This window comes from Panthera tigris, chromosome D2 (assembly GCF_018350195.1).
Source record: "Panthera tigris isolate Pti1 chromosome D2, P.tigris_Pti1_mat1.1, whole genome shotgun sequence".
NCBI classification, from domain to species: Eukaryota; Metazoa; Chordata; class Mammalia; order Carnivora; family Felidae; genus Panthera; species Panthera tigris.
The window spans coordinates 29,659,244-29,710,997 of record NC_056670.1 but is presented as its reverse complement, the minus strand read 5'-3'; the positions used below and the strand labels follow the sequence as shown (position 1 = coordinate 29,710,997).

Genomic DNA, 51,754 nt, shown 5'->3' with positions numbered 1-51,754 from the left:
CCTGACCATAACTTCCCAAATATTAATCAAATGCTTCCCCAAATTAGCAACCGAACTAATGTTAAGGCAGGTCTGCCGGGAGCCCCCCAATGTTTCTCGCTCCCACGTATACCTGATCTTCAGTTTAACCGCCTCAGCTTTGTTTGCTTTTCTGCCACACAACCTCATTAATCAAAATGATTACCAAACAATGGCCTGGTGAAAGAACCTTCAACTGCGGCCTCTTCAGAAGCCACCGATTCTCGATTCTCGATTCTCGAGTCAGCTCTCTTTACCCATCCATCATGTGACTGGGCCTCTGGAAGTCTAGTGTAAGCACACAGCGTTTGACTAAAATTACTCCAGATACTTCCCTCAGATTGATATAAAACTGTCTGCCAGATTGAGAAACCCCATCCTTTTCAGTCTGTTCACCCCTCAGACTATGAACTCTCTTTTCACTCCTTTACTTTGTCTATTATCCAAGCAAACAAAAGTTAACCTTCAGTTGATGAAACCATTCAGTTCCCCAAACCATGTGGAATCGTTGGTATTCTGAAACAGACGTGCTATGCCGGAGTCCGTACAGGCTGGGGATGACATCCTGGGGCAGATCACCTGCCCACAAGTGATAACAATACTTGTCTTAAGTCCTCAATTTTGGGGCATCTGGGTGGCTCAGTCGGTTAAGCATCTGATTTGGGCTCAGGTCATGATCCAGCCCCACCTCGGGCTCCGTGATGTCAGCACAGAGGAGCCTGCTTTGGATGCTCTGCCCCCTCTCTCTCTGTCCCTACCCAATGGTTCTCTCTCTCTCTCTCTCTCTCTCTCTCTCTCTCTCTCAAAATAAACAAATAAACTTAAAAAAAAAAAAGTCACCTCTGCGGTGCAGTGTGGCACCGGCCGTCCTTGATTTATTCACCATCAGGGTAAAAGGTTACAATGGCCAGTGGACAAAAAACCACAAAGCCCTGACCGAAGGTCCCTACAATCTCATGGCTGCTTATGTGCACAGATAGGCAGCCTTGGGGATTTTCCTCAGGCAGACAATATCGGAGGATGTTCACCTGTTACATTTTCCATTTTTAATGTCAGCACATCTGCACCTACATTCCAGGTTTGAGCTAGCCAACTAAACTGAGTTTAACCATTATAAAGATCACATACATTTGGAGTCCTGTACCTCACTCTCCTCACTTTATAGAATAAAGACAAAATATTGCGCCAAGTCTCATCTGATTATTCCAGCCCAACAACTTAGAATTTTTCACTCTTATTAAGTTTCTATGTAGCTATTCAAGGATATCTGGGTGTGAGTCTTATAAGCACTTAGATTTTGTTTAAGAGCACCCATTCGAGGGTGGGCACCGCTAAGTGACATTTTCATTAAAGGATATTACCCATCTGACCCAAATCTTTCATGTAAGAAGGGAAACGCTCTCAGCTCTATACACATCTCCATTTCCATAGAACTCTCCCTTATGGAAAGGCCTAAAGATAATACCTGCTTTCTTTTAAGTACTGAGCATGGTAGGAGGACTAGAAGTTTAACAGAATGTACCAATTTATTTAAAAAAGTTTTTTTTATGTTTTTGTTTATTTTTGAGAGAGAGAGAGAGACAGCGTGCAAGCAGGGGAGGGTCAGAGAGAGAGGGAGACACAGAATCCGAAGCAGGCTCCAGGCTCTGAGCTGTCAGCACAGAGCCTGACGCAGGGCTCAAATTCACGAGCCGTGAGATCATGACCTGAGTTGAAGTCGGACGCTTAACTGCCTGAGCCACCCAGGCGCCCCGAATGTACCTATTTCTTTAGTAAACACTTTTATAGTGTATACTAAGTGCTTTACAATATTAATTGCCCGAGCAACTATCATTTCACGCTCTTCATTTTACAGGTGGAAACACTGAGGCACAGGGCCCAACTGGTACATGGTGGAGTAAATATTTGAATGCAGGCAGTGTGGCTTCAGAGCCCATGCTTAGCCACTGTGCTATACTGACTCTCGCTAACCTGGAAGCAAAGCATAAGGAAACACGGGACCCAACCTGGGAAAAGCAGCCTAAAGCCCCAGGCAGCACAATGGAGAATGCACATGCCCTGGGATCCCACTTTGGCTTTGCCCTCAACTGAAGATGAAGGCCCTAGGTTCATATCTGCAAAGGGTTCGTAGCTACTCCAAAGTAAAAGAGATCACCAAGGAATCCATGTGGCCCACAGTAGGTACATGAGAAACATTTCTTTAATCCAAGCCCCTTCTTGGGTAGGGACCCCTTCTTAAAATTGCTCTTTCATTTCATCCCATTTGGTCCCTCAGAACAAGAAAATGCGGGGCGCCTGGGTGGCTCAGTCGGTTAAGCATCTGACTTCAGCTCAGGTCACGATCTCGCGGTCCGTGAGCTCCAGCCCCGCGTCGGGCTCTGTGCTGACGGCTCGGAGCCTGGAGCCTGCTTCGGATTCTGTGTCTCCCTCTCCCTCTGCCCCTCCCCTGCTCATGCTCTGTCTCTATCTCAAAAATAAATAAAAACATTAAAAAAAAAAAAAAAGAATAAGAAAATGCATGTAGCCCATTCAACACCTTCAGTAAAGCATAACCATAAACCATTAGAAGGTACCAGTTCCATTTACTGGCATGACTGGAACAATTAGGAATTTTATAAATATTCTATTCCTGTTCAGTAAAAGGAAATAGATCTTGAATTCTGCTCCATATTCTTTTTAATGATAAATCCAAAATTAAGTTGTCCAAAATGTAAATCAGTCTAACCTGCTGGTATTCCACTTACTGCAAAAGAGTAAGAGTGTGTGTGAGAGAGCAAACTTCCATACAGGAAAGTCAATGTAGAAACTTCCAAGCCCTGCCAAGAGTTAGTTACTATGGTGTCTCTATGGGAGCAACCACAAATGAAGCAGAAACGTTAACTTCAGCAAGTTTCAAAAGAATGCTACTGATCATTTTTTATAGGTTTAGTCCTGACCCAGAAGGGATTGGAAATGCTCATAAAAAAATAAATTGCACACAATTATTTTTATCACAACTCTACATTAAGAGCTGTATTTGCAGGGCTCCAGTATTTGCTCAGTCGGTTGAGCGTTTTACTCTTGATTTCGGCTCGGATCATGATCTCGCAGTTCGTGAGTTCGAGCCCCAGGCTGGGTTCTGCCCTGGTGGTGCGGAGCCTGCTTGGGATGCTTTCCTCCCTCTCTCTCTGCCCCTCCGCTGCTCATACACACACTCTCTCTCTCTCTCTCAAAAATAAATAAATAAACTTTAAAAACAGCTGTATATGTTAAAGAGAAACCAGTCACACAAGAAAATTCAATCCGTGTGGCTTTTAACATTTTTCGGAGTAGTTACAACCTCAATTGCACAAACCAGCAAACTCGTAAAAGCAAATGAGACTTCTGGTTAAACATGTGGTAAGCCCACCAGGAAAAGGAAATGAAATAGTGATTAATAAGAGATCTTAATGTAATTTTGAAAGGTAGAAAGCCGACAGAGACTAGCTTAGCAGAGGAAACCTTGCAGAGAGTGATTTTGCTGAGAAATGAGAAAAGACATTTTCAACTCTAGAAATGCTCGGGAATTGCAGGCCCTGATACCTCAGAAGAGCAGGAGGCAAGACATAGTGCCAAAAATGGGAGATCTTTCGAAGAAAAAAAGCAGTATGCATCAAGTATGCCCCTCCACCTAGAGCACAGGGTGACCAACCAACCACCACCCGTACCAGCGAGTGGGCTTTTATTCACTGGAGAGATGGAACCCCAAAGCCTCTGGACTCAGGACTACCAGGCACCGTGGGAAGTGGGAATGGGGCACAAAACTGAAAATGCGGTCTCCAAGTGAAAGCCTCAAAATAGGCAATGAGACCCCCAAACCACTTTCTGCCCAGTTTCTGCCAGCAGACATCTATCTATAGACATCCCCTTTCTCCCTCCCTGGGAGGAGTCAGGGGATCCAGTTTTTCCTCTGGTAAAACTAAATGTCCTTAGATATGGAAAAGGCAAAAGGATAGAGACAATAAACAGATCAGGGGGTTTAAAGTAGAGGATTAACGGGGTGTCTGTGTGGCTCAGTCGGTAAAGTGTCCGACTCTTGATTTCAGCTCAGGTTGTAGTCTCATGGTTTAACGGGCTCGAGCCCCACATGGGGCTCTTTGCAGGCAGCACAGAGCCTGCTTGGGATTCTCCCCCCGCCGCCTCTCTCTCTCTCTCTATCTCTCTCTGCCCCTTCCACACTCATGCTGTCTCTGTCTCTCTCCAAAAATAAATAAATAAAACTTAAAATTTAAAGAAGAGGGTTGAATAAGTGAAGCACAGGGAAGTTTTTAGGGCAGTAAAACTGTTCTGTATGATGCTGTAACAGTAAATACATAATGCAATGTTTGTCAAAACCCATAGAACTTTATAGCACAAAGAAGGAATTTAATGTATGTGAATTTAAAAAAATATTCAGGAGGGGCACCTGGGTGGCTCAGTCGGTTAAGCATCTGACTTCAGCTCAGGTCACGATCTCACAGTTTGTGAGTTCGAGCCCCGCGTCGGGCTCTGTGCTGACAGCTCAGAGCCTGGAGCCTGCTTCAGATTCTGTGTCTCCTTCTCTCTCTGCCCCTCCCCTGCTCTCTCTCTGCCCCTCCCCTGCTCTCTTTTTCTCTCTCAAAAATAAAAACATTTTTAAAATTTAAAAAAAAAAAAAAAGTAATTGAATAGGGGCACCTGGGTGGCTTAATCAGTTAAGTGTGTGACTTCAGCTCAGGTAATGATCTTGCAGTTTGTGAGTTCGAGCCCCACATCAGGCTCTGTGCTGATACCTCAGAAATAATAAATAAAAACATATTTAAAAATATAAAAAATTTTAAATATTTATTTTTGAGATAGAGACAGAGAGCAAGCAAGGGAGGGGCAGAGAAAGAAGGAGACACAGAATCCAAAGCAGGCTCCAGGCTCTGTTGAATGTCCCAACCGAAGGACATTCTATAGAGTATGTGACTAGTCCAGGGGCACCTGGGTGGCTCAGTCATTTAAGTGTTCGACTCCTGGTTTCAGCTCAGGTCATGATTTCAGTTTATGAGATCAAGCCCCGCATCAGGCTCTCTGCTGATGTTGTGGAGCCTGCTTGGGATTCTCTCTCTCTCCCTCAATCTCTGCCCCTACACCACCCCCCTCTCAACATAAATAAATAAACTTAAAAAAATTATATGTGACCAGTCCAGCTCAAAGCTATTGAAGTCATCAAAGGCAAGAAAGTCTGAGAAACTGTCATGGCCAAGAGGAGCCCAAGGAGATAGGACAGCTAAATGTAACAACGTATCCTGGATGGGATCCTGGTACAGAAAAAGGACATTAGGCTAAGAACTAAGGAAATCTAAATAATCTGTGGACTTTAGTTAATAATAATCTATCTTTATTGGTTCATTAATTATGACAAATGTACCACACTAATGTTAAGATGTTAACAATAAGGGGAACTTGGTATGGGGGTATACGAGAACTCTGTACTATCTCTGCAACTCTTCTGTAAATCTGAAACTATTCTAGGGGCACCTAGTCAGTTAAACGTCCAACTTCAGCTCAGTCATGATCTCATGGTTCCTGCGTTTGAGCCCTGCATCGGGCTCTGTGCTGACAGCTCCGAGCCTGGAGCCTGCTTCAGATTCCGTGTCTCCCTCTCTCTCTGCCCCTCCCCCACTCACACTCTGTCTGTCTGTCTCTCTCTCTCTCTCTCTCTCTCTCTCTCTAAAACACAAACATCAAGAAAATTAAAATAAAAATAATAATAATAATAAAGTAAAACTATTCTAAATTTTTTAAGTTTATTTTTTTAAACCTTATAGATGCTGATATTTGGGAAACACACTGAAAAAGCCAGCTAATAACCCAATAGCCAAAGCAATCCTGAGAAAGAACAGATATCATAAAACCTGATTTCAAGCTATATTACAAAGCTATACTTAACAGAACAGTATGGTACAAGCATAAAAACAGGCAGCTAGATCAATGGAATGGAACAGAGAGCCCACACATAACCCCCCACATAAACAGTCAACTAATTTTTGATGAGGGTGCCAAGAACACACAATGGGAAAAGGATGGTCTCGTCAATAAATGGTGCTGGGAAAAGTGGATATCCACATGCAAAAGAATAAAACTGGACCCCTAACCTTACACCACTCACAAAAAGTAACTCAAAATGATCAAAGATTTAAATGTAAGACCTGAGGGGTGCCTGGGTGGCTCAGTCAGTTGAGCATCTGACTCTTGATTTCAGCTCAAGTCACAATCTCATGGTTCACGAGTTCAAGCCCTGTGTCAGGCTCTGTGCTGACAGCGTGGAACCTGCTTGGCATTCTCTCTCTCCCTCTCTCTCTGCCCCTCCCCTGCTCACTTGCTCCCTCTCAAAATAAATAAATTAAACTTACGGAAAAAAAAAAAAAAGAATTCATGGCGTTCCTGGGTGGCTCAGTTAAATGTCTAACTTTGGCTAAGGTCATGATCTTGCAGTTCATGAGTTCAAGCCCCGCATCAGGCTATGCACTGATAAAGCAGAGCCTGCTTGGGATTCCTCTCTGTCTCTCTCTCTGTGTCCTTCCCCCATTCTCACTCTCTCTCTCTCTCTCTCTCTCTCAAAATAAATAAACTTAAAAAAAAAAAAAAGAATTCATATTATAGCAAAAAAACAAAAAAATCCAATTTAAAAATGAACAAAGGGCCTGAAAAGCATTTTTCCAAAGAAGACACACGAATGGCCAAAAAGAACATAAAAAGGTGTTTGACATCACTAATCATCAGGGAAATGAAAATCAAATCCACAATGAGATATCACCTCCCCATGTTAGGATGCCTTTTATCAAAAAGAGAAGAGATAGCAAATGTTGGCAAGAATGTGGAGAAAAGGGAACCCTATATACTATTGGTGGGGATGTAAATTGGTACAGTTATTATGGAAAACAGTATGGCAGTTCCTCAAAAAAAATAAATAAAAATGGAACTACCACAAGTTTCAGCAATCCCACTCTTAGGTATATGTCCAAAGGAACTGAAATTAGTATCATGAGGGGATATCTGCACACATGTTCACAGCAGCATTATTCACAATAGCCAAGATATGGCAATCATCTGAGTATCTGTCAATGGATGAATGGATAAAGAAGATGGATCATTCAGCCATGAGAAACAAGGAAATCCTGCCATTTGTGACAAGGATGGACTCTGAAGGCATTATGCTAAGTGAGATAAGTCAGACAGAAAAGGACAAATATTGTATATCACTTATATGTGGGATCTAAAAAAACTGAACTGGGGTGCCTGGGTGGCTCAGTCAGTTAAGCATCTGACTTCAGCTCAGGTCATGATCTCACGGTTCATGAGTTTGAGCCCTGCGTCAGGCTCTACGTTGACAGCTCAGAGCCTGGAGTCTGCTTCAGATTCTGTGTCTCCCTCTCTCTCTGCCCCTCCCCCACCAGATTCTCTCTCCCCCTCAAAAATAAACAAACATTAAAAAATTAAAATAAATAAATAATAAATAAATGAATAAAACTGAATTTGTAAACAGAGAGTAGAATGGTAATTAGCAGGGACTAGGGAATAGAGATTTTGGGAGATGTTGTTTAAGGGGGCAAACTTACAACAAGTAGATAAATAAGTTCTAGAGATCTAAGGTATAACAAAGTGATTACAGTCAACAGTACTATATTATAAACCTCAAAGTTACTAGAAGACTAAATCTTAACTGGTCTCAATACAAAATGACATAGTAAAGGCATTAGCTAATGTTACTGTAGTAATCATAGTGCAATATATAAATGTATCAAACTAACACTTTGTACAGCTTAAACTCATACAATGTTATACATCAATTATTTCTTACTTTTAAAAAAGCCATCTTATGATCCAATTAACCTGCATCAAAACCCAAAAGTTAATAAGCCCCATCCATGTCAACAGAGCTTCCTATTAGCTTAATTCCTCACTTTTAAATATGAACAGAGCCAAAGATTACTAGACACTCAAGAAAAGTTACCAAAAAGGCAGAAATCAAACCAAAGAGTATATCTATCTATCTATCTATATAGATATATCTATATCTATATAGATAGATAGATAGATATATGAAATAGAAGAAAAGTTTTAAAAAATTTGTTGTGTCTTTAGGAAAATAAGACATTGCATCCACAAAACAAAATTAAGATAACTCAAAATAATTGAGCTGGAGAGGCAGAGTGGAGGAACTATATGACACTTAAAAAAAAAAAAAATCAGTATTTTTTTCTAATAAGTGTTTTAAGTTCAAAAAGAAATTTAACTCTGGGCTAATTAGGAAAGGTCATAACTGATAAAAAGCTTATATGAATCTATAAGGAATTTCTTAATAAGACTTTCTGGGAATGATTTAAAGGGGTACTTTCTGACACATTTTCCAGTATTTTTTTACTATGACAATATTAAGCATTTATATTCCCTGGTTACATTTTATAGCATTCTTAATTAGCTTTGAGCAGTTTAAATTCAGCTAATAAGTTAACAGTGTTTAAGAAATACTGTACTAAGATTGTCAGTAAATGAAATAATATATAGGCATACATGATGCATTACATTAGTAAGGGGAGAAGAGCATTTGCCTAGGAAAACAGGCAAGATGAGCTTAAAGATCAGGGCAAGACTTAGCTGAAATATGTAAAAATACATTCGTTCTAATATTACTAAAAATTAAATAACAGCAGGCAGAATTGATAATTCATTTATATGAATTTGTATATATATCTAAGTCACAGTTTATGGAGCAGGTAGTGATGAAATTAAACCACTGTGCAGAATATAGAAGACCAAGTCACAGGAGGCTTTTCTTCCATCATCTCTCAAGGTAGTCTTTTCTTCTGATGGTTCCAAGTCTCCACTAAAAAGCCCAGCACTGGAAGCATCTACAGTAAAACCTTGGATTGCGAGTATCTTGTTCTATGAGCGAGTGTTCTGCAAGACAAGCTAGCATTTCTAATAAATTTTAACTTGATAAGCAAGTGATGTCTTGCAAAACCAGTAGTACATGTCGCCGAATGTCACATGATCACAACTGAGCAAATGGTTCTTGACACTCCCCTTGATATACGGAGTGCTTTGGATTACAAGCATGTTTCCGGAATGAATTATGCCTGCAAACCAAGGTTTTACTTTCTTAGACCTCGGGACAGTCAGCTGTTAGAATGACAACATTGTCACACGAAGCAACAAAATTCTTACCTTCTGTTTCCCTCACTGCCATATTCCCCTTTATTCTTCTGAATTGTGACCCTTTCTTTTCAAATGTGTATCTAAATCTCTTCTCAGACGTAGACATTACGTTATCGTCACTCCTTTTATTTTCAAAATGAAAAAAGGAGCTATGAAATTATAATAAAGAGCTCTAAGAAACAAACACTATGATAAACTAAGGTTTCGATATGCTAAAGTAAAGATAGAGAAATGACCTATAAAGTTGTACCAAAGTCATGAGCATAGGGGTGCCTGGGTGGCTCCGTTGGTTGGGAGTCTGACTTCAGCCTAAGTCATCTCTCTGTTCTGAGTTCGAGCCCCATGTTGGGCTCTGTGCTGACAGCTCAGAGCCTAGAACCTGTTTCAGATTCTGTGTCTCCCTCTCTCTCTGCCCCTCCTCTGCTCATGCTCTGTCTCTCTCTCAAAAATAAATAAACATTAAAAATTTTTTTTAAAGTTATGAGCATAATTTCTAACTACTGATTTAACAACAACCCAAAAAAGTACAAAGGAAAAAAAAGGAGTAACAGCTATATCAAAAGGGAAATGGAAAAAAATGAGTGACTTAAGCAAAGGAGCAATTTAAGAAAGCTAAATCCTCACCTGATACTAACAGGAAATCAGCAGCTAATGTCTTAAAATGCTAACTCAGAAGATAGTAGATGCATATTATGTCGCGTCAACCAGGTAAATTCTAGAAGAAACAGATAATAGAGTTGGGAGTACTTGTCTCTGGTTTTTCAGCTGTGTATATATTCCTTTGAAAAAAAATTTTTTTTAAATAGCTTAAGCTTATTTGGCTTATGTATATAGATTAGAGATAGGTTAATGTGCAGAAGTGTGTCTTAGAGGAAAGTTATCTCCAAGTAAGCTTTGTTTTGAATTTGTATCATGAATTTGTTTTGAATTTGAATTTATTATACTTCAAATACTTATATGAAAAGGGAATTTTATAGAATGTGGTCAACATCCATCTATTTATCAGTTTTAAAAGGATAACAATGAGTGATACACATGTTAAGAAAATGAAAACGTAGCTATTAAGAGAAAAGAGTAAGGCAACTTGTAAACATTGCAGATTACTTCAGGGACTAAAAATACACACACACACATACACATATATACATACTATATATATATATATATATATATATATATATATATGCAAAACATATGTATATGCATACATATGTATATGTACATATGTATATGTATATGTATATGTATACATATATATGTATGTATGTATGTCTTGGCCTGATTAAAAGTACTTAAAAAAAAAAAAAAAAAGACTTTCCAGCAGGGATTTCAATTTCACTGCCCCTTACAGGTGTGTCCATTGGCAGTTCAAAGCAGTCACTAAGATTACAAGCCTTTCCTGAAGCTTCTGTAAGCACCAGAGGCTTTTCAAGGGCTTAGAGTGGATAGGAAGCACATGATAGTGAATTTTAGAGTAGATTATAAAAGTATACCCTTGAAGAACCAAGTTCAAGAGCACATCCTCTACCCAACATTACCAAAAGTAGCTTCTTGCATTGTCTTCTTTGCCCAATCCTATTTCAAAAGTTTTTTGTTGTTCTCTAGCATTTTTGCCCATAAAGACAACTGTTATCTATCTTCTGTCTGAAATTGTCCCCCTATGTTCAGTGACAGGCTTTTACGTAACAGTGATAACTCAGAAGTCTGTTTATAAACCTTGCTATCTCTGCTCAAGTTTATGTATTTTATAGCTTTAGAAATGGAGGAGAGAAAATAGCCGGATTCATTTATACGTTCACTTGTCTCTTAACAAAGCATAACCTGTCATTGTACCCTAATAGGTTTGAGGTGGACACACCTAGAATAAGTGCATCGTAATTATAGACTCCCAGTCGTAAGCTAGAAGAGGCTAGGTGTTTTACGATGATTGTCTTCTATGTCTGTGATTCACAAGAAGTCATTTTTTCAAAGGACCCAAACCTATTTTGCAGATTCACACTAGTCCACAAATACAGTGCACAAAAGCATTACGAGCCATTGGTTATTATTCCTAACCAGTTACGTATGCACATTTTATTGAATTACCTAGATCTGTTCTGATGGAACTGAGGTGGGCATCTAAGCCTCATGTTGATGTTAAGCTGAATCCACAATAATCCAAGGAGGGCTCTCAAGCAAGAACTTCAAAACCTGCTAGAAAACTGCAAGGAAAAACAAAAAAAGTTGTTTTTGAAATGTTGAGAACATGACCTTAGTGGAAGGAAAACCAAGCTGTTTTCATGGTGACAATTGTAAGCACACTGCAGAGAATTATTCAGGGCCCCTCCAATTACATTTTTCCTTTCAAAGTTACATTTTTCCTGATTTCATCTTTCTTTGGTATCTTCTTCTAACCACAAAGTTTTCCCTCCCCCACAAAGAGAAGGGTTAAAGAGTAAATGATTTATCACTATTTATAAACTCTCCTTAACTCAGTGTTTAAGCAGCCCTTCCCTAACAGCACTCCCACCCCCTCTCCTCTCGTCTGGGTCTTCACTAACATTTAACTGTCCTATGTTTGCAAGTGTCTTGCCTAAGTGTCTTCTCTGACTCACCAACCTGGCCCCTAAGCTGGACACAGTAGCAGAATCACAACATTCAAAGTGATGTGCCTTACCACTTAAATACAGTGACATCACATCCATTATACAGGTCAGTTCATGAATATTTCTTGAGACCATCTGGGCAAGAATAGATGCACCAGGTCTGCTATAGTATAAGTCACAGGAGAAAGCAAATTCTAGAAGCTGAAGTTGCTCACATGCAGAATATCAAAAGAAGTATGTCCTTCCAGGCACTTCACTACTCTTTACCCAGAAGCAGGGGAGAACTCGTCAGTGCCACCTGTTCAACCTGTATTTCCATAAAAGCAAAAGTCAAAAGAATAAAGACTGCCATCTCAATTAAATGAAGTATCATCTGAACTCTGAACTACTGAAGGAAAAGCCAGAGAGATGGCTAGTTTGGTAAACTTGGCTGTTCCCTGACCCAATTTCAACCAAATCAGGTCTAATCTCTAGTCTGAAGTCAGCCTCAATTTAGCAGTTGAAGAAATTAGTTCAGCTCTTAAAACAACCTAAGAGCTCAATTCACAGCCCAGAATGAACCCAAACATTCAGGTTCATTTACAAAAGAGTTCCTGTATACCAGGCCCTGTGCTAAGTGGGATCTCATCACACTTAACCTACTGGACAAATCTAAGTAGGCATTATTGTCCACGCAGAGACCAAGCCCCAGAGAGGGCAAGGTCAATGAGCTTGGCAGTGATGAGAAACTGTACCCTGATCTGTCCAACTTTTGTCATTCTCTCCCCTTATTGTACTTCTTCCTAGCATATCTCTGAAATTATATCCACTTATTTCAGAAAGACTGATTTGCCTTTACCGTATTTCAGGAACCATAGTATAGCAGTGAACCAGACAGACAACAGTATTTGCCCTTACAGAGCTGACATCATTTGTCAACTTACTCCTGTTTGTTCCATATCCAAATACAACCTCTATGATGGCAGAAACATTATCTGCCTTGCTTTCTGCCTATATCCAGCACCAAGAACAGCCTCTAGTACATGGGTACCAGCAATGTGTGTCCAAAAACTTCAATCATGACATCTTCAGCAATGGTGTAGGAAACTGGTCAAAACATTTCACCAAACTGATTTTATTCTCATTCACAGTTCCTTATAGTGCATTGTCTTAGTGCTATACTACAAATGACCACTATATAAAGCTTTAAATAAAATCCCTAAGACATTCCGTAGTTTTTAAATGTTGAAACAAACAGCAGTTATCTTTAAGAGCTAATTTTCCCAAGCAAAAAACAAAACAAAAACAAAACAAACAAACAAAAAACCCGTAATAGCCACATACCGTAGCAGGCAGTAAATACATATGAGGAAAAAAGGATTTTAAAATAGATTTTTATTGGCAAAAATAAAAATAAAATAAAACTAATCTGAATCAGGTTCCTTCTTCTTTCTTCTTGTCCCTTTTGAGTAAGTCCCAGGCTCTGTTCTTTCTTTGCCATCAGTTCGTTGTGTCAGCCACTCCTTTTCTAGCTGTTTCAGCATGTCTGCAGTGAGGAGTCCTTGCTGCACCAGTCTGGAAGCCAGGGATTTCTCTCCTCCATTGGGGACAGGTGTCTCAGCAGCTTTACTCCCTACAGTTTTGGTGCCTCGCACCCTTCTAGCTTGGCTCTTTAAAGTTCCTGACAATCGGGACCGGTTCTCTGCCGACAAGCTCTCCAAGTTCAACAGCTTATGTGACTCTGAAATTTTAATCAGTTTGGTGATGTTGTGTACACCATCTTGGATAATGCCATCTAGTTCTTTCTGGAGATCTCGAATGAGGCTGGCATCTGGAAACATATCTATAAACCGGTAGCTAGGAAAAGACATATTATGTTATATAGCAACAGCCCTTATCAGAATCACTGGGCTTATCTCAATGATGTAACTACATCTGGACACTGGCCCCCAAATGTTCTGTTTTTGCAGACTCTGTCCAGTGCCTTTGCTCAGCCCCAACACACCTGAGGAATACTGTCATTATGAGGGTAGGTCATCACTCATATCTTAAGTGAATCATATTTTAAGGGGGACAGGCCCCTCCTTTGAGAATCACTGATGTAAAGCAGCACCTTTCAAATGTTAATATACAAATGAATCACCTGGGGATCTTGTTAAAATGTAGTTTAAGTTTGGGGTGGGCCTGAGATTCTCTAGTTCTAACAAGCTCCTAGGTAATACCAATGCTTTTGGTCCGGGGACCACCATCTGTGTAGCAAGAATCTAGTACACTTCCTCACCTACCTATCTTAACTAGAATCATAAGAAGTCCTTAGTCATTTTTAGAATGGGTATAAACAAGGCTCGACTGCCATAATGGACAACAAACATAACAGACAGCACCCTGTAAAAATGTGCCTGTTACTTGAGAGAGCAAAAGACCATTCATAAAACCTTTGATTTTCCCTATTACTCAGAAAAATGAGAGTAGGTAAAGGAAAAATGTGATACCTTAGCCAAAGGTAAAGATCCAAGACATCATGGACAGCTTCTAAATCCATGAGGTCTTTAATATTCTTAGGTGGAAGTAATGGCCATTTAATATATCGGCGTAACCACGAGAAGGTCAGTGGCTCATTCCTGCTATACTGCCTGGCAAACTGAAAGAGAAGAAAAGAGTTTGGTGAAAGAATCAAAACGCACTTAAATCTGCAATCAGAAACAGAAAGCACAACAAAACATTAACTGCGGTTGTGTGTTCAACAGGCTGGTTTCTTTCCTTCTTTATACTTTTCCATACTTTTAAGAATATTTAATACTTCATAAAGATACCTTCAAGAAAAAAAGTGGGGGGGGGGGTGCTTTCCTTCATTTTCCAAAGCCAGGGCAATAACATGTACATCAGAAGTCGTACAAAAACTAACAGAGCCTAAATCTGTTAACTTTAATGAACATTTAATGTTACAAGTTTTGGACAGATATTTTTGAAGTCTCTCATTTCTACCCCTTTATGGAATGGTCCTGTAACTGCAAATATAAGCTGTATCTTGTCAATATCCTTCCTTCTCATAAAGAAACTCTGAGGGGGCTTGATGAAAGGTTGGGCATGAGTCGATCAAGCTAGTAAACGGACTCTGCACCTCTTCACTAGCTGTGTGGCTCTGGCCAAGCCATCACTCTGTGCTTCAGCGACCTCATCAATACCATAAGACCACCATACCTCCTTCTTGAACCACAGAACACTGTTGGGAGAATGTGCTCGGAAAACCAGGCTGCCCCCAACCCCCACAAATGCCAGGCATTATTATGCATCACAATATACTATAGGAGACAGAAATACAACCATATGAGACCTGTAGAGCAAAAGTTTACCTTCAAGAATAAGATGATTTCAAATCGTTCATTTCCTCATTAGGGAAAATTATCTCTAAATGTTTAACCTAAGTAAGGTCCATACTTCAGAGAGGCGAGGCAGTTTTAGAACAATTGTGGTTAAATAATGTTATGATTTTATTAAATTCAGTCATGCATTCTGCTAACACATGCCAAACAGAATAGCCATGAAGGATGGAAATGTGACCAAGCTAACGTGCTGAGCAGGACAAGCCAAACTTTAATACTTCTGGCCACAAACTAGTAAAAATCCAATACGTAAAAGAGCCAAGTATGGAGCTGTCCAAAAAGGGGAAGGGAGAGATACTTATCCATTCAGATACCTCCGTCCAACAGCTGGCCCTAAAGGAGCTCCCTGGAACACCATTTCCAAACAACTATCCTGTGGGGCACCAGAGGCCATCAATGGGATGGAGGTCTTTTAAAGGTCAGTCATAATGGTGATCAAGAAAAAAAGGAAAAATCTCTACATTTCATGTGCTAACAGTATCAGAACACATAAGCAACTGCTGGCCTCTACCATTCCAGACTTCTTATCCCTTAGTAAAATGCTTCTGCTTCATTAGAACAGCTGTTTGAAGGGTGGTAAAACAGAGTCAGGTCCATGGACCCGAGCTCCATCCAGGTCACTTTTTTTTTTAATTTTTTTTTAACATTTATTTATTATCAAGAGACAGGGAGAGACAGAACATGAGCATGGGAAAGGCAAAGAGAGAGGGACACACAGAATCCAAAGCAGGCTCCAGGCTCTAGCTGTCAGCATAGAGCCCGACGCGGGGCTCCAATTCACAAACTGCGAGATCATGGCCTGAGCCAAAGTCGGACACTTAACCGACTGAGCCACCCAGGTGCCCCCACCCAGGTCACTTTATAGCATTTCAGACTTTATTCCAGAAATTTCAACCTTATGCTAACTAACTCTCTCATAAATGCCAGCTCTAAGAAACATATTTCCTAAGTAAATACCTGGGTGTGCAATACCTCTAAGACATATTAAAGGGAAAAGAAAAAGGCAAGTTGCAGAATAATTCATTATAACATTTATGGGAAAACACACCCACAAAACTAGAATTTCCATATGTTCATATATGTAAGCAAATGCAACGGAAAAGGTCTGCAATGACACAGACTGTTAACTGTAGCTCTGTCAAAAGACGGAGATTGGGGGTGGTAGCCCAATTTAACCTATCCGTAATGTTTTCACTTCATGCAGTGAGAAAGCATTTATGTATTATTTATGCGATTTGAAAGTAATTTCGAACATAAGTTTAGAAACAGATTTGGTGAGAACACAGCCAGTACGCAGAATGCTGAGTTCTATACAGAAGACAGGGGCAAGACTAGAGTCAGAGGAGGATTCCAAGAGGAGGCCCTTGGGTTTAGTGGGACAGGGAGGGCACTCCAGGAAGAGGCAACAGGGGAGAGGCAAGGGCTCCGCAAAGTGAGAGGACATGGCAGGAGGCTGGGAGTTCAGCTTCCACTGCCCTTCCCTGCTCCCCTTTTTTGGGTGCGTAAATGCTCCTCAGAAGGCAGAGGTTTGTATCCCTATGCAAATGAATAAGAAGGGGCTAAAAGCCTGGCACCAAACTCATACAAGACAGCAATCCCTGGCTCAGTGCCTTATAATCAGGAAAACCGAATACTATGACCACCACTAACCCCTACTCCCCTTCCCCTTCCAAAAAATATTAACCAATGCTACTAAGAAAGAAGTGTATTAGCGAGCACCTGGGTGGCTCAGTCAGTAGAGCATGTGACTCTTAATCTCAGGGTTGTGAGTTCACACCCCACACTGGGCATGACGCCTACTTAAAATAAAAATAAAAATAAAAAGCAGGCAAAAAAAAAAAATTAAAAAAAAAAAAAAAAAAGACGTGTATCATCAGGCAAGACCCCCTTCCCTCAAAAGAATTTGTCGTTTAAGAAAACAAAGAGCCACTTTATATGTAAGTTCTTATATAGTATCTCCTATGGAAAAGTGCTCTCCAACTGTTTTACCTTGAATAACAAAGTACTGTTTAGGGAAATGCATGGACTTGAAACAACTCAAAATATAAAGATAAAGGCTTACCTGTAACAACGAAGAGCAGACAAAAGGCTGCTTCTTGTTGATAGGAGCTGTGCAGAAAACATACCTCACTCGTAGACTTAATGGAATATGCTGGATCAACTCTGCAGAAAATTTAAAATCATCCATATTGCAGACAAAGTATTGCCCATCAACTTGTGAAAAGTCTACAAAAATATCCTGGAGGGAAAAAAAGATACATTATTGGACTGCCTAAGTGGGCATGAATAAAGTACTCAAGTCTACAAAAGACAATCTCTGAATCCTTAACAGTCTTCTAGAAAGGCCTGTTTAATTCACTGTTCTCACAGGCTAAAAGACCTCCCCTATAGCTTTCCCAACCTGAAATACTCAGAAAATTCCTCCAGACAAAAGTCCCAGAAGATTTTGAGAGGAGGTTTTCACTTTCAAGATAAACCTCATAAGTAACACTATCACAAAAATAGACTATCCACTGATGCCCACGAAGTTAATTAGTAACTGTCTGCAATATCAACCTTTTTAGAAAAGATATTTTAGATATTTTAGGAGAGATTTAAAAGTACGTTTTTACTTACAATGAGATTAGAAAGTGTCGTATCAGGGAGATGGTAGGCAAACATTTCAATCTGTTCCGCAGTTGGATGAAGACCAGCTGCCTTTAGTAAAAGAAAGAACAACTCTAAGTTTTTCCTTCTTAGAGGACAACTTTTCTTAAGTTGTTTATAAAGTCCTATATTCAGGCTAAGCTCTCACCAAATGAGTTAAATGACAAGAATTTGAGTAAAAAAGAAAAAAGCAATGTCACTTTCCCATTTATCACCAACTGAGAAAGCTGATGAGATGGTTTAGTGACCCTGACCAATTATACCCACTGAGTTGGCTCATCAACCTTTCGCTGACATTTTAGTTAGTATTTCTCAAACCTCTGATGATCTGACAGAGTACCAAAAACGCTTTCCAGGGTCTCCGTTATCTTCACTGAACAAAAATGAACAAGGAAAACCCAATCGCTTTAACCAAGGCAATAAAACTGACAGACAAACATAGATAAATACATGAGAGAATGTCTACACTGGAGACCAGTCTCTCTTCAACTGTATCCCAGTATTAATAAGGCGGGTATAAGCAAAAAGAGAAAGAGAAAAGGAATGGGAAACACAAACAGGAAAGGAGGAAAGAAGACAGACCTGAGTCACGGGAGGGACGAAGAGTATGGGCACAAGAAATGAGGCACACAGGGGAAATGGGGGTGTGTCCTTAGCAACTGCACTCTTAACAAAAGCTACAGAAAGGATTTCAACCGCAGCTTTCCTCCAGGAATTTTCCCTTGCATCGACTCATTTATATTCCCCTTTTACTAGGGTCACTGAAAAACGAGATGAGCCACGGTAATTTATAAGTAAATTTTCTAGGCAACTTAAATTATGAGTTAACAAACTTATAACTAAAATACATACGCTGCTGCCTCGTTAACCGCACTAACCAAAAGTTAACCTCGTCCGAACTGGCTCAAAGTTATATCGCTTAGTACTGTTTTTGCCCCACACTCAAGAGTTTCTTCTACATTCAAGCTTCTCACAATTTTGCAGCTGGCTGTCACAGCAACTACGCCCCTCTCCCCACCCAATGCTAGAGTACAGAAAGAACTCAAGGAAAATCAGGTTTACTAAACTCGTTCAATCTGGATCTTCCATTTGCTCACCATTCTCTAATGAAGGGGTCCCTAGGGCTCTCCAAAGCAGTAAAGTAGGGCTTTCTTGACAGGATTTTCATGGCACAAAACTTTCTTTTGCTTATTTCTGTTTCCAGGTGTCTCAGGCAAGGGTCTGGAAGGTGAGTGAAGGAAGGAATGACTGTCCTTCGCAGACAAGTAATCAACACGTTACACCTTACCTTTATGGGATCCACAGGCCTATTCAAAATTTCTTTTAGTAAATTGAGATCTTCTCGATTCATTGTTGTCACTTCTCCTTCTTTATATTTTGAACTGAATCTACCAGCTCTGCCAGCAATCTGTAAGGCCTGAGAGGTGGTAATTGGTTCTATTTCCTTCTCTCCCTTTTCATTGATAGTGGGTTTTATAAGGGAGTAAAAAATAATTCTTCTTATGCTCCTGAAATAGAAATAAAAGTAGTCTCAATACAGACTGCTGTATAAAAAACTCCCCATCATTTGGGTCACTACAGAAATGCTCACTCCAGTTCTAGTTTAGACCTGCTTACAATCTTGTCCACTCTTTACAGTGTAAGAGAGGTTTGTCAGTAATTCTTTTCCTTCCCATTAAATAGTACTTTTTAACAAATGTATAAATTTACTAAAAACCATTAAACTGTGCAATTACAATGAACTGTGGAGTATGTAAATTATACTTCAATAAGGTATAGAAAATGACTTTTTTTGGGGCGCCTGGGTGGCGCAGTCGGTTAAGCGTCCGACTTCAGCCAGGTCACGATCTCGCGGTCCGTGAGTTCGAGCCCCGCGTCAGGCTCTGGGCTGATGGCTCGGAGCCTGGAGCCTGTTTCCGATTCTGTGTCTCCCTCTCTCTCTGCCCCTCCCCCGTTCATGCTCTGTCTCTCTCTGTCCCAAAAATAAATAAAAAAAAAAAAAAAAAAAAAAAAAGAAAATGACTTTTTTTTTTTTTTTTTTTTTTTTTTACCAGTAAACCATATAAAGTGCTATCAGACTGTTTTTAAAAGTTGGCTCCTATTGGGGAGCCCGGATGGCTCAGTCTGTTGAGCGTCTGACTGTTGGTTTCAGCTCAGGTCATGATCCCAGGGTCATGTTAGGTTCCATACTGTGCATGGAGCCTGCTTAAGATTCTGTCTCTCCCTCTGCCCTTCTTCCCTGCTCTTGCTCCCTCTCTTTCTCTAAAATAAAGAAGTTGGCTGCCATTAATAGCTTTGAATACTTCTTGGATTCCAAAAGGTGTAACTGCCTTGACTCCTCAGAGAAAATACTTAGACACAACACTGTTACTCCTAGAGATAATGGCCAGCCCCACATTCATAATTGGCACTCATACACCTGCTGAAAACCTGAAAATAAAGTGAGATACTATAACAGGTTAGTGGGAGACAGTGTCATTCAAAATCCCTAGTGTGATATTTTCTTTTTATTCCTTCAAGAGATGGCAGCAAGATAAACCTCACGACTGTATTATAATACCCATTCTCCTAAACGTTAAGTGTTTGGTCATTCTAATTCCAATTAGAAAACCCACAGAATACCCATGATTATTAAAAACAAATTACTTACAAATTAAGTCCCATGCCAATTGCATCTGTAGCAACCAAGATTTTGCATGGATCATCAGGATCATTAAACTTTTTTGCTTGAGCAAGTTTGGTCCCTAAAATAAGAACAGTTTACATTCGCTCAGTGCTCTCAATCTTTTACCACATCACACTAAGTATATCTTAGAACCCTCATCTCTCATTCTCCATTCTTATGAATAAAACTCTTACTGTTTCAAACTTACTGCTTTATGTCCTCAAAGAGCCACTTATCTTTCGTTCCTACTCCTTTAAATATCCTGACAGAGCAACACAATCCCCTACTAGCCCCATTTCTGAGAACACTTATAAAGAGATTTCAGGACTACACCTTTAAGACTATGTACCAAGCTCATATTTTAATGACATTTCTGTAACAAAATCATCAACTCAACATTTAAAATACAGTCTAACAAGAGCAGCAAGAGCTATAATTAAAAACTTCTATCCCCACCGAGATGAACCAGAGAAATGTATTTATTTTATGTGACCCATAACAAATTACTAATGTATCAAACAACCTTATTCAGTACCTTTTACTGTGTTTTCTAGACACATCTCAACATAAATGGCAAAAAGAAGAGACTTCATGTCCCTGTAATGATGAAAGCCAATAATTACCAGGTGGGAGACTGCCATATATAACAGCTGATTCCAATCCCCGGATTTCAATCTGTCGACTCACAGAATAAATATCATTCTTGCTAAAACAGACAATGCAATCCCCAGGCCGAAGGTTGTCTAATGATTCTAGTGCATGATCCAGCACAGAAATGGGGGTAAGCCTCTTATAGTTTCGAACCTACAATAAAGACATGATATTGTAAAATAACACAACTAACTCAACTTCCTGTCACTATGAGGTGAAAAATGGGCAGAGCAATCAAAAGCAGCTAAAAATTGACAAGTTCCAATGTTTTTACATTTACATGGTATTTTACAATATAGAAAAACATTTATTTTCATATTATAAATGTTACCATCAGTTCTCATTGGTGTTTTCTAAATTAACAAAATGTTATATACAGCATGCCACAAATTTTTTTTTAAATGTTCTTTATTTAAAAGTTTACTTATTTTTGAGAGAGAGAGAGAGAGAGAGAGAGAGAGAGCGCGCGCGCATGAGTCGGGGAGGGGCAGAGAGAGGAGGGGAGAGAGAGAATCCCAAGCAGGCTCTGTACTGTCAGTGCACAGCCCGAGACGTAAAGCTCGAACTCACAAACCGTGAGATCATGACCTGAGCTGAAGTCAAGAGTCGGACGCTTAACCAACTGAGCCACCCAGGCACCCCCATGTCACAGAGTTTCAAAGCACTTTCATATACATTCGATTTTCGTGGCAACTTGGTATAAGTTCAGAGGTTTACTATTATTTCAATTTGATGAAAAAGCAAAATAGAGTCCACATAAAAGATCAGGTCTGATAAGGATTCTTTCAGTTCTAGCCTTCTGCAATCTGCCTAACAACGCAAAGCTAGTTAACAGCAAAGCCAAGACTAGAACCCACAATTTTTTCCACTACATCCCACCCTCTCTCTGAAAGCTAAACACAAAACTAATGAACCGATTTTTAAGTATTTCTTCATCTTATTAAAGAACTATAGTAAAACACACACACACACACACACACACACACACACACACACACACACACACAAAATTAGGATTGAAAGGAAACCAGTTATTTTCTACTGTCCACGTTGGAGAAAGGGATACAAACTATCTCCAGCAAAAGGCCCTAATCTCTGACATCCGAAATTCTGAAAACCATATGCTTTTGCTAAGCCTCAAACTTCCAACATTCCTGACTTATTTAATTCTAAAGAGAACTGCTCACACTCCATAAGGCGTTGTCAAGAGAAGATTACGAGTCTCTTGTACTTTTGGAAGGCTTGGGGTGTGATGGTCATTCCGTCGGAATTCCGGATCATGAGGTTCAACCAAACACGTATGATCTAGCCAACTGTGAGGAAATGACACTTTCTTTTTAGTTAAGTTCTGACTTTGCCGCTATCTGGGACCCCTGAAGCCACTGCTGGGGTACTCCAGGCTATCTGCTATGCCACCTTGAGAACAAAGCATGTGATCTACCTCCACTTCCTCTCCCGTCGTGTACATGAGCTCAGTAACCAGGTCAATGGCAGCAGATTCTCCACACAAATGGACTTCTTCAGCACAGAGTCCTGTCAAATGCAAAATCGACAGTTTTTTAAAGATACGAAATTAAATATTTCACACTTTATATAACAAAAATACTTGAAGTTTCCTTACCGATTGCTCTATAACTTTACCAAGTGTTTTCATCAATATTATCTCTTTGATAATTATCTCTTTGATTCAAACCTCACGACAACAACCTTCTAGCGGGCAAAGATTATCTCTATAAATCTCAGTTTTTTTATTTTATTTTATTTTATTATTTTATTTATTTATTTATTTTTTTTTGAGAGAAACACAGACGGTGCAAGTAGAAGAGAGCAGAGAAGGAGAGAGAGAGAGGATCTCACGTAGGCTCCATGCTGCCAGCACAGAACCCAATGCGGGACTTGAATTCATGAAACTGTAAGATCATGACTTGAGCCAAAACCAAGAGTCAGATGCCTAACCAACTGAGCCACTCAGGCATGCCAATCTCAGTGCTTTTAAACTGCTTTGGCTATGGTTTTGAGTCCACTACAGAGTAAAGCCAACAAAGGACCAGAACCTGGCATTCTGATGGTTAGTACTGAATCTTATACTTGTGTTTTTCAAATTAGGCTCCATGGAATGACTGAGGTACCTCGGAGGCTGGGGACCGGAGGGTAAAAGAAACTCCAAGCTCCTTACCACTGAGCAGATCCACTCTCATTTTAAATTACAGGCTTTAAGGTATATGATTTGTTTGAAGAGAGAGTTCAGCTATTTGTTTTTAAGTTTGCAAACACCTGCCCTATAACACAATGATCAAAAATTCACTCCAATATCAAGCAGTAGAAATATTCATTCATGTCCATGGACCTCAAGAACTCCCAATTCCAGGAGCCTATCTTAAAGAAATAATAAAATAAATAAAAAGCTATGGCCACAGAAATTTTTACTGTAGCACTATCAATAATAGGAACAAATGTTCAACTCTGTGGAAAAAAATAGTACAGCTCTTCAATGGAGAATGTGCAATATTAATATGTGGTGTGAAAAAAATCTATGAAACAAGAGAACCGAAAAAAAACACAAGATACAAAATAATATATTCACAAAACACCATATGCACGAGGAAAAAGACCGCATGAAACACCAAAATGTTAAGATGGTTGTGTAAAGGTGGCGAGATTTGAACATTTTAACTTTAATTAACCGATTATGCTAACTTTATAGTAAGAAAACTGGACTTCCCATTTTTAAAATAACATTTAGGAACTAAGAACTCACACTAGGCTGAATTTTGTTCGATTTGTGTCAAAAAGAGAGGATCCTAAGAACTCTATCTGGCAATGTCAAGCAGAGAAATGCAACTCCGTGCAGAGGTCACAAAGCACGGGTGTTAGCATTAAGACCACCAACCTAGAAGCGCTCTGGTCCAGGCCCATCCTCTGGCTGGATCTTTAATCATTTGAATTTCATCAATCACAGCCACTTCATCTAAAATAAAAATTCGTCATGAGCAATACAATCTACTTAAATAATATTATAAACAAATCATAGCACCCAAACTCAAGCTTTCATCACCACCATAATCACCACCATCGCTCACTCACGAAGCACTTCTTTTCTGGCAGGCTTGTTCTAAGTGCTTTACAATTTTAACTCATTTAATCCTTACAACAAATCTATGCCATAAGTATCATCATTCTAGCCGTTTTATAGAAGAACAGACTGAGGCCCAGAGAAGTTAAGTCACTGGCCCAAGCTTATACAGCATGTACAGAGATCAAGTTTAAGATCTAAAAACATAAAATTCTAACCCAGGCGATACAACATCTAGTAGGTTCATTTGTCCTATTTTTTGCAATCTCAGAGGGAGCCTGGAGAATCTACTTAATAAGAACTAACATATCCACAGGGTAGTAAAAGAAGTAAGCATCTAGGCTTCCAGGAATAAGGAGCAGACAGTCCTACTGTAAATGAAGCTTCTCTATCATATGAACCCAGACAGGTGTCAGGAGCAGAAAATGGGATAGAAAGTGTAATTTCCTGAGCTCTAGCTATGCCCATTCTTAGGGGTTTTAAAACCTCATCACTAAGGCAAAAATTAGTGCCTCATTTTATTTTCTAACGCCAAAAAGATTTTTTTTTTTAATGTTTATTTTTTATGAGAGAGCGAGTGAGCGAGCAGGGGGAGGCGCAGAGAGTGAGGGGCACAGAGGGTCCAAAGTGGGCTCTGTGCTGAGAGCCAAATGGGGGGCTCGAACTCACAAACCATGAGATCATGACCTGAGCTAAAGTCAGACGCTTAACCGACTGAGCCACACAGATGCCGTTGCCAAAATGTTTTCAACAATATTATTTTATTCTCCTTGTGTCATATCAATTATATTTTAATCTTCTTCCTCAAATACCAAGGAGTTGAGAAGAGCACATTAAAAAAAATTAATATACCCATAATAACATTTAGGAAACAAAAGAGAGGACGTTTTATACTGAAAAACCATCAGATTAAAAATTACTTATTCCAATTGGGTACATACAAACAAGATTAGAAAAGAAGAGACAGAAGAGGGAATTTTGATTTATGAACTCCTGTGCTATCAGAATGTCTACAATGTGTTACTTTTATAATAAATTCATTTGTAAAAAAACTACTCAGAAAGTTACGATTATTAAAATGAAAAAACTAACTAGAGTACATAATGTGTAATTCCTATTTAATATACACACTCACAATGCACACATTAAGTATATGCATACACAATACAAACATAAACATAGAAGAAATCTGGAAAATACACACCACAGCGTTAACACTTGTTGATTCTGGATGAGTAGGACTGGGAGGTTATGGGTTTTTTCCTTCTCTTTGCATTTATGTTTATATTTTCTATAACAAAGATATGACTGCTTACTGGTAAGGAAAAGTCAATATTTATTTAAAATATCTTCAGGGGTGCATGGGTGGCTCAGTTGGTTAAGCGGCCACTCTTGGTTTCAGCTCAGGTCTTGAGCTCACAGTTTGTGAGTTTGAGCCCCATGTCAGGCTCTGCACTGACAGCACAGAGCCTGCTTGGGATTCTCCCCTCTCTGCCCCTCCCCTGCTAACACACACCTCCCCCCTTCAAAATAAACATTTAAAAAATAAAATTAAACAAAATATTTTCAAAACTACTTAAATAGAAGTTCATTGCAGTGCAATATATAATAATGAAAAACCCTAAACAACCTAAATATTCTTTAGTAGGGGAATTAACAATTTTAGTTGTAAGATGGAATTTTCGTTATAAGTTTAAATGAATAAATGCGATATATATATTTATGATACATATTATACACATAAGATAAACATCTAATATACATATAACAAGACTAGTTCTAAAAACATGCTGCATAGAGTACCAAGCAAGTTGTGGAACAATAATACAGTATGATAATCACCTGACTGTTTTGAATCATACAATCCATAGTATCGGTAGGTAACATGTATCAGTGATGTAAAAAAAGACAGGAAAAGATACACACCAAACACTTGACAGCAGTTGGATCAAAAAAGGAACTAAACTGGGGAGTGGTAAAAAGGAACCAATTATACTTGTTAACATTTTAGTTCCTTTAAGAGAAAAGGGGAGAGGAACATTCACAAGCAAACACCACCAAGAGTCTGACATTTATTAGTGAGCACTGGTGAGCACTGGATATGTTGTCCTATTCGTGTCAATTTAAAATTTTTTCACAATAAAAACACATTTCATATGTTTAACTGTATTTTAAAATAAAAACTTACTAAACCCTAAAGGTTCTTAAATGGCATGTACATACAAGGAGTTGTAACACTGCACATCTCAACTGTACAAGCAACATGGGCAGCCTGTTTCCCATCTGGCTCCACGGTCACACGCTCTTCACCTGTTACCAAGTCACACGGCACGCCCTAAGGTGACAAAAAGATATCTGGAGTTATTGCCATCTTTAAAATAATAGCAAAAAGAAGTTTGGGTTGTTTAATATTCTCACCATTACCATCAAATTTATTCCCAAACCTTTAAAAAAATTTTATGAAAGCCGCTCTTACACAAAGTATGTCAACTTGCAAACACCTCTAATTAGCTAAATTCTCAGGTATCAAAAACATGAGACTGTGTAGCAGTTTCACTTAACTTTGTATATTTCTGCACTGTAGCAGTATTAAAACAAATGTGAATTGTTTCTGGATTCAGGAAGAATATCATAAGTAATATTTAAGAATGGAAAGACCTCCTGGGGTGCCTGGGTGGCTCAGTTGGGTAAACACCCAACTCTTTTTTTTTTTTTTTAGCATCCAACTCTTAATTTCAGCTCAAGTCATAATCTCAGTTCATGAGATGGAACCCAGTGTCCCGCTCTGCACTGCGAGCACAGAGCCTACTTGGGATTCTATCCCTCTCTTTTTCTGCCCCTCCTCTGCGCTCTCTAAATAAATAAACATTAAAAGATTAAAAAAAAAAAAAAAAACCAGAAAGATCTCCTAATATAATTCCTTGACAAGGAGCAACATTAATACTATCGTATAACAGTTTGCCCAGAAATTAAGGCGTTCCTCAGGACGAAGTGCTTTTGGTGCTAAATCTGGGAAAGTCTAGGCAATCTGGGACAGCCCATCTCCCTAGTGACCTAAAACTAATCACAAGGAAACATCTGACATGTCTAAACTGAGTGACAGTTTACCACAAATGACCATTAGTCGTCCAAAATGTAAAGGTTATGAAAGATGAAAGAAGGATCCTAGGAACTGTCCTAGATTAATGGAAACTAGAGACAGAACAAAATACAGTGCTGGCACCCTGGACAGAATCCTGGGGGGTTGGAAGAGAATGGGGGTGGTATTACTGACAACTGGCAAAATGTAAATATGGACTGTAGATTAAGTAATAGTATTCTATCAATATTAAATACCCTGCTGTAGATAAATGCCACGTGGTTATGCAAAACAAAGTCATTGTTCTGAGGAAATATTTTCTTAAATATTTATGGATAAGGAGGCATTATGTATGCAAATTACACAAATTATTCTGAACAAAAAAACAGAATACAAGTTATCTTCCCAAACTGGTTCATCTTACATTATAAAGTTATAATAAAACAGTGAACCAAAATGTGGCCCATTTAGTGAAACGATGCCTCAGACTACAGGGCATTCGGTCCTTTTCAGGTTTATCATTACTTCTTTTTGATAGCATCATAGTCTGATCTAAAAAAAAGGTAAATTAAATATCGTATCAGAGTTAGGTTAACTCTGAGGAAGCAAAGGAGGACTTCAGAGGGGAGTTTCAACTATATCAGTATTTTATTTCTTAAAAAACTAAATAGAGCAAGTATGGCAAAATGTTAGAATCTGATGGGAGTTGGGGAGTGGGTTCAGGTTATTTGTGTGTAATTCTCTGCACTTCTCTGTATTTGTGAAATATTCTGTGATAATTGTGTTTCATTCATTCTAATACACATTTTTTCACATTTTACTATCTCTGAAATCAGAATACATTTTAACAACTGACGGCAAGTCAGAGTCAGTTGACAGCATCTTTTTCTTTCTCAATTATACATAAAATAGTGGTACATCTTACAAAGTACAATGAACTATGACAACTTTTATTAATGGCAAATTACTACATATGCCCTTTCCCAACTCCCACCTTCACCCTGCCCAGTCCTCCTTAACAAGAAAATTAGCAATTTTCAAGAAATTAACAAGAAAATTAACAAGAAAAAAGCAAATACTTGGTAATATACTGACAGCAGCATTACTCTTTTCGAAGATCTCATGTGCCAATAATTTTAAAGGGCCACAATACACTCCAGATTTTGCTGACAAGTACTTCTGGATTGCATGATAAGTCTTTCCACTGTTTGTGGGGCCTGAATGGAATATTATCTTCCGCTGTATGGCTCGGGCTTCTGGGTACCTAAAACATAAGAAGGTAAACAGCTTAATCCCATTAACCTCAAAATCTACCTTGGCAAAAGTATCAACTGAAAACTATTCCAATGAAACATCTTGTTAATATTCACAAGAGAGCATCTTTGGAAACTAAAATTAAACGACAACTTTCAGATCCACAATAAAATAATGACTACTTTCTAAGACTGGCATTTACTAACTAGAGGACAGAAAAATCTAAATGCAAATTAATTTCTTGGATATTTTTGCTATTGTACTAGTCCCTTTTCTTCAGAAGTTACTTCAAATAAGTTTAAACCCCATCCTGCTCCATAGACATGTTCACATCATTTCCACAGCTCTAAACACATGAACCTGTAAGTAAATATGCCTAGCCTTCTGAATTTCAACATATATAACATAATAATTGAGTCTTCTGCTTCTGGCCATGATGAATGGTACAGGACTTGCCCTCCCACCATAAACAAGTACAAAACTGGACAGTATATGCAGCAGCTGCTTAGGGACATAAACAGCAGACAGTGTAGGACTACAAGCCCTGAAACAAAGGAACACTTGAGCTGTGCCGTACTGCACCCCAGGAGGGCACAAGGAGGTGGAACCCAAGCAAAGTATGACAGTCCCAACGAGCTGAGCAGTAGCGAGAAAATTCAGAGATGCTAAAGCAGGTGGAATTTGAAAGCAAACTGTGGAAAAGAAGAAAGGGTTCAGTGCAGAGGATGCCTTGAAGTCTAGGTGAGGCTACCCTGTGGATCCTTGACCAAGGGCTGGGCTGAACATGGGCAGGGCCCACCCAACCACAAAGGGTTTGGGCAGAAAGTCTAAAAGGGGTGGCAAAGTGCTAGATGTCGGAGTTCCAGCTACAGTGTGGAAATGGTGAGAGCTCACACTGGAAAGGCCACACTTGAGTTGTAAGGCCAACACCCTAAACTAAGGGCTACTCTAGATTTGTCCTAATAAAACCTACAACCTAACTTGATCAGAATCAAGGGGAGATACCAGAATTAATTGCCTGCTTTTCTAGGGAAAACAACTCCTAGCCTCCTTATGATTTCTTGTCCAGCATACAACAAAAAATATTATAATGATATATATATATATAATATATAATGATCACTAATCTCCCAAGATTAGAAACTGAAAATCTCAAATCCACAAATAAAGAAACTAACCAGTTAGGTGGTATTCTTAAGTCACTGATCTTACGTAGATCGTCCTTACATTCCAACACAGGAAATATCTGTTTCGCATGTCTCAAGAAAAATGGAAATAAATCATCCACATGAGCTGAAAAATAAAACACTACATTAACACATACAGTCTACAAGTTATCCATAACCAAACTCAGTGAAACTTTTCCTCTTAGTGAGCCAGTTCAGGGGACACTGCCCCCAGGATAAAAAAAAACTCTGGAGCGAGGAATTCCTTTTCTGAGATCCTGCTTTGTCTTATGTTTTCTTCCTAATTTCGCTTATACTTTCTACAGAAACAACAAATTGGCTGTCAACCACCATGCTCTACTCCTCCAATATAAATAGGTAAAGATCAACTTGGGTGAAAGTTAAGTTAAAAATAAACAACCTGGATGTATACATTAGAAAGAAGACCTATGGTTACTGAACAGAAATGGACGCGCAAACACTTCACATTTAAAAACCATAACCAGGGGCGCCTGGGTGGCTCAGTCGGTTAAGCATCCGACTTCAGCTCAGGTCACGATCTCACGGTCCGCGGGTTCGAGCCCCACATCAGGCTCTGGGCTGATGGCTCAGAGCCTGGAGCTTTCTTCCGATTCTGTGTCTCCCTCTCTCTCTGCCCCTCCCCCGTTCATGCTGTGTCTCTCTCTGTCTCAAAAATAAATAAACGTTAAAAAAAAAATTTAAAAAAAAAAAATAAAAAAATAAAAAAAAAAATAAATAAATAAAAACCATAACCAAAGCCAAACTGCCGACGGGAACACAACAATAACATTCTTATATTTTTTTCTTTTACATCAAGAACTCTGTCCTGATATGTGGGAGAAAAAAGTCAGTGGCAGAAACAAATGAAATCCACCATGTATTAATTCTGTCTTCGGTGAGAGTTCATTTCACTGCGGCCTGTACACAACACAGAGTGGAGAGCAGAAGGTCAAGGCCCCTGCCTTTCTCAAGCTTAAGATATATTGTTGATTTAATCCACGGACCCACTATAAAAGCAAAATGACCTCTGAACGCCTGGGTGGCTCAGTCTGTTAAGTGTCCGACTTCAGCTCAGGTCATGATCTTGCCGTTCGTGGGTTCGAGCTCTGTGTCAGGCTCTGTGCTGACAGCTCAGAGCCTGGAGCCCGCTTCAGATTCTGTGTCTCCCTCTCTCTCTGCCCTTCCCCCACTCACGCTCTGTCTCTCTCTCTCTGTCTCTCTCTGTCTCTCTCTCTCTCTCCCAAAAATAAATAAACCTAAAAAAAAAAATTTTTTTTAAAGCAAAACGACCTCAAAGGCCTCCTATGAAAGCACGGAATTATTTACAGGATGTTAATAAGCTCTGACCAGAGAAATAAACATGAAGTATGGGAAGAAATACAAAGTATGTTCAACACATTTTTAAAGAGATTTTTAAAAGTCTCTAAACACTTGCCTGCACTGAAGCAAATATCATTCAAAATAATGTGAATGTCCACATCCAGGGAATGAGATTGCATGATATAATTTCTAAAGCTTATGAATGCTTGATGGAAGAGACGAGCTGCAGGAAATACAAAACCAAAATAGGTAAGACTTAGTCTTCATTTCATTTCTTATTTATAAGTGTACATATACAGGGGCACCTGTTAACTGCTGGACTCTGAATTTCAGCTCAGGTCGTGATCTCACCATCCGAGCCCCACATCGGGCTCCGTGCTGGCAGCACAGAGCCTGCTGGATTCTCTCTTTCTCTCCCTCTCTCTCTCTGTCCCTCTCCTGCTCATGTGCACGCTCTCAAGATAAGTAAATAAACTTATAAAGTGTATATACACGCAACACACCTAACTCATCAAAGTGATTTTGGTGGGGGGCACCTGGGTGGCTCCGTCGGTTAGGTGTCTGACTTCGGCTCAGGTCATGATCTCACAGTTCTTGGGTTCAAGCCCCGTGTCGGGCTCTGTGCTGACAGCTCAGTGTTTTAGAGCCTGCTTCAGATTCGGCGTCTCCCTCTCTCTCCTCGTCTCCCCTGCTTGTGCTCTGAATCTTTCTCTCTCTCTCAAAAATAAATAAACATTAAAAAAAAAAATTCAAAGTGACTTTTTTTTTTGAGGTGGGGCCAGGGGGTCTACAGCTGGTTTACTATCATCTGACCAAAAGTGAAATCCTAGCACGACAGGGAGGAAAGCTAAACACACAGCTCCCTTGCTGTGTGTCCAGCACAGCAGATGCATCTTGCCCAACTCCTGCTAAGGCAGAAGCAAAGGTCAGGGAAATCCTCCAGACCACACCCATGCACTTATTTCCAGGGCACACTAGGTCTCACACAATACTGACAAAGATGTAATCTAAGAAGTAATAAAATAATATCTCTAATAGAAATGCTAGCAGCCTTACCATCGAGTCCATAATCAGCACCCAGTTTCTGAATTTCTTTCCTCTTGTAAAACTTGTCTAAGATCTTCTTTACTTCATCTGAAAGAAAGATTTGCTTAACATTGGTTTTCCAGATGGAGAAAGGCCCAAAGAGCAAAAGATACTTGAAATCCTAATACTCAAGCCAGCGGTCTACTGAGTGCTGTAAGCACTTAAAGGTTTTAGTTGACCACGAGCTCTTTATGGTTTAATAGTGCAATGGGCTGTCCAGAAAAATTGTAGTCAAACAACAGAATATTCCTGTTATACTGCAGAAGAATAAGCAAAGCACCACAGGATTAGACATGGTCCCTAGCCTCCATCAGGCCACTTTTAGATAACTGTATTCTGTTTCATTTACTTACAAGCATTCTAAACATCTAATAGTGAGCAGCCAAAAAGTATCTAGAAAGACAACCAGTACCGCAAGAACCAGATCATCATGTTTTTATGTAAATGACTAAAGAGGTGAGGGATGATCTTTAGTTGGAAGATGATGGGTTTTGTTTTTTTTTTTTTTTTGAGACAGAGAGAGACAGAGCATGAATGGGGGAGGGGCAGAGAGAGAGGGAGACACAGAATCGGAAGCAGGCTCCAGGCTCTGAGCCATCAGCCCAGAGCCCGACGCAGGGCTCGAACTCACAGACTGTGAGATTGTGACCTGAGCCGAAGTCAGACGCCTAACCGACTGAGCCACCCAGGCGCCCCAAGGAAGATGATGGTTTTAAGAAGAACAGACTGGGGCACCTGGGTGGCTCAGACGGTTGAGCGGCCGACTTCGGCTCAGGTCATGATCTCGCGGTCCGTGAGTTCGAGCCCAGTGTCAGGCTCTGTGCTGACAGCTCAGAGCCTGGAGCCTGCTTCGGATTCTGTGTCTTCCTCTCTCTGACCCTCCCCTGTTCATGCTCTGTCTCTGTCTCAAAAATAAATAAACGTTCAAAAAAAAATTAAAAAAAAAAAAAGAACAGACTACACTTATTTTGTTCTAGATGGCATAAGTAAAGCCAGTGGGAAGTAAGGGATGCAGATTTCAGTGGAACTTATACAAGAACTTCTAACAATTAGAAGAGTGAAGGAAGTTGCCTCAAAAAAGTGCCAGCTCCTTGTCACTGGAAGTATTCAAACAAGGCTTAGAAAACTATTTCAAGGGTGACAGCAGAGAATCACTGTGCTAACAGGGGAAGCTGAGTTAGATGTCTGCTGAGGAAACAGGCAATAATGTCATAAGTGAAAATATTTTAATCAATCAAGCTGAAATTGTATTAACACTGTACATGTTAAATATCACTGCATTATTCCACAGAGATAAACATTCTACTGATCCAGGCACACATGCTATATTGCTGGAAAGGCAGGCAAAAATGGAGAATACAGTCTTTGCCCACAAAACACAAAAAGGCCATCCAAAAAAATAGAAATGGAAGGAAAACTTCCAAACTCATTCTATGAGACCAGCATTACCTTGATTCTAAAACCAGACAAAGATCTCACGAAAAAGGAGAATTGCAGGCCGTTATCCCTGATGAACATGAATGCAAAAAATCTCAACAAGATGCCAGCAAATCGAATTCAACAGTCCATTAAAGGAATTATTCGCCACAATCAAGTGGGATTTATTCTTGAGCTCCAGGGATGGGTCAATATTCACAAATCAATCAATGTGATACACCACATTAATAAAAGAAACGATAAGAACCATATGATCCTTGGGGTGCTTGGGTGGTTCAGTCAGTTGAGTGTCCCACTTTGGCTCAGGTCAGGTCATGATCTCACAGTTCGTGAGTTCAAGCCCCGCATCAGACTCACTGCTGTCAGCAGAGTCCACTTTGGATCTTCTGTCCCTCTCTCTCTCTGTCCCTCCCCCTGCTGGCGCTATCTTAAAAATAAATAAACATTTAAAAATATATACATATATGATCCTCTCAATAGATACAGGAAAAGCATTTGACAAATACAGCATCCATTTTGATAAAAACCCTCAACAAACTAGAGATAGAAGGAACATATTTCAACATCATAAAAGCCATATACAAAAGACCCACAGCTAATAACATCCTCAATGGGCAAAAACTAAGCTTTTCCTCTAAAGTCAGGAACAAGACAGGAATGTCCACTCTCACCATTGTTATTTAACGCAGGACTGGAAGTATTAGCCTCATCAATCAGACAACAAACAACAACAACAAAAAATAAAAGCCATCTCAACTGGTAAGGAAGAAGTCAAACTTTCACTATTCACAGACAACTATGTAGAAAACCCAAAGACCCCACCAAAAATTACTAGAACTGATACACAAATTCAGTAAAGTCACAGGATATAAAATCAACATACAGAAATCTGTTGCATTTCTTTACCACAATAATGAAGCAGCAGAAAGAGAAATCAAGGAACTCATTCCATTTATAATTGCACCAAAAACCATTAAGATACCGAGGAATAAATCTAACCGAAGAGGTAAAAGATCTGTACACTGAAAACTATAGAAAGCTTATGAAAGAAATTGAGGAAGACACGAAGAAGTGGAAAAACATTCCACATTCATGGATTGGAAGAACAAATATTGTTCAGATGTCCATACTACCCAAAGCAACATACACTTTTTTAATTTTTTTTTTTAACGTTTATTTATTTTTGAGACAGAGAGAGAGAGCATGAACAGGGGAGGGTCAGAGAAAGAGGGAGACAGAGAATCTGAAACAGGCTCCAGGCTCTGAGCTGTCAGCACAGAGCCCGACGCAGGGCTTGAACTCACGGACCGCGAGATCATGACCTGAGCCGAAGTCGGACGCCTAACCGACTGAGCCACCCAGGCGCCCCAGCAACCTACACTTTTAATGCAATCCCTATCCAAATACCAACAGCATTTTTCACAGTGCCAGAATGAACAATTCTAAAATTTGTATGGAACTACAAAAGATCTGAAATAGCCAAAGCAATCTTGAAAAAGCAAAGCAAAGCAAAGCAAAGCAAAGCAAAGCAAAGCAAAGCTGGAAGCATCGCAATCCCGGACTTCAAGCTATATTACAAAGCTGTAATCATCAAGATAGTATAGTACTGACACAAAAACAGACACTCAGATCAATGGGAACAGAACAGAAAACCCAGAAATGGACCCACAACTACATGGTCAATTAATCTTTGACAAAGCAGGAAAGAACATCCGATGGAAAAAAGACAAGTCTCTTCAACAAATGGTGCTGAGCAAACCGGACAGCAACATGCAGAGGAATGGAACAAGTTCCACCACTCTCTTACACCATACACAAATATAAATTCAAAATGAATGAAAGACCTAAATGTTAAGACAGGAAACCGTCCAAATCCTAAAGAACACAGGCAGCAACCTCTTTGACCCTGACCGCAGCAACTTCTTCTATGTCACCAGAGGCAAAAGCAAAAATGAACTACTGGGACTTCATCAACATAAAAAGCTTCTGCACAGTGACAGAAATGATCAACAAAACTCAAAGGCGGCCTAAACGGAAGAAGATGTTTGCAAATGACATATCAGATCAAGGGTTAGAATCCAAAATCTACAAAAAACTTAGCAAACTCAACACCCAAAAAACAAATAATCTAGTTAAAAAATGGGCAGAAAACATGAACAGACACTTTTGCAAAGACAGCCAGATGGATGGCTAACAGAAATATGAAAAGATGCTCAACATGATTCATCATCAGGGAAATACAAGTCAAAACCACGATGAGATACCACCTCACACCTGTCAGAAGAGCTAAAATTATATACAAGAAACAACAGGTGCTGGAGATAATGAGGAGAAAGGGGAATCCTCTTACACTGTTGGTGGGAATGCAAACTGGTGCAGCCACTCTGGAAAAGTGTGGAGGTTCCTCAAAAAATTAAAGGTAGAACTACCCTACCATCCAGCAACTGCACTACTAGGTATTTACCCAAAAGATACAAAAATACAGATTCGAAGGGAATCATGCACCTTGAAGTTTACAGCAGCATGATCAACAATAGCCAAGCTATGGAAAGAGCCCAAATGTCCATTGACTGATGAGTGGATAAAGATATGGTGTGTGTGTATACATATGCGCACACACGCATACGTACACGTACACACACACACACACACACACACACACACACACATAATGGAATAATACTCAGCCATCAAAAGGAATGAAATCTTGCCATTTGCAATGATGTGGCTGGAGGTGCAGTGTGTTATGTTAAACAGGGTAAGTCAGAGAAAGACAAATACCATATGATTTTGCTAATATGTGGTATTTAAGAAACAAAACAGATGAACATGTGGGATGGGGGTAAAAGGAGAGAAGGAAACAAACTATGAGAGACTCTTAGAGAACTGAGGGTTGATGAAGAGATGTGGGTGGGGGACAGGCTAGATGGGAGATAGGTATTAAGGAAGGCACTTGTTATGATGAGCATTGGGTGTTACAAATGATGAATCACTGAATTCTACTCCTGAAATCAACATTGCACGATATGTTAACTAACTAGAATTTAAATAAAATTTTGAAAAAAATACATAAAATAAATGAGGAAACTTGTTTAATGGGTTTAGGTTTTCAGTTTTGCAAGATAAAAAGTTCTGGAGATGTGTTTCACAGCAATGCGAATATACTTAACCACTACTGGCCTGTACACCAAAAATTAAGATGGTTAAGTTTTGTTATGTATTTTTTTTACCACAACCTTAAGATAAATAAATAGTATTAATACCAATAATTACATTATTAAAATTATTATTTTAACAGTATTATCACATTATTAAAAGTACCCCAAAATAAAGACCTCCCAACTCCCATGTTAAGTGAAATAGCTAGCCTAACACTGTCTTCGAAGAACTGGTTAAAGAATAGCATATACTGGGGCACCTGGGTAGCTCAGGAGGTTAAGCGTCCAGACTCTTGATTTCGGCTCAGATCATGATCTCACAGTGGTGGGACTGGCTGCTACGGGCTCTGCACTGACAGCGCAGAACCTGCTTGGGATTCTCTCTCCCTCTGTCCCTCCCCTGCTCGTGCTCTCTCTTCCTTTCTCAAAATAAATAAATAAACTTAAAAAAAAAAAAAAAAAAGGAATAGCCATGAGTTCCATCACATTTTTCAGTAAAAGTATTATACTTCTTGGGGTGCCTGGGTGGCTCAGTTGGTTGAGCACCGGACTTCGGCTCAGGTCACGATCCCATGGCTCATAAGTTCGAGCGCCAAGTCAGGCTCTGTGCTGACAGTTCAGAGCCTGGAGCCTGCTTGGGATTCTGTGTCTCCCTCTCTCTCTGCCCCTCCCCCACTCACACTCGGTCTCTCTCAAAAATAAATAAACATTGAAAAAATTTTTTTAAGTATTGTACTTCTGCCCCCCAAAACAAGCTTTGGCCTATAGTATGTTGTAGTCTGCATTTTTAAATTACAATAGGAGTAGAGGATCTCTTTTGCATTGTTGGTGGTAATGCAAGCCGGTGCAGCCACTCTGGAAAACAGTATGGAGGTTCCTCAAAAAACTAAAAATAGAACTACCCTACGACCCAGCAATTGCACTACTAGGCATTTATCCAAGGGATACAGGTGTGCTGTTTCGAAGGGACACATGTACCCCCATGTTTATAGCAGCACTATCAGCAATAGCCAAAGTATGGAAAGAGTCCAAATGTCCATCGATGGATGAATGGATAAAGAAGATGTGGTGTGTGTGTGTGTGTGTATATATATATATATATATATATATACACACACATATATATGTATATATATATATACACACACACACATATACGTATATATGTGCGTGTATATATATATATACATATATATATATACACGCACATATATATACACACACACAACGGAGTAGTACTCGGCAATCAAAAAGAATGAAATCTTGCCATTTGCAACTACGTGGATGGAACTGGAGGGTATCATGCTAAGTGAAATTAGAGAAAGACAAAAATCATATGACTTCACTCATAGGAGGACTTTAAAAGACAAAACAGATGAATATAAGGGAAGGGAAACAAAAACAATATAAAAACAGGGAGGGGGACAAAACAGAAGAGACTCATAAATATGGACAACAAACTGAAGGTTACTGGAAGGGTTGTGGGAGGGCGGATGGGCTAAATGGGTAAGGAATCTACCCCTGAAATCATTGTTGCACTATATGCTAACTAACTTGGATGTAAATTTTTAAAAAAAATTAAAAAGAAAATTAACAACAACAAAAATTACAATAGGAGTGACCAATGTTGCTTGTTGAAGTGAACTGCCTGAAAATAGCTTCTGGAGAGCTAGTGCCCTGTGCAGCTATACAATTCCCTCGGCCTCCCAGAGCTTCATTTGGTCTGAGGAAATTCCCTGCCTCCTTAATCGTTCAGAAACTAAAGACGTACAACCTTATAATCTGAAAATCCTTTTGAAACCATCCGCATGCCTCCCATCCAAAGTTACTTTGGGGAACAAAACACACCGCCACTTACTGATGCTAAGCGGACTCCTTTCTCTCTGGAGTCCTGGATGATCAGGATACAGACCACCTTAGGCGAGGACACCCTTATCATGTTCTAACTTGTATTACGTTTGGTTATCCATACATCCTTTCTCCCCGCGAGACTGTAAGTTTCTGGAGTGTTAAGTGCCAGTAAATTATAAAGACTCCTTAAAGCGATCCTCCTCTGGCTTTTCACTGACACCTCCCTTGCCCCTTCTCAGGGGTATCAGTTCTGGGCAGGGGCGAAGGAACCAAAAAGGATGCCAGAAAAAGCGGTCGTCCACCGAACGACGTAAGAAAGGCGAATCGTCCCATCGGAAGAGGGTTGAAACGATTCAGAGAGAGCAGTAAAAGGAAAAAGACCACTTCTGGGGCGACATATAAAAGGATCACTAAGACGCAGCCCCAAGCTTGGAGGAGCTCACAAACCAGCGCGGTAGGCAGACACTGACAAGCACGATGACAACGCTTGAGGGGACCCGGGTTCTCCAGGGAAAGGGGATGCGGCTTCCTCGCGGCCACGCGTGGGCCTGCAGACACCCCCGCCGCCCTCGCTGGCTCCCGCACTCACTCTTGTCCAGAGGGCGGGTTAGCTCGGCCCCGACGTCGCCATCCGCGCTGGGGCCCTGGGGTTTCACAGTCAGCGGCACGAACAAAGACGTGTTCGGGGCTTTGGAGCCTCCTGAGGCAGAGGAGGAGGAGGAGGAGGCAACGGCAGACACGCGCCCCAAAGCCCCAGGAAGGGGTTCGACGTGGGCGCGAAGGGCAGAGCAGACGGCTGCCCGGTGGCCAGCCCGGCGCCCCGCCGGGAGCCGAGCCCACAACAGGGCACACCGGGAGAAGGACATCGAGGCCGCACGCCCTAAAGGAGGCCGGCGGGAGCAGCCCGGGACTTGGCGGTGGACAATGACGCGCCCCGCCACTGCCTACAGTCCAGAAAGACCCAGACCGCTCAGGGGAACTGCCCAGGATAACGCCCGATCAATAAGGAGAAGGTAGTGTCGTGCGATTGCTCATAAAGAAGAGGAAACGCTTAGAAATAAAAACCAGAAAAGATGAAATTCTTATATTCTTTCTCTCTTTCATTATTGATTGGGCCGGCTTTCTCTAAAGAAAAGAAAGTAATCAGGCACCATTGATGATGTCACAGATGAGGGGAGGGGGCCTGAGAGCTATGTCACGTGACTCGGGCTGGCCTGGTAAGAGCGCGCGAGTTCAGAAGCGCGTGGACACCGCAGGGCGCAGTGTTGACCAGGCTGGTTGGGGGGGGTACTTCTGCTGTGGGCACCAGCGTGACTTGCTGACTGGAGCACTAAAGAGCATTTCTCAAGTTTCTTGGATTATTAACTTTGGTTTTCTGTTAGAATAGCGTGAGAGGGCATAACCTGATCTGGCCTTCAGGAGTGTTGCTAAGGAATTTTTTTCTGCAAGTTCTTAGGTAAACCCCTTGTGTGACACTTGTGTAAGTACTCTTTTTTTAGTATGAGCAGTTTGTGTACGTCGTCCAGGCAGCTGAGATGTCACAACCGCATAGCACTAAAATATGTCCTCAGTACCCCCAGAGTTTCGTTTCATTTGCATAGGTTGAATACTGTGTCATAGGAGTTTGCAACATGTTAATTCAAAATACGCTGCTGTATTTTCCACATCTCTCTCATACCTGAAACATTAAGATCTTGCAACTTGAAGGGACGTGTCATGTGATATGTAATACTCCTGCGTCAAATAGGATACCAGTAACAATTTGTTAATGTGCCTTTCATTCCCAGGATACATACATATTGATGTATATGCTGATCACATACACGTATACGTGTGTGTATATATGTGTGTGTGTGTGTGTATATATATATATATATATATATATATGTATATATATATATATATATATTTGGTTTGGTTTTTAATTTTTTTTAATGTTTGCTTATTTTTGAGAGAGACAGAATGTGAGCAGGGGAGGGCAGAGAGAGGGAGGGAGACACAGAATCTGAAGCAGGCTCCCCAGGCTCTGAGCTGTCAGACTCTAGATGGGAGCTCGAACTCCTAGTCAGAAGATCATGACCTGAGCCCAATGGACTAAGCCAATACTTGTTTTTAAGTAAATTCTAGCCCCAAGATGAGGCGGGAACTCAGGACCCCAGATCAAGAGTCAAATGCTCAAGACTTAGCCAGACGCCCCCACAGAATATATTTCAAACCTCAGAATACAAGTAGATAACCCTTTGTTCTCAAATAATTTCAGATCTGATTTTAGTGATAGGAACTGTACATGTTAAGTAATGCAAATGCTTGTTACTCAGGCCAGTGAGAGGTCAAAGAAAGGAGCGATTTCAGATCCTTAAGGAAGTTTCTGCCAGACTTAAAAGCAAATGAAACAAGACAAATAGGGAAGATGTAAGGAGATTCTCTTCAGAGAAGAGGTGTAAGCAGACGCTTAACCATGGAAAAGGCATACTGAAAAAATTTAAATGCCAGGATTAAGACAGGCTTCCTTCTGTGTTTGGCAAAATGTTGTTAAATTTTTGAGCAGTTTAGAAAGCGTCTAGGATAGACTGGAACAGCTGTCTCCCCCACCCCTTTCCTCCAAAAAACAGGGAGGAAAACCAATTACAACTCTCCAAAATTTCTAGCTAAAGAGGGTAGATTAGGGTGTCTGAATTATGGTGGAGACCAGGTATACGGAATAGAGAGACTTAACAAAGGAATCCTTAGGACAATTTAAATATGATATAAAAGACCATTAAACAAGGATGTCTCATCAGATTTGGAAACTGGGAGAATGAACAAGCCAAAAATTTAATATGCCTTTTGTTATTATCATTCCTTTTGTTAGTATGCCTGACAACGGTTTATAATTTGGGGGCCAGAATCAGCAGTCGTTACTAATCTTATGGATGTAGTAACATAGTCCAAGACAGCTTTGCAGAAAAAAAAAAAAAAAATCTTAAAACAATTTTAGTGGTAACTTTGTTTGTACCTCCTTGCAGGTATAAATCGTGGTCTGAGTTTTATGATAGTGTATATAGGTTTTCCTCTTCAGCCATTAGCAGAGTTGAATAAACATTGAAACGGGAATAGTCAATTTAAGATTTTTGCTTTTACAGGATAGAGAGCTGTCATTCCCTTTGGGAGATGTTTACAGTACTGTTATCGGCACCTGGTACTTATTAGAGACTCCATAGAATGCAATAATCATAACTAGTATCCTTGCCTGCTCTCAAGCCTCCATCTTTGTGATTTTGCGCAGTCACTGCAATGATGCTTTGAAAACACAAATCTGATGAAGTTATTCCTGCTTAAAATCCTTCAGTGTATTCTTGGGGCGCCTGGGTGGCTCAGTCGGTTAAGCGGCCGACTTCGGCTCAGGTCATGATCTCGCGGTCCGTGAGTTCGAGCCCCGTGTCGGGCTCTGTGCTGACAGCTCAGAGCCTGGAGCCTGTTTCAGATTCTGTGTCTCCCTCTCTCTGACCCTCCCCTGTTCATGCTCTGTCTCTCTCTGTCTCAAAAATAAATAAACATTAAAAAAAATTAAAAAAAAATCTTTCAGTGTATTCTGAATAAGTGTTCAGATAAAGCCCATACTCCATTAATTTGTATGGCATCCAAGGCCCATCCTAAATTAACTCTCCTTATACTGTCTCTCTACTTCCTGTATCTATCATTCCATTCATGCCAGAACTACATACCAGCTATGATGTCATCATTTCACATTGGGTGCCTCTCTTGTATGCCGTAGGACCCAGTACAACCACCGTCCAGCACTAAAATTGTGTCATAATTGTGTCTCTAGAGTAGCACAGTTGAACAAGACAGGTTTGAACTTTGTGGGTCTACCAATATGTGGATCCTCTTTTGATAAGTACAGTATTTTTTTTTTAGTTTTTTTTTAATATTTTATTTTTAAGAGAGCGAGAACGTGAGCGGGGAAGGAGCAGAGAGAGAGGGAGAATCAGAATCCGAAGCAGGCTCCAGGCTCTGAGCTGTCAGCACAGAGGCCGACGTGGAGCTCAAACCCGTGAACTGTGAGATCATGACCTGAGCCAAAGTCAGACGCTTAACCAACTGAGCCACCCAGGCACTTCTGAGAAGTACAGTATTATACAAATATTTTTTCTTATGATTGTTTTTAACATTTTCTGTAGCTTACTTTATGAATAGGGTAATACATATAACATTCAAAATATGTGTTTATGTTATTAGGCTTTTAGTCATCAGTTAAGTTTTGAGGAAGTCAGAAGTGACGCACAGGGGTGCCTGGGTGACTCGGTTGGGCGTCCAACTTCGGCTCAGGTCATAACATTGCTGTTCATGAGTTCGAGCCCCGCATCGGGCTCTGTGCTGACCGCTCGGAGCCTGGAGCCTGCTTCGGATTTTGTGTCTCCCTCTCTCTGCCCCTACCCCACTCACACTCTGTCTCAAAAATAAATAAAACACTAAAAAAATTTTTTTTAATATAAAAAAAAGTTTTAACTTGAAGTAATCAAAGACCTGATACAGACAAAACATAGAAGCTTTGGTTTTCTGAGCAGATAAAGAAAAAAACTTTCACGTTTTATCAAAAGCAGACCTGCAATCCAAGAAAACTTTGCCTTCTTAGCGTACAGAAAAGCAGAATTTCAGTCTTATACCAGCGTACTTTTTTTTTTTAATTTTTGGAGTTTATTTTGAGAGAGAGCACAGGCAGGGAGGGGCAGAGAGAAAGAGGGAGAGAGAGAACCCCAAGCAGGCTCCTCACTGTCAGTGCAAAGCCCAACGCAGGGCGCAAACTCCTGTACCTTGAAATCATGACCTGAGCCAAAATCAAGTCAGATGCTCAACTGACTGAGCCACCCAGGTGTCCCATCAGCCTTGTACCAATGTACTTTTAAAATCCATCGATTTCAACCTTAGTCCTGATCACACATAAAATTCTTTTCCTCAGGGCACCTGGGTGGCTCAGTCAGTTGAGCGTTTGACTTTGGCTCAGGTCATGATGTCTCATGATCTCATGAGTTCAAGCCTCATGTGGGGCTCTGTGCTGACAGCTCAGAGCCTGCAGCCTGCTTCGGACTCTGTGTCTCCCTCTCTCTCTGCCGCTCCTCACTTGCGCTCTGTCTCTCTCAAAAATAAACATTTAAAAAAATTTTTTTTAATTCTTTTCCAAAGATTTACCTTCACAAGCATACAATTTTTTTTTCATTCTGATTGTGTCCTAAGCCTTTTTTCTCTAAACAACCCATCTCAAAATTACCTTTTTTTCTCTCAACAAAAGGTATTCCCATTCCTTATATTTTTCTCATGCATATCCTACTTCCCTACCTACAGAATTATTTCCTTATTTCCATCAGTCTTATTTACATTTAGCAGAATTTTAACTTTTAGAAACCTTCCTCTCCAATGAAAATTAAGTAGTAGCCAATTGTGAACTGTTACACCAGAATTCTTTTAGAGCTGAAATTCATGAATACATTTCATAATTTCTAAAAACATAGATTTTTCCATAGCACAATCTTTCAGTAAAGCACAAAGCACATTTGCCAACAGAAGGTACCCACAGTTTCTCTGCAATAAGAAGCCAAAAGCAGAGAAACCTACATTCAATAATCAATGTTGTATGATTTTATTTGGAAAAGACTCAGATATCCAATGAATTCAATTTATCATTAACTTAGCAAAACTTCAAAGTTGCAGGTTACCAAAGATTTTGAAAGCTACTTAAAAGTTTTACCTATAAACCTTTTTTATTTAGTCTACTTGTTTTTGTCTTTTTAATGTTTGTTTATTTTTGAGAGAGAGAGGGAGACAGAAGATCTGAAGCAGGCTCTGCAATGAGAACACACAGCCCAATGCAGGGCTTGAACTCATGAACTGTGAGATCATGACCTGAGCCAAAGTTGGACACCAAACCAACTTAGCCACTCAGGTGTCACTGTGCATCTGACTCGATATCAGTTCAGGTCATGATCTCATGGTCGTGGGATCAAGCCCCACATCAGGCTACCCACTGAGCATGAAGCCTGCTTGGGAGTCTTTCTCTCTCTCTCTCTCTCTCTCTCTCTCTCTCTCTCTCTCTCTCTCTCTCCCTGCCTCTCCCCTGCACGCACCTCTCTCTCTCTCTCTCAAAATAAACTTTTTTTAAAATACTTATTTAAAAAAACATTTAAATTCACTTAAATACTGAATAAGTTGCAGCTGGGTCCACTAGAAGTCAATCAGTTTGTTCTCCAGTGCCGATTTTTACCTGGGGCACCTGTGGGGAAATCTGAAGTGGGTGTTTTAAGTCCAGGGAGGGGTGATCTTTGCTCCTTTGATAGTGAGGGTAGGAGGAGCAGGAGCCAATGGTGCTGGAGGCATGGAGGATGGTATAGGAGCTGGTTACGTAAGTCGGCCTGGCCCAGCCCACCAGTGATGGTGTGAAAACAGGAGGAGGGGAGGAGGAGAAGGGTGGAGGCAGAGTAGGTGGCATTCGGCCAGCAAGACTGGAGGCTGGTAAAAGCCCAGAGGGCAGTAGAGAGGACTCCTGGTCCCAAAACTCCTCCGCTCTGACAAATGAGCAGATGCACGCTTTCTTTTTTCCACCAACAAAAAGGGAAAATAGGCACTCCATGTTGGGCCGGAGAAGACAGGGAACTTCCCCCAAACAAAAGGAGTTTTGGCAGCTGCTTTGGGAATATTCCTTAAAGTCCCTGTCCTGAGGTAAACTAACCAGACAATTGGCTCAAATTAACCCAGGAAATGAATGATGGAGAACACCCCACATACAGTAAGAGTCAGGCAACGTTCATCCAGTCTTTTTAAGATACATCCCAGATCTGGGGCACCTGGGTGGCTCAGTCAGTTAAGCGTCTAACTTCAGCTCAAGTCATGATCTTGGCATGAGTTCGAGCCCCACATGGGGGTCTGTGCTGGCAGCTCAGAGCCTGGAACCTGCTTTGGATTCTCTATCTTTCTCTCTCTCTCTCTCTCTCTCTCTCTCTCTCTCTCTGACCCTCCCCTGCTCATATCCTCTCTGTCTCTCTCACTCACTCTCAAATATGAATAAACAAACAAAAAAGATACATTCCAGACCTGACACACAAAAAGCAAAGAGTGACTTCAGAAAAAGAGGGAGGTATGTATAGCATCTGGACAGCCACCTGTTTTGTTTGATTTATTTTTGAGACCGAAACAAAGCATGAGCGGGGGAGGGGCAGAGAGCGAGGGAGACAGAATCTGAAGCAGGATCCAGGCTCTGAGCTGTCAGCATTAGAGCCCCACGTGGGGCTCGAACCCACCAACCATGAGGTCGTGACCTGAGCCGAAGTCAGACGTCCAACCGACTGAGCCACCCAGGCGCCCCTGGACAGCCACCTGTTTACAAGAGAGCTGTGCACCTTGGGGACTGGGTTTCTATCTCTTATAGTCCAACAGCTTGGGGTGCTTTTTATTTGACTCCAATTTAGTGGGAGATAGCCTAAGAGGGAATCCTTTGGGATTGAGGAAGCTGATCCCATAGTCAATTCCCACAGAACGAGGAGAGTACATTAATTACCTAGGAGTCCATTACCAAAATTCCCTTTTGCTTCTGAATGGCATCCCATCAGGAATACTGGCTCTAAGATTCCTGGGATTCAGAGTGGAGGTAGGCATCCCTCTTTCTCAACTGCTCTGATTCCTTTGTACTCCCTGAGAAGGGATGTCAACCTCCCTCTGCTTCCCCGTTGCATTCTGGACTACAGCGGGTGCTGGTGCCGGTGAATGGACTGAAATGCCACAAAGATTGGGGCTGCCTCTTTCCATTTTGAAGGAACTGATGTATTCAGTGACCAATAATAATACCCTTTGTAAGTCTCTAGATCTAGTGTTAATGGGTGGAGTAGAGGTCCTGGCCTTTAAGAAGGGGCAGCTATTCTCTATCAGGCATAACAAAACTAAGCTAGAACTACTTTTCAATCTGAGAGCAGGACTGGGAATGCCAAACAACCCCTGGGTAAGGGCAAATGAGAGACATGAGAAAATGAAAGTATAGAATTCCTATCTAATCCAGGCAATTTTCTTGTGAGTTTTACCCATGATCCAGTCCCAAGGGAGTGGTCCCCTGTTGGGTGAGTGCCCCAAGTAATAGTTCTGACCAGTCCCTTTCAGGAAGCACACAGACAGACATATCTTGGATTTTATGCTCATGGAGGGATCACGCTGCGTTATTTAGGAAGAAACCTGATACAGGAGTCTTAAGGTAAGCACCTTCCTAATGACATGTATGGCCTTCCTGTGCCTGAGGAGAATACAAGTTTTAACAGGTAAAACAGGGAGAGCCTGATGTTTCTGAGCCCAACACCATTACGGCCAAGGTACTGGGATCCAGCCAGGTGGCAGGAGTTTGTCCCTCCCCGTAGTGTCGCCATGGGCAAAAGGTTCTGTCCTGAGCATTCGGGAAAGACACGTTCCGAAAGGTTATACTATTCAGTACATCTCCAAAAAGGAACAAGTAAGAAACAAAGATTGGGGATAAAGATGACTTATCAAGCCACATCAAGGCACTTGGATTCATTCCATAATCCCCATATGGGCTCCCAAAACTGTGGGATCACTGAGCTCAGTCAGGAAGGAATTCTTGAGATATTTTACAAAGCAACTTAGTAAGTTTAAGCAGCACAGGGACAGGCCCCTGGGCAGGAGCTGCACTTTTGTTGTATGAAGCTGGTGGTTATATGCTTAGTGTTCAACGAGGAGGGAATGTACATAGGTTATAAATGTTTTCTTCAAGTTTCTACTCCTAAAATACTTTCACAAGATGTCTCTGGTGCTTATCATTCAGCTCGATATTAACTGGGTGAGATGTACAGACAGTCATGAGACCAGAATGTAGCAACTAGCATGTATTTGATCCTTATCAAAACTATGCAGGCGAGAGGTCAGTCATCTGGGGTAACGGTGAACATTTTTCCATTCCCGTCCCTCATCAGACTCACTTTTTCCTAAAGGAGGACGCCTAATTTTATAATCACTAGGAAAATAAGGTTCACTCATTTATTCAGATATTGAGTGTATTATATAATACGCACAAAGTACACCAAAACAGGACTGAGCCAAGAGGCTTAAAATCCATAAAATTAAAAAGTCTTTTATAAAAGTGTGGCAAGCACAGTCCTGGAGGTGTGCACAGCATGTCTTGGCAACATAGCAAGGAAACATCTAGCGCTTTGACTTGGAGATGGAAATCGTGTTTGGCAAGACTGGACAGGAGAGCCTTACTATAAAGCTAGGGGAGTGCTGGCAGGGGAGCAGGCATTCTCCAGAGTCTCGAATAACTGGAACTGTTTTACAGTATTTAAGCTTTCTCCTGCAACTGAGTCACTAAAAGATTTTTGACAGGGGAGTGACATAAGAATTACGCTCATCGAAGGCCCCAAGCCTAAAAAAGGATGTACTTAAGGGGGCACATTTTCCTCATTATGCCTTTATTTGAAACTTAAAATATGTTACATTCCAATCCAGGCTAGTATAAGCCCCTGGAGAATGCCTTTATGCAAGTTTGACAGATTCAGTTAAATATAAAAGGAATGAAATTAAAGACTTGACTGACTCACCTGGTACTTAAGACTTGAGTATTCCAACTACTTGATCCATATTGATGAAGGGGTCTGGAATATGCCACTGTGGCATAAACATTCTGAGTAGAAGACATTTGAGTTCCTGAAATCCTCTGCTTAAAAAGCAAAGCCTCCCAAAAGAACTCAATTGTCATAAATCCCCTCTCAGGGAGCAACCAGGGAAGATTATCTCCTCACTAGTGAAGACATGGTTGGCATGACACCTAGAGACTTTTCTCACAAAATGATTATAGTTACCATCCTTTTTAAGTCACGTGCTTCCACATAACTGCCCTTTCTACCCCCAACTTCTGCTATTAAGAAGTCATTTGTAAGTGTCTTTTACCCCTTTCCCCTCTCAAGATGATCTATAAGGCCCCAAATTCTAACTATCGCTTTAAGTCGCATTTTTGTGAACTCCCTCATACTAAGTCCATCTTTTTTTTGCCTGTCTTTTGTCAATCAGCAGGCTCCCAAACACAGAATCCAAGAGGGTAGATGAAGTTTTTCCTCCCCAACAATTCAAAACACTGCCAGCCACTTGTTCTTTTTCTAATTATGTACTTTCCCCCTTTTATGATTTCAAAATAATAATAAAACTCCTTTGGGAGCTACTTCTCAAATTCAATAGAGCCTAAGTTAGAATTGGTTAAGTGTTCTAATTAAAAAAATAACTTTTTTTAATGCTTATTTTTGAGAGTGTGAGCGGGGGAGGAGGAGAGAGAGAGAGGGAGACAGAATCCAAAGCAGGCTCCAGGCTCCAAGCTGTCAGCACAGAGCCCGACACGGGCTTAAACCCTCGGACCACACAGATCATGACCTGAACCAAAGTCGGATACCCAACCGACTGGCCACCCAGGCACCCCAAGTGTTCTAGTTTTTAATCTAATGATTGCATTTAAAAAGAACTGTAATGCTTGATTTCCAGAATTTCTCACTGTGGTCTCTTTAAAAGCCCAGGGTGCTGGTTTTACAAATTCTGAAAACCTTAGTTTGGGTGCTTTTTGTTTAGAATTAACATCTTTTAGATGTTAACATCCATGTTTATGTGTAACTGAAAAACCGTGAATGTGACAAATTAATGCTTTTCGATCTTTATAATTGAGAATTGCATGGTAGATAGGAAATGTGTGAGTAGGGGAAGTAGATAATTTACCAATAATTCTTTAAAGAAAACTTTGTTAGTGTGTGTAAACTGAACATGACTGCCTAATCAGAGGGCTGTTTAAGAATTGTTAAAATTCTAGTTTTTCTTTTTAAAAAAAATTTTTTTTAATGTTTATTTTTTAGACAGAGAGAGACAGAGCATGAACGGGGGAGGGTCAGAGAGAGAGGGAGACACAGAATCCGAAGCAGGTTCCAGGATCTGAGCTGTCAGCACAGAGCCCGACGTGGGGCTCGAACTCACAGACCGTGAGATCATGACCTGAGCCGAAGTTGGACTCTCAACTGACTGAGCCACCCAGGCGCCCCAAAATTCTAGTTTTTCTAAAAACTGATGTGACTTTTAATTCATGATGTTCTTGCTATCAGAAATTCAAAATGATTAAGCTTTGACCCTCTTGTATTTTTTTTTTTTTAGTTCTGCTGAAAAAAAAAAAGTTCAAAACTACAAAAAAAATTCTTCACTAGTGATGGAAACAACTATTAACATGGTTTAGACAGTGGTTCTCAACCCTGGATAGGTTTTTCAATGCTGATATCCTGGCCCCTGAAATTCTGATTTTATTAGTTTGGGTAGGACCTGGCATGGTTATTTTAAAAATATAAAGTGATTTGAACATGCAGCCAAGGTCGAGAACCACTATAGTAGATATTGTACTTTCAGCATGGAGCCTGACACAGGACTCGATCTCACCACCCTGAGATCATGGAGCTGAAATCAGGAGTCGGTCACTTAACTGACTGAGCCACCCAGTCACCCCTGTACTTTTTAAAAATTACTTAAGTAATCTCTACACCCAACACAGCGCTCCAACTCACAGCTCTGACAAGAGGCACATGCTGTACTCACTGAGCCTGCCAGGTGCCCCTGTACTTTTTACTAAAGACACAAATTTCCTTTTCAGTTTATTTCTAATTGGCCAAGTTTTTACTCAGTTCACTAAATACTGATTTCAAATGTTTATTCTCCAAATTGGTTGTGCAACAAAGTCTCAAGCAAAGTGAATAAGCATCTTATTTATGACAGTGTTTTCAGCCACCTAATTAAAAGTATTATATAACTATTTGAAATTGAAACCGACAATATTTATAAAAACTTATCCCAATTATAGCTTCCTAAACCATGAGCAATTGTGGCTTCAACGATAAACCTGACAATGAGATTTGAGAATAGAACTCTTTCAATGATTCAATTAGCAAGTTCTGTATCATTTCAAATTCTTTATTATACATCATGGTTGCACAATTTGAGGCTGGTTAAATACAATTGGTTTTCAAAATTTCTTCAAATATTCCCTAATTACTACATGCAAGTGACCATGAAAATATTTGGCATTTTTAAATTTTGAAACTCTGAACAGGCACTTACATGAAGGAAAACATTACCATTCACAGAGAGCCACATTTAAAATAGATGCTCCAGCACATGGTACGTGGAACCTTTTGCCAGTAAAGAAGTTGGTTACTGACCATTTTATCAACAAAGTGCCACAGTAGTAAACAGGTTTAAAGAAATGTAATTTAGGTTACTTAGCTTACTCATAAGGTAAGGTTAACTGACAAGACTTGCGCTGAAGTGTATAAAAAAATATTGGTACAAAAACCAGTGAACCCTATGTGAAAGTAGTTTCACACAGCAGGCTTCATTTTAGTTCCTACGCCCCACATTTAGTGTATCTGAGCTCAGACCCCATGCATATGAACAGATGACTGAAACCTTCTTTTTGGAGACTTCGAACTAATGACTTGAATTTAGTGTTAACAAAATTTAAACAGAGTGGGTGAAGTTTAAATCTGAGATTGAACTAGCCAAAGTCCCAGCTTACCGAATATGAAATTGTCCAGATCTAGATAACTACATGCTTCACAGGTCCTCCTGAGTTCCCTATCCTCAAATTTTCCCCTAGCAAGGGAAGAGAATATTTGTGAAGGCAAGAATATTCTATTTGTATATATGTAGTAAAAAGATGCCTTAAATTAAAAAAAAATTCAGAGTATTTACGGAAAAATTATATAGTTCTAACAAACTTTAAAATGCCAACACAGAGTCAACTCAACATTGCAGAAAACATACAGTAGTAGCTGCTGGATGGCAGAGGCAAAAATAGTTACTTAATATGGCGAAAGAGAAAGAGAAAGAGAAAGAGAAAGAGAAAGAGAAAGAGAGAAAGAGAAAGAAAGAGAAAGAGAAAGAGAAAAGAAAAAAGAAAAAGAGGAAAAAAAGAAAGCGAAAGGAAGAAGGAAGGGAGGAAGGCGGGGGAGGGGGATAAGGTGGGGAGAGAAATAGGAAGAAAGGGAGGAAGGGCGGACGGTGAAGGAAGGAAGGAAGGAAGGAAGGAAGGAAGGAAGGAAGGAAGGGAGGGAAGGAAGGAAGGGAGGGAAGGAAGGGAAGGAAGGAAGGAGGCAGGCAAGCAGGCTTCGGGGAGGTGCCACATAATCTCTTGGGAAATAAGTTTAACATTCACA

The 51,754-nt window shown here is 40.3% G+C and overlaps 1 protein-coding gene across 3 annotated transcripts; it reads right to left on the bottom strand.

Annotated features, from left to right (window-relative positions):
- Positions 1–12,927: 12,927 nt before the first annotated feature.
- On the bottom strand, positions 12,928–39,635 carry SUPV3L1 (Suv3 like RNA helicase). Of its 3 annotated transcripts, none has more exons than XM_042960801.1 (15): positions 39,145–39,635; positions 32,080–32,157; positions 31,139–31,246; positions 29,695–29,809; positions 28,358–28,526; positions 26,407–26,518; positions 24,001–24,078; positions 22,552–22,643; positions 21,083–21,263; positions 20,445–20,538; positions 19,083–19,302; positions 17,765–17,845; positions 17,211–17,387; positions 14,258–14,406; positions 12,928–13,622 (listed from the first exon to the last, which is right to left on the bottom strand). In XM_042960801.1, the coding sequence occupies exons 1-15, from the start codon at positions 39,419–39,421 to the stop codon at positions 13,190–13,192; spliced, it is 2,364 nt and encodes a 787-aa protein (XP_042816735.1). In that variant the 5' UTR covers positions 39,422–39,635; the 3' UTR covers positions 12,928–13,189. The 3 variants fall into 3 exon arrangements, with proteins under 3 accessions (XP_042816735.1, XP_042816736.1, XP_042816737.1); XM_042960802.1 differs by lacking the exon at positions 39,145–39,635 and adding an exon at positions 38,563–38,654 and having other exon boundaries at positions 12,930–13,622; XM_042960803.1 differs by lacking the exons at positions 26,407–26,518; positions 28,358–28,526; positions 29,695–29,809; ... (1 more) ...; positions 32,080–32,157; positions 39,145–39,635 and adding an exon at positions 25,388–25,474 and having other exon boundaries at positions 12,930–13,622.
- Positions 39,636–51,754: the final 12,119 nt, after the last annotated feature.

What these genes read in the sequence shown, in the direction of transcription:
- SUPV3L1 (XM_042960801.1), bottom strand. Translation starts at nt 39,421, where the DNA reads ATGTCCTTCTCCCGGTGTGCCCTGTTGTGGGCTCGGCTCCCGGCGGGG. An exon ending in TGCTGATTATGGACTCGATG is followed by an intron (nt 31,247 to 32,079) that starts GTAAGGCTGCTA and finishes TATTTCCTGCAG; the next exon opens with CTCGTCTCTTCCATCAAGCA. An exon ending in TGATATTTGCTTCAGTGCAG is followed by an intron (nt 29,810 to 31,138) that starts GCAAGTGTTTAG and finishes TTTATTTTTCAG; the next exon opens with CTCATGTGGATGATTTATTT.